A 52278-nucleotide genomic window follows, 5' to 3' on the forward strand; every position below is an offset into this window, starting at 1 on the left:
CAATAGAAATAAAAAACATACAGCTGGTAGTGCAATAGACAATTATTACCAGGTTTGTTTTTTGTTTGTTTGTTGTTTTTTTTTTTTTTTTGCAGAAATTGATAGCTATGCAACAGCTAAACTAATGTTGACTGTTTTGAATAACAAAAAACAGAAAGGTGGAAAATTATGTATTCATCTGTAAGTAAGCTATTCTATAATGATATTGTGAATGGTAATACATAACCACATTTATCATCGTTGTTGGTGATATTTAGAAATAATTCCACTTTCACCCTGAAACCCAATAGCAATTATAGAAAAGGAAGAAGCTGAGAATCAAGCAAGCAAGAAGAAAACTGAACCCACATATTGAGCAATCTTTTTGCAGTATTATTAAAATGTTAATATTCAGCACAATTTGGAGATTTAGTAATTTAATCATCGTTTTTAAACAGGATAAACGTTAAAGTATGTTTTGGAAAGCAGGCGCGCTTTTCACAATTAGCAAACCTTAAAATAAGAATACAAGAGAATCTAAAGTCAAATCTGCATGTCTGTAGTTTAGCAGTGGTCCTGTTTGCTCTTTAATGGACTCTTATTAAGATAATCTTAATATCTTAAGATTATCTGCTGGGATTCAGATTGGTTCAGTGATCCAGAAGTGATTTCACTTCAGTAAGATTCCAGCAGGTGGCTATCTGTCCCCCATGAAGGGGTTGGCGGGCTAGCTTGCTTCCTGATATACTGACTGGTTAGGAGTGCCAGTCAGGAGAGGTTTTATGACACCCACTATGGACCAAAGTCCAAATGTGGGCCTCCAACAGTTGTCAGTCCATCAGAGCTGTTGGGCCTGACCACCGCCTGGCTTTTCTCTGGCTCTCCTGCTGTGACTGTCTTGTCTCTTGGTCATTGCAACAATGAAGATCAAACTAAGCTGACTGTAGCATTCATGTCCCAAGAAGATGGACATAGCTGGTTATTACACACAACAGCCCCAGCCTCCTGCCCATTTCTCTGGTAGCCATCCAGAGGATTTGTTAACCCAGGAGGGTTCATCAACATGTGAGTACGGCATGGATTGCAAAGTGAAACTTTTTAAAAATTTGTTAAAACATTTTTCATGATAATACTTTTTGTAAAATGTACATGTGCTGTTGGCAAGGCAATGAGTCCTTGCAGAGGAAAAAAGAATAACTTTAAACGACTTTAGATTCAGAAATTTATGTGGGACAGTTTTCATTCACTACACATGGTGTAGGTAGAAATTATGTAAGGGTCATGCATGTTATCAAAGTCGAACAAATCTAGATGAGTGATAAGATACTTTCTCCAGTGGAGGGATGGTCCTGTAATATCCTTTGTCTGCTCAATAGCTGAGCAATAAACCCCATTTTATGTGAGCGGTATTGATCTTAATACATTTCCTTACTCATAAGTATGTGTCAAAAATTTAATCACATATTTTGATATATCTACTATCTTTTGGTAGCTCAGGAACAAAAGACTGAGGCAGACAGTCGGTCAGAGTCAGAGGAGAGCTGTCCGGTTTGTGGTGACAAGGTGTCAGGATACCACTATGGACTGCTTACCTGTGAGAGTTGCAAGGTATGGAATAAGTTGTTGATATGTGGTCCTTCTGTGATTATGGAGACCCAGATTCATTTAGGTTTTGCCCCCTCAGACAGAATCAACATACTAGCAGCATTTTTTTCTCACACAGGGCTTCTTCAAACGCTCAGTGCAGAATAACAAGCATTATACCTGTTCAGAGCAACAACGCTGCCCAATGAACCTGTCCCAAAGAAAACGTTGTCCTTTCTGCCGCTTCCAGAAGTGTCTGGCTGTAGGCATGAGAAAAGAAGGTATATAATCTCTCAACACTTTTGATGTAATTCTGCTTCTTTGTCACATCCACTGCTGTGAAAAAGCATCATTAGACATCTTCTGCAGGGATTTTGTTACACTTAAATGTTTCATGTTAATTACACTGAAAAATTATACTGAAAAATTTATTATAATTAAAAGGTATATCAATTAGCAGTTTTCAAATTAGGATTTTATCTATCAATGGAAAAATGCCTTCCAAAACCAATACATATTTGTTTTTCTTTGCAAAAAATAAATATGGTTGCCTCTATTATTGAATTATAAATTAATTTTTCTTAAAGGTGGTAATCGTGATTCCACAAAAGAAAAAAAAACTGAGCAACATCTATTGGGCTGATCTGCTGTTCTAGATACCTTATTCTCTCTTAATAATTCAAATTATCATTAGAAATTAGTCCTTTGTATTAACTCAATATTATGATATATCTGAAACCCTTAAGTGTGACTAAAAAAACAGAAAAAGAAAAAGCTTCTTGAAAGGAGGAAATCCTATTTTCATGGCAGAGCAAATGTCCATCTCTTCCTTATGAAACTAATTCTAGATTTGGCTAAATTGGCAAAATTTCAATACAGGAAATTTGTAAATGTGGTTCAAATATTATATGTTATTCCACTTGGGCCCCAAGTAATGTTATTTATTTATTTATTTATTTATTTATTTATTTATTTTTGCCAAAGATGTTACAAGTGTTGGTATCAAACCCTTTTAATTATGACTTCTTTTTGCCTTCAGCTGTAAGAGCAGATCGTATGAGAGGTGGCAGGAATAAGTTTGGGCCTCTGTACAGACGCGACAGGCAGATGAAACAGCAAAAGGCAAACACAGATCCCTACAGGATTAAAATGGAAACAAGGCAAACGCCTGGTCCCCAATCTCCAAATGACCATCAAACAAGTGGCCCAACAAGCAATGCATCGTCTTCAGCTGCTTTTCATCTATCCCACATTATGTATCCGTCTGGGATGGAGCGAAGTTGTCAACCCATGCCTCTGGACTGTACCATGAACAATCATAGAGGGCTATCACCTTCATCCATGCCTTTCCGTGGACTTTGTTGTAGTTTCCCTGAATACTCGCAGGATAAAGGGGAACCCAGCTTCAGCTACAATCCCGCTCCCACACACTTTTCAGTCCACACATTCACACCAACACGCACACCAACATCTTCCCCCTGCTCCACACCAAACTCAGCACCTGCTATTTCCCAGGCTGGTACTCAGACAACACCTCCACCAACCACTCCTTCTCCCAACTTCCTTATCCAGCTCCTGGAGGGTGAACAAGATGAGGGTCAGCTATGCACCAAAGTCTTGGCTAGTCTGCAAAGAGAGCAGGCCAATCGAGGGAAGCATGACTGCCTAAATACATTCAGCATCATGTGCAAAATAGCTGACCAGACTCTGTTTGGACTTGTGGAGTGGGCCAGAAACAGCAATCTCTTTAAAGAGCTCAAGGTAAGGAAATTCTGCTACACTACCAGTCAGCAGCAGGATAAGATCTACGCAGTTTCTAGAGTTCAAGGGTTTTAGTCTTTTACTTTGCACACCTTGGTGCTTCTGATAGGTGGATGATCAGATGTCGCTGCTGCAAAGCTGTTGGAGTGAGCTGCTGGTCCTAGACCACCTCTGCAGACAAGTCACTCATGGAAAAGAAGGTTGTATTTATCTGGTCACAGGTCAACAGGTTAAGTATTAGACACTTATCTGTACAGATATAGAGGTATGTTTAATTTCATCATTCACACACTTATTACTAACTGTGATTCATTGTGATGCAGATTGAAGTGTCAACCATTATGTCCCAGGCTGGAACGACTTTAAGTAGTTTAGTATCAAGAACCCAAGACCTTGTTTTCAAACTTAAGGCACTCCAGTTTGACAGACACGAGTTTGTTTGTCTTAAATACCTTGTCCTGTTCAACCCAGGTTAGTGTTCTTAATTCAATAGTTGTTAAAGTCAAGTATCTACCTTATTTTTGATCTGCCATTAATGCAGTTGCTATTAGTGTTCAACCCATTTTTTGTGCTTTTTTTTAAACACATCAGATGTGAAATCAGTCCAGAACCGCAGACAAGTAGAGCAAACTCAGGAGAGGGTGAACAGAGCTCTGATGGAACATACCCAGCAGAGCCACCCGGGACACTCGGACAAGTTTGGGCAGTTGCTTCTTCGGCTCCCAGAAGTGCGCAGCATTAGCTTGCAAGTTGAGCACTATTTGTACCAGCGTCACCTTCTTGGAGATTTACCCTGCAACTCTCTACTTGCGGAGATGCTGCACGCTAAGCACAACTAGGAGGGTGTTGAAGTTTGAAAAATTGTCACCTTCAAAGATGTTCTAAGATGAAGATGGGTCATGCTATGAGGTTTCTTTATCAGTGTTAAATTAGGACCCAGGTGTCATCTTATTTCATGTAAACAGGAAAAGCAAAACTGTTCAACAAAAGCAATAAAATACATTCAGTAAAGTCAAGCAATTTTGTGTCTAATAACTTTTGTAAATATAAAATAAAAATCTGCTAGTCACTCTCACTCTGCGGTATATCTTTTCAAAGAAGGTATCTAGTCCACATGCAAATTCTAAAACAAACATATGGGGGGGAAAAAAAGATGATTATCAAATAATGAAAAAAAATATAAATAAAAAAAATCAATGTGGATGATTTAAAAAGGATTTTATTTTTCTGGTCCAGTTGTCAAGGAGTCACTTAATGAAATGAACATACAAAATGTACTGGCAAATAAGAAAACAGAAGAAAAAAAACAAACTTATGACATCTTTTCTGAAATGGCAATTTGACATACAGTATAACCTTCATTTAAAAAAAAAAGAAACAAAAGAAATGGAGAGAAAAGGACAGAGAACCTCAAACTAAAAAATAAATTTGTCAAATAATTCAAATGGAAATAAATATACCTCTGGATGATGAGTTTTAGGGAGAATTGCACAGAATCAAAGTATAGTCTTCACTACCACATATGAAGCTTTACAAGCACATAAATACAAACATTTATTAAATCTACACGTAATCTCCCACACACATACTTACTTAATCAACAGTTTATTTCTTATTTATGGTTTCAACATTGCATCCATAGGAGTCCCCTTCAAACAACACATTACACGGAGGCATTCTGTGAAGAAGGTAGCTGCATTGTGGCAACTGTAATAATGCAGCAAGACTGCAAAGAAAGAGCTAATTTTCAAGATTTTCTGCCAGTATTGAATTAATCAAGAAATTCTGGAGTCATTTTTTTAACTAGCACTGAGAAAAGAAAAAAAAAAAAAAAAAGCTTTTGGCATTTTACATTCCCCAGTTGTACATGAAGGAGTCTCAAGAGACTGTGGGGTAGACGAGGGCTGTTACAGTCCAGAATGATCCTTCGTTAAGAAACCTACTGTTTATATGCCCGGACATATAAACAGGGAATAATGCATTAGGAAACAAGCTCAGTGACCTACACAATTTATTTATCCTAAAACAGTATCAGGAACTTCAGCTGTTGAACAATTCAAATTCGTTCTCATTCACTCACTGTCATCTCAAACATACATCTCATTAATGCTTAAGCAGCAGGCTAGCTTATTTGTAGCTCACAAAGGTCAACTTAATTTTTACAAATCATCATCAAAAAAAGAAAGTATTCAGCATTCAGTATATATTAAATCAAGATTGATTATCATTGTCATACAGAGCTTTATCCAAGTATTGATAAACATGACGAAGCTCTCCTTCATCTTTGTCCCCCCCGGAGCTCGCAAGACAAGCTCAAACCATTATTTCCATGAAAACAACCAATAAACAGAAAAATCACAGGAAATTTCATTCTTCTTTTAGCTCTCAAAGACTCAATCAGTTGCTAGCAAAACACATGTCAAAAAGTATTAAAAAAAACATCCAGATGTCTACAGCTGAAGGAGTGGAGTGCAGAAAATATGGGGCACAAGCAGTTTCGAATGTGTAAAGCAATCTGCAGTGAAAGTAGCCTCTGGTATATCTATGGTATTTTCTGGTCCTGACTAGGAGCGGCTAGCGTGTGCCCTACATTCATATGAGAGCAGCGTTAACTGCCTATACATTTCAGCCTTCATTTCCAATCAGAGTAGAGAGCTGAGCCATGTGTCTCAGTATACTGGAGGGAAACGGAGCCCTGGAAGAAGAAAAGGCAGCGAAAGGAAACCAAACCAAAACTTTGAGGGGTGGGAGCTGCTTGTACCCAAAATACTGTTGTGCGGGCAAAGGCAGTGTAATTCTCCCCTCCCCTCCCTTTTCGAGTCATAAAACAAGACTCGGACATGGCAAGGTAAGGCAAGGCATGAGGAGAAAAAGGAAAACTGTTGTTTTTTTTGTCCAAATTAAATTTGGCCCATTACATTTTACAATCTGAGTGGATCATTCAGAACATGTCAGAAGCTCTGGAGATAAACTCTTTTAGCTCGAGTGGCCGATTTAAAGAGGGATTGACTCATTCTCTTGGCAAGTCACTAGTTCGGTTCTCAGGGTCCAAGCTGATAACGGGAAAAATACCTGAGCAGTCGTTCCATTTTTCCCCCCAACAGAACGATCTGACACTCCACACTAGCCAGGGAACCAAAAAGGAAGAATAAGTCAACTTATATTTCCTGAAAATAGCATCTTTCCCAACCATAGGCGAGTCTTTAATTTGGGGTATTCAACTTTTTAGGTGTTCCTGGGCGCTTCTGCCAAAAGTGGTTAGGAATGGTGAAGGCATCAACACTCATTGACATGGTTTTGGACGGGATGACAGTGAACTGTTTACGGTCAGAGCTATACTTGTAAATGGACTCCACCATCTCAGGTTTGATGTTACGTGGGCCAATGCCAGTCAGCCGGTCCATGTCCTCGGTTTCAGGGTTCATGGTGTAAACTGCTCTGAATTGGCAGCTGGCATCTCGGAAGAGGATTAGGAAATGGTTGGCTGCGCTTTTTTCCATTTCCTGAAAAGACAAACACCAACAGACAAGCAGAGTTTGTAAGCAAGAGCCATGTTAGTGTGGGCCTCTTAGTGAGACCGTAACGTAGCAGCATTGTTTACCTCGACGATCTTGTTTTTTTGTGGTTCATTAACCTTGCCAGCCAGGCAGCAGCGAGTGATAGCATTATGGATGATGAACTTGTTGGACTTAAAGCTCGGTTCCTTGTATAGCTTTGGTCCTGAAAAACAGTTTTCACACATGATATGCTGCTCTAATAAAACAATGCTCACATTTTTAAAAACAAACTTTAGCCATGAATGAATCACTGACCTGTATATTCTGGAATGGAAGCTGGGGAGGAAATGGTGGATCCATTTTCCCAGTCTTTTTCCCCATTCTGGGCACTCCTTCGCCCTGGTGACATTAGCCGTGACCGAGAGGGAGAGTGTGATCGGCTAGGAAAAAAAACCCAAAGTGGGTTACAGACATTAATCGTCACCATCACCTTTGCACCTGATAGCACTGATAACGACTACCACAGCAACTGTAACTAGAGGCAGATAAACACAAACAAATAATTAAACAACTAGTTCATTGTAAAAATCCATTATCCAGGTCCTCTTTCTCTGACGGTTAATGCAATGTTCTGTGACCTGTCCAGGGCAAACAGCGCCAACATTTAAAGCCCCTACATAAATAAATTTAAACTATTATCTCTGTGTGTTACCTTGGAGATTTCCTGACAGTCAGCCCTCCAGAGTCATTAGCCATAGAGGACAGGTTCATCATTGAGTGGAAGTTCCCTTTGTTCAGCCTGTTTCCTACAAGAAAACAACAACAACATGTTATAAGAAAAAAAACAACAAGCAAAAGAAGAGATAAAGTTTCTAAAACTTAGAAATTTGGTGGTGGTGTCGGTAGCCTTTACCCTTGACGGGACTATTGGACAAAACTGAGTCATCTCTGAAAACTGTCTTAGGTCTCTGTTTCTTCACATCACGGACTGTTGTAGGTTTCTTCCTCAGCACTTTGTCCAGATCTTCCATAATCTTGAGTTGCTGTCGTCTCTCATACTCCTGCCTGGTGAAGTCTCCTCTGCGTTGGGGAGTGCCTTCTGCTGGTGGGGTACGTGATGCCGGAGGGGTGCCTGGGGTCTGGGATGTTTCTTCATTCTTGCCCCAGCCTTCAATGATCATCCACTGCGGCTTGCTAAGAGCAGAGGGCGACAGAGAGCACAATGTCAAAATGTATAATACTAGGAATGCAGATATAACAAATGTAAATGTGACTTAAAAACTATAATCTAAACATATATGATTGTACAGGAGTCATTAGGGAGTGTTTATTGTGCTAAAACTGTTTTATTGTATGCACTATTACTGTTCATATTTAGCAATGCCACCAGCTGCATAAATGGAAAAAAGAAGAAAAGTCTTACTTTGATTCTTTTTCCTTCTCTTGCTCAAGTTTGCGTCTCTTCATCTCTTCGGTTCTCCTTTGCTGCTTCTCAAGAAGAGCTGCTCTTCGCTGTGCCATCTCATCCTCTGTTCGATCCCTGTCATCCTACAAAGACAAAACCAAGTAGACATGAATAGTCATTAACACACTGACCTAAACCAAGGTTTACCAGATACCAAAATAATGAAATGTAGTACCAACCTTGAAAAAGAAACCAACTCCTGCCTTCGATTCTGGCTCCATTCGATCACTCATTGAATCTGATAATGTATCAGGCACTTCGTCATCCTCTTCCCCCTCTGGTCCCAAGGCAGAGAGTGGGATCTCAATTAAACTGCTATGTTTGCCATTGGACATTCCAGCTGGGGCTTCACTCTCGAAGGAGCACTCTGAAGGGGCACCAGAGCTGCATCCTGCACTAGCAAGCCCTTCCTTCTTTACCAGGGGACTGTGTGAGCGTCCTGCCTCCATGTCCATGCTAAAAATACTCTGTCCATCATTGGAGCCTACTTCTGATAGGGCGTCATCTGCTGCAGGATGAGGAGGTGGAGTTGGTATAGGAGTCAACGAAGGTGTGGGGACAGGAGTCGGCCCAAATGAACGTAGCTCATCCAGGCTATCAGAGTCACCTATAGAGAAGGTGGATGAAGTCCGAACCTGGGACTGCAAATGATTTACTCGACGAAGATGGGGGATACGGTCCACATTCTGAGGTGGGTTGAGAACCCTTGAATCTTTTGGGAACTTTGGGTCCATTTGGCGACTGTGTTTTGGACTTTTAGGGGGTACAGACTGAGCTCTTCGATGAACTTTAGGAGATTTAGGAGGAGCAGAAGGGTTTGCCATTTTGCGTGATGGTGAGGGAGAAGAGGACGCTAAATTAAAACCTCGGGTGGATTCTCGTGAGATGCGTGAAGCAGGAGCTGAGTTGGAAGGATTAGGGTCGGCTGGAATAACCCAGGATTTGTTCGTGGATGCTGCAGGTTTCTTCTTGATAAGTTGATTCTGCTGTTCACTCAGTCGCTGCATGTCAGTTTGCAGGGAGGACAATGCTGCAGTTAACTTGGACACAGCATTGTTATAATCCCCTAAAGGGGCTACCGTTTTTTCACCAGGTGTCTGACTGGCCTCTTTGATGAGCACATGTCCTCCTCTACCACTTATATCATCCTCCACAAAGAGGCGCTGTTGATCTTGTTCCTCCCCTTCCTCCTCCATTCGAGCAAGTCTTTCCTCCAAAGTCAAACGTGAAAGATCTTCTTCTCCTTTCTCCTCAGAGTCAACATCATTCTGCTCTTTTTTCAACTGTAGAAAAGCACTCTTCCCCAGTCTTTGACGATGCTTTGCAAAAATGGCCTCAATACGTTTTTTCTGGGCTTCAATGGCTTTTCTTTTTTCTTCAAGCCGAACTCCCAGTTCAGTCATCTCATTATTTAGTTGTGGGCTCTTACTCGGGCTTTCTTCAGACTTTTGTGCCCAAGAGGTCATCTGAGGGGAAGATGGGTCGCTACCTTTAGGAGAATCCAGGCTCTGTTTCTTTTTGCGTTCTGCAAAGCTGGTCATCCTCACCCCACTGTCAGGTGAATTCTTAGCATAGCCAATGGAAGAGTTTGCATGGACTGCTGGTGTGTTTGGAGTCGACTGGGCCTTTGGCAGGTCCTCTAAGGCATCTGAATCTAAACTGCCATCTCTCAAGACTGAGTCATCATCCCGTGAACATCCTGAGGTGTTTCTGGTGCGAGCTGGCTCCCTGGTGGACTCTTTAGGCTGGTACATCATTCCTGAGTGCGTAGGGGCAGAGCAGCTTATGGGAGTCATGTTGCCATCATATCTAGAACTTGCAGAATCATCAGGTGAGTGGAGGTAGAAGCCATCAGGAGCACCATCAGGATGTAATCTAGGTTCCATCTTGCCTTCATTGTGAATTATTTGGAGAGCCTCTTCAATGGTGGGCAGCTCTCCAGTTTCATTTGTCTCAAGTCTGTTCTCCTCAGCCAGCCTTGGAATAACGGGAGTCTGTGTGGCCCATGATGCTCTCTGAGGACCGTTTGGTCCAGGGGCCTTACCAACCAAATGGCTAATGTCTTCAGGAGTAGTGTAGGGCTGATTAATGTTTTGGCCTGCTGGGTTGAGTTGATCTGAGCTCATAGAGCGGGTTATTACAGGGTTGCCCATCACTATATCAACATCACTGTCAAGGCCAAAAGGGATGCTGAAGGATACTGCTGACAAGGGCCGACTAAGAGAAAGAGGAAAGCAAGTTCAAGTAAAACCAAACTGGTGGATGTAACAGTTAATATACTCTGTGTACTAGCACTACCTGAGAGGTTTCTTGCTCCATGTCTTTCCAACTCCTTCTATATGAGACATTGAGGTAGACTGAGTCAAAGGTCCTGAGTACAATGGGACACAGACAAACATGTAAAGGCATGCAAACATCACAGGGATGCACACAATAACCAAACAAAATATACATAAAATATATATAGAAATAAGGAAACAACACCACAAAACTGAAACAAAAACAATGACTGAGAGGAATCAAACTGACTGACTTAATACCTGATGCAGAAGAAGAAATGGGGAGAAAGGGTTTCTTGAAGATGGAAGGAGAAGTACTATAAAGTGGAAAAATATATAGTTTTAGCTCTCAATAACTGTTGGACAAAATCTAGATGCAAAATAAATATTTATTAAATGTATTTATTCATACAAAAACAAAAATCAAAACATTTCTATACCTGTTACCACTGGTGTTACTTTGTGTCACTGGTGTGGATTCATCTGATGAAAAGGGAGAACCCATTTGGGTCCATGTTAGATCCATTAGGATTTCATCTTCAGTGTAATGCTCAACATTTACAAAAGAACGCAAACCTGCGACACTCACCTATTGGCTGAACAAATTCTGGCCTTTGTACTTCGAACCAGTAAAGCAGTTCAGACAGGAAACTCAGAAAATTGAGCTACAGGATGAAACACATCAAGTCAGATATTAGAGAACCATCATGTAATTTTAATGTACAAGTCAAATAATGACAGAGTGGTTACCTGAAGCTCTTGTGGTGTGTATAGCATATCTTCAAGTGCCAAGTGACAGCAGCCCTTCAAACAGCTGTCACAAAATTCTCTGATGAACTGCAGGTTGTACAGGCTGTCTGATACCGACATGGAGTCCTTCATACAAACATCTTACAGACAGGAGTAAAAGTGTTAAACTGACAGACATGGCCTGTTGTCATTATATTAACTCAAGTAATAAGTAACTAGGATCAATTTGGAATGATGTAATTGACTTGGGATCTTACTGTTGATTGGACTGAATTGACGTTTTTGTAAAGTGCCTTGAGACAACATTTGTTGTGACCTGGTGCTTTAGATATAAACTGAATTGCGAACTGAGGTTAGCACACTACTTGTGGATTCCAATATAGTTATTTAAAGAGCTGTTTTACCTGTTTAAATTTTTAACTACAGGCAATATGCCAACTTCAGTGTTTCCATGTGAAAAGATGTGTGAACAACCTTAGAGGCATTTATCAGGTAAATGGTTGGTGATTTGCATTCTCTGTTAACAGACCAAAGAGGACCCGTACCAAAAAAATAATAATTAGAAATAGTTTTCAAAATGCCTCTAAATATCTAATTATTCCAGATATTTATACTGAGTTTAAATTTCATGTGAAATAATCATTACAATTGTTAAGTTAAGTATCAAGAACAAGTCTTAGTTTTGTTTTTTGCTAAACATGACACTCAAGATTAATTTTTCATTATTGGAAGTCCAGTCTTATCTCTTCTTAGTTTTTCAAATACATTTAACAAATTATTTTAATATTTATAGTTTTTTATTTGTTATTAGGAACATTTTTTAAGTTAAAGATATTGTTTTTTGTCCAAATTTATATATTTAATTAAACAGTTGACAAAAAAAATATTGGATCATGCCTTTTTTGCTAGAGATAAAAACAAAAGTTGAATTATATTAAAATCAAAAACACTTTTGTCAATCTCAATTGACAAATTGAGATTGTATTGTTTAGTATACAATACTAAACTTAGTATTGTGTTGTTCTTGCTGTATAAGCTGCTACCATCATCCAATTGTTGAGCTATGATTTATATCCTGCTAAAAGGCACTCTGTTAAAGCACAGAATTAAAAAAAAAAATGTCAGTACCTTCAAGCCTTAGTAGTCCAGGGCAATAGTAGTGTATGACAGCAGCAACAGCACAACCACTGGAGAGATCTTTAACTTCATTCACCTCTGGAAAGATTGGTTTCACTTTGGACTGAATTTTATCCTTCCTGTAGCGGAGCTATTATAACAGACAAAAAAACAACAAATTAATTGATATGACTTTACTAATATTTTAATCTGATGTATTAGTCATTTCCTTAAGGACACACGTGCGCACTCTTGTCCCACCTGTTGCTTGCGACAGGTTAGGAATTACTTTTGAATCAGACAAAGAGGACAAATAAAAAGTAAAGCTAAGGACATGCAAAAGGAGGTGAGAGTGGTTGAGCTTGTTATTGAGGCAAAGACGAAAACTATTTCAGAGATAAAAAGTGAGAAAGGGGGTCAAGAGAGCCTGAAGAAAGAGAAAAACGGGAGAAAACATTTCAGGTATAACTAGTTTTGTATTCTCCCTTGTTTTGCAGAATACAAAACAAGGCAGGAAACACCTGCCTAAACTCCTCTATGATAAAACCCGTGCAAACACACAGCACCTAAGAAACCAGCATACACATGGCAAAGTCCAGCTTTTTTAAAACAATGATTCATGCACTACTCATGTCTCCACAAATAATGCCTTCTGGACCTGTCCTGAAACTGCATTGCTGTTATACTTTTAATCAAGTGCTGTTCAGTGCAAACAAAGATTTGATGCAAAAATCCAAACTCAAACCAGCTCATGGGCATTAAAAGAACAGACCTGATCAGAATTTTGAGAAATTTGATGAGGACACTGGAAGGATGGACGGATAGGGATGCAGAAAAGAGGAGGGAACTTACAGGAACAAGTTTCCAATACCAGCGTGTAGGACACTGTCAGAGCAAAGGAGAGAGTAACAGAAAAAAGAAAAAAAAAGGAGGAGAATAGAGAACAGGAGCACAGGGACAGGTATTAAGACTATAGTGGAGGAAAAAGACAAACCGGACAGTTTCTTGAAATTGCAAAAGAAATTTGCTTTTTCAAGTGCTTTATGTCTGAGGTTGTTGTAAAGTTTGCAGAAGTCCACTTTTATCCTATTTTGTGTCTTTCTCCCTTGTTGCTTTTATTTTACAAGAGATATTACTGATCCTGAATTTTTACAAACAGTATTTGTTCGTCTGTCTACAAAAAACAGTTAGGCATAAACTAGTTTTTGTAGCATTGCACCAATCATTGGCCATTATTAAAACTCACTTTGACTTCTTAAGATTAACTGCGCCTGAAAAAAGCCACTTAGTTTACAAAAATGACAGAAAATTAGCTATACGGATCAAAAGATTTTTGCTTCTTATGACAAATGTCTTCTTCCTATTTTAAATATAACCCATTTAAATAATTCTGAAAAGATTCAGAGGTTCATGTGCCGAGTTGTTCTGGATATCAGCAATACTCACAGAAGGCTCAACAGGTTGGGGTTCTGTTGTTGCTTGAGACGAGTCAGTCTGAGCTCCTTCAGTACGATCTCGCAGCTTCTGGTTTAACTAAGAGCAGATCATCAGAACTGTTCAAATCCATACTAACCATAGATATTTGTAGTAAAACATACAATAAAATCATACATCACAAGTAAATGTGAATTACATAATATGTCTCCAGCAAGAGGGGGATAAAAATAAATCAATGCGTTCAAAAATAATAAAAATCTGAGTTTAAAACATGCTTTGTTTACTCCTTACCACGTTAACCCAGCGAAGCAGAGCATCCTCCCAACGAGCAGCTCCATCCAGTAATTCAGCAGAGCCACACGTCTTCACTGCAGTCACAGTTCCCATGGCTCCCACCGCCATCAAGGCATCCATCACTGCAAGATGGGCACTCTGCAAAAAAAATCCCAGAAGAAAAAGAAAAGGAATTCAACTCCAGACCTGAGGTGACGTCAACTAATTAGTGAATACAATATTGTTGAACAGTTGTTTTTATCATTTCTGCCTGCTGCAGGCCTGTCACTGTTTACAAGCAGTATCCTCTAGAGGTCACTATAACCCACTGGTTGACCAGGAAAAAAAACGTCTCAAACTTTTTCAGCAGGCAAACACAAACAACAGTAGATGTGGGTGAACTTTGGACCTGTGTTTGTACATCCATTAAATCATTAAATAGACAGCAGACTTGTAATATGATGACACAGGTCCTAGAGCCGTCACTCTTCATCTATTTTCCCTTTTTTGCGTTACCTTTTACACAGTGAAATATTTCCATATGACTCATGTAAAAAACACACATGCAGGATATGCCAGATGAAAAAAAGGTTGTTATGCAACAATAAGAAAACACAAATGGAAAAGAAAAACTGCATGAGAGAAGAGATGTATCTTATTAGGTTTAAGACTAAATAATGTGTTGAAAGTGAGTTCAGAATATAAATGGAAACATTCATATTTACAACTATATCCTTTGGGTATTTCCTCATGCACAGGAGACCATTACAGAGCTCATTAAATGTAGCACCAACCTTATCAGCTCAGTCAAAGCGAGAATGTTAATTCTTTAAACCTGTTAACTTATTAGTAGTGGTGCTCTGTTTGCACTACAGCATTACAATTCAAACATATCTAAACCTATTTTTTTCTAGTTTATTCAAGTTTAATAATGATTTTCTTTTGTTTACCATCAATAATTTCCCAGAGACAAGAAATTTACATTTAGACCAGATCTAATTACCAGTCCTCACAGAAGGACAAAACAGTTGAAAAGATTACAATTATTTGTACATAAGGTTATTCTTTTAACAGCTTATCCCTCATCCTCAAACATATGTTTTTCTGCTTTTATTAATTACTTACAAGAGAAAAGACTGAGCAAAATCAACTCATTCCCATCAATAGGCTACTCAGTTGATCAACACTTTTGAGCATAATCTGAGAAAATCATTGCCTAGTTCCTTTAATTACTAACAAATACAGTTGCCAGACATCCTTTCCCTTTTGCCCAGATACAGAGTAGTAGCAGTTTAGCTGACAATCAGCCTGGCATACATGTCTGCCTACTGAACCCAGCGGTAAAGTGCTGACCTGGGAAGACCCCTGGCAGAGCAGGCTATGCTAGGAAACATTTGTCAGATAATATTAGGATATTCAGAGCAAGGACTGGGGCCCTAGGTGGTTTGCCCTCCAAATACTGTTGACAAACTAAGAAGCTGTAACTTTCATGGTTATGAGACATAGCTTGCCTTTTTGGTAAATACAAATAGTGACTTTACAAACGACCAGCTCTTTGCTTCCTACTAGATTTGAGGATTGTGCATATGATTTTATTAACCAGTGTTAATAAAAGATAAAACACTTCTTGTGTTTTGCGAAATGATCTGTTAATAGAGTCGATAGTTTCTGTTAAATGTAATCTATATTACTTACTGCACAGTGCATGAATGAAATGATAAACAAGCTGTCATAATCAGAATTACTGTCAGGTGTATTACTGTCCTCTTCAGAAGCTGTAAGCACAACAGCAGTAGTTGTAATTTGTCGTATAATTGTTTTCTACAATCTTTAAAGTACAGTGAAAAATATGCAAATATTAAAGATTCCTACAATGCCCACTACTAAACAGATACAAATATGCAACATGCAAGTACAGAGTCTTGCATGTTTCAAAAAATGTTCTGCCTGTGAGATTCCCACATCTGCCTATTTGGGAGACGTAGCTCAAAACGTTTGGAACTCCACTAAAAAGGGAAATATTCTAGAAAAAAAAATACCGTAACGTATAAAAATATAATTAAAATCTATAAAACACAAAGTAATTTCTAATTATAACACATTTCTACAATTAGCTTAGATTTCTACCACAGCTCAACACTCGAAAGGTAACAAAAAAAATAAAGCCACAAATGTGCGCCTGAATAGAATAGAATAGAATAGAATTACTTTATTCATCCCAGCAGGGAAATTATTTCGCAGTTACAGCAGCATAGAGACAAGACACACAACAACCACCACCATGTGGCCAACTCTGCTTTTGTTGGGTAATGTGATTTTCAAATGATGATTTAAAATATTTAAAAAAGTTAAACAGAACAGGAAGAATGAGCTGCAGCCACTTGCAGATTTGCCACTGCAGGCCCAGGGGAGTTTGCTAAGCTAAATCACAAGGTTCCCTAATGAGTAGAGAGAGAAGCCACTCCAGCACACAGCTCTGAGCCTGCCAGATCACCATAACAACCAGCCAGCTGACCCATAATGCATCTGAGAACAAGCCTGACTGCAGTACTGATTTGTGCTGGCTTAACCCTGGTTCTCTGAAACATCCCGCATCTCTGCAATATATTTGTAGAGAGCAAAAATATACAACAAATCCCTTTAACATTAAACATCTAAAACATGATTACAAAAACTACTTTTACAGGATATTTGTTAAATAAGGTAAGAAAAAGGCATTATGTTGATCATTAGACAAAGTCATGTTGAAGGGATTACGTCTGAAATATGACTTAACCCCATCCCCCGTCCCTGCCTTGTTCCTGTTTGATGGGGAGACAAACAGGGGGATCAAGCAGGCCTGGGGCCCAGCCAGGGATTTTGGAAAAGAGGTTAATACCCATATGTACATGAACCTTGCACTTAATCACGGGAAATCAGCTCAAAATAAACATACACAAAAATAAATGCAGCACATTTCAAAGATTAATTAATAAAAACAATTATTTTCTAAACAGCAACAGACCAAAGCAGAATAAATGGTGTAAGGTGATTGTTACCGTTTCTGATACTCTGCCACTTCGGTTTCAGCTAAGCTCTTGACTGATGTTCACTTAACCAGAAACCTGCCAACACAGCACTATTCCCTAAGACAGCGTCTCTGATAAAACAAACGCAATACAGGACAAGAATGAAATCTAGCTACATTATGATCAACTTTATTTAATCAATGTCAATACTAGATATTGTAAAACTGCTTCAAGGTGTGACTAAATAGTTTGTGTTGCACCCACCCATCCTGACAAACCCTCACTAAAGGTGAACATAAAAAGCAGAGCTGGCATGGCGGGAGAAGCCAGCTAGACAACAAGGCTGATGGTTTTCAAGTCACACCTCTCATTTCACAATCTTAACAAGCATAACTCACATGGCTCAGAGTTACTGAAGTAAAGGAGTCAATGAGACCTGGTTGTGGTACATTTTTTGTTCAAAAAGCACTGCAATCATTCACTTAACATGTGAAACTAGGGAACGGGGGGTCAGTGGTCATCTCTAGGATGTTGACCAATCATGAAAGACGACGTTCAGTCTATATAGAAGATTATGCCTAATCTTCAGAGATCTTTATCCTCAATCTGAGGAGTAATGGGGGCCGAGCAGATGCAAGCAGAATAACCCAAAAACTGATAGATCCTCATTGACTAAAATATAGAAAACTTTGATTACAACTACATCAACATCTTTACTTGATTAAGGACATTTTACAAAATATTAAAGGAAGCAAAATCAAAATAAAACATAAAAAAGTAGGATCCATATCACCATTCTTTATTAGAAATAGTGTATACTTTAACAGGGGAGTTATGCCTCTGTTTTTATTACAGTTTTTCAGATTACCAAAGCTCCAGCCCGATGTAGATATAAGAAGAGACAAAATAACATCAACTTTATTTGATGGATTTATGTTTGGATTTAAATATAACCCAATTTTCCAAAAATCAGTAAACAACGTTAACGCAACAACCTTGACCTTTCCAAATGAAATCTGCAATGTAAAAGCAAATTACTTGGCTGCAGCAGTAGTAAACAGGCAAAGCTGCGAATTCCATCTAGAGAAATGTGAAGCTTTAACAAAGAGCCAACCTGCAGCAGATTGCCACTGCTGCAAAAGCTGTTTTACTGGCAAGGAACCACACTGATGCTCCAACCTTGTAATACTGCAGCATGACCCACTTTCTCTGCTTGCCATAAAAGCTGCACTGCCAGTCACTGGCAGACAAACTCCAAAAGCGGTCCATAACTAGGGATAATACACTACAGTACCAAATAGCGACTGTAGCAGTGGCAGAGACAGTCAGAGAAAAGCTTTATGCCTAAGTGATAAAGCAGAGAACAGCCATTGTCTAAAGTGGAAAAATCTGAGGTGCACAAAATGACAACCAAGAACAACAGATACCTGTGTATTTACATTTACAAATCTTTTAGCTTTCCTTTAGTGTCAGCTATTTCAGGTTTTTCAGTGTCATACATGAAATTAGAAGAAAATGCCAAAGCTTTTAAGAGGTTTAAGAAAACTCTTGATGCTCCAATGTGCTTGTTATTGTGCAAGTATGATGAAAATATGCTGGATGTAAATAATCAGAAAAACATGTGAAAGGGTAAATAACAAAAACACACTGAAGATTTTATATGTTTTTTGGTTGAAAAAGCTTTTTCCAGCTGTAAAAAAGTTTACCACTCATCTCTACTAGAATGTGGATTCAGATTTAGAGAGCAAATAAATCAAAATAATAATAATGAAAAAAAAGAGTAAAGAAAAAAGTTAAGTACTAACCAGTTTTCTGCAAGAACTGCTTCAATTGATGATAGGGCATATTGCTCCAAGCCTGAAATTTGGCTCATCATCAGACAACTAACCTATTTCAAACACCAACTCTTATGCCTAAGAAACAGTCTTTGCACAGTAGAACAAAATCCAAAGTGCTGCTTATGGAAGCTAGCAGTACAGCACTGTAACCAACAACACTGTCGGTCCACTGATTGTGCATTCCTGTCTTTTGTTTTGTGTAAGCTCTTACTGGCATGGTATTAACCCATCTCTGCTGGATTCAGAGAACAAGATTTCATTTTTACTTCACTGAAATGCAACCAATGACTGAAAAGGAGAATGAAAAAGATTGCCGTCATCAGGTGTACAGTACAAGCTGTGGTACCAAGCAATCGGCTGCAGTGGAGCAAATATGAGTCCCTGTACAACAATGTTCCCTACAAATCCCTGAGGAGGGCCTCGTTTTCAAAAAAAAAAGTGTGTGTGCACCCATTTTGTGGGCTTTTGATCAGTGTAAATGGTATGGTTTATATAAACTGCAATGTAAACCACTTTAAATGTCATCTAGCTAATGCAAATCATATACAAAAATTATATTTTCTATATATAATAAATTAATTTTCAGGCTGAACAGTTGTGAGCCATATAATGTCACAAGAAGAGTGAAAGACATACAGAGAGGCTTTGTCAGCAGTTAAGAGGACAAACCTGTTTCTCTTGATTTAAACTCATTGAGCCAGCTCAATGTATTCTCTCAACACAGCAGCTAAAGTTTCACTAGAACTCTCTAGCTATTGTTCTGATCTGGACCTTCTATTGTACATGGACTCCATCTCCCTCTCACACCCTGAAAGTAAAGTAGTCATGCCCTCGTCCTTGCAGCTGGAACCACTCATCTTTTGAGATCAGTTAGGGACGTGCATGGCACTGGGGGAAGGGCTCAGTGAGTAAGGGTCTTTTTGAAGTCCTTTAATCCCCAGAATCAAAGCATAAACATGGCCCAATAACAGCAAAGTGAACCTGACCTCTTCTATTTTTTTCTGAACAACAGAACTGGCTTCAGTAGAGAAACATAAGGCACAAAAAATAATAAGCAAATCATGCACACAATGCTGTTCACTACATTACTGTTCTCAATTTTAGCAAAAACTGCTCTTGTTACACGTTTGCCTAGCGCTGGATTTTGGAGGCAGTTTACTGAATAAGGAGGCGATGCAGATGCCTGTGCAATTATCTGTTTCTTACATTTTAAAAATAATTCAAAATCAGGTGAGTTTAAAGTCTTTATTTTAATCCTATTCTGCAAAAGTGTAAAAATGCTCCACAAAAGGTTTGGCAGATATTACCATTTTGATGGGTTTATGTCGCAGGTCTGTCTCAGTCACTGAGGATCCTTGATCTTTGGCGACTACGCCGCTCTGGGTGAGGATCTGCAGCAGGGCGACGTTGTCTTTGGGCTGTGCCTCCGATCCAGTACTCCCCATTACGATGCTGTAGGTCCGACAGTACAACTCTGAGGACTGCAGCAGGCGTGTGACTGGAGGTTTAAGATGCTCCTGTTCATACTGGTCACAGTAGAAGGGGTCACGCAGCTCTGCAGGGACATTTTCTATTAATGGACAAAAACAGATCACAATTAGATTAATTAGCATTTTTAAACCATGGTTTGGTAACAGTCATTTGTATTGCAGGTAAAGGTCATATAACAGACAAATAACTCAAGAGTAACTATAAATAACCCAAATTAAATGGGTGTTATTAAGATATTAAAGTCACATGGATATGTGCAGGTAAAGTTATGGAGGAACTACTTAAAATATTAAATTAAAAAGGGCTAAGCTAGAATCCTGTTTAACCAGGAAACACCTTCAGGAAGATTAAACAGATGTCTGAGAGGTGATGCACTGTTCATCCACACCTGTAAACAAAGCAAGCATAGCCCTCAGCACAAAAATAACAAACCTGAGGAGTTTGGAAATGAGCTACTACACTTACTGAGCAAAACTACAACTTAACAAGTGGCAGAGGGGAACATTTAATTCAGCCAGAAGTGTGCAAACCACATTTTGAAATAAGGCTCTGGAAGCAAATATAAAATAATAAAAAATATATTTGTATAACAGTGGGATCTTACATACAATCCAAACACTCAAGGTTAGCCATGACCGACACACTTCTGAAGTAAACAGAGAAGATTTGTCGACAACCAAACAGCTTCACATATCAGATGGCTCAGATCACAATGGCAAAACACTTTTGCAGAAACAGACAGAAAAATTCCCAAGGGAGGACATAAATGGCTCCTAGGAAACAAAAACACTTCCTGGATGTCAAGTGATACGGAAAGTAGAATGGGTTTAAACATAGAAAAAAATGTGTGCCTTATATGAACAAGTTATTCTTGATCCTTGTTTATTGAATTGTAATTTGCTGCTCAAGTAGAACTGCACATTATTTCCATACTCACATAAAGTAGAACAGTCAAGAAAAATTATTTGCTTGGCATATTTTTAAGCCCAAAAAATGTGTTAAAAAATGATCACCCTTACCATTTTCAATAACTTCAGGTAGAAACCAAAGCAAAACAGTTAGCTAGTTTTAAAAGTTGCCTTCAGGCACATAGAGGGGCAGATTAAGCCAGCTGTTTATACCACCCAGTTATAATTACAGAAGTAAGTAAAAAAACAAACATCACAATAAACTCAAGAAGTTGCCACTCCCAAATTACGACTTTTTTTTCTTTGCCATTCTTATTGAGCACATGTACTTTTCTGAAACTAGCTGACAATTTTCAGAGATTAATTGAAGGTGCCCGACTTGCTCAGGTCAAAATACCAAGAGGCAGTAAATCAAACTGTTTTCAGAGAAGCCTGATTTTTGATGAGCTTTTCAGGATCTGTTGCAACTTTAAGAATCTACACTCAGGATATAATACGATGAAGTGTTCAATGTATCTGAGAATGAGGAAATCAAAAAATTTACTTTTTCAAAAAAAAAGTACAAACAGATAACCTGAGAGTTCTAGACAGCAGGTTTAGTTGTGTAGTTTTTAAAATTCCCCTGTCTGCTCATCAACCACATGGTCGCTAATAAAGATTCATCTTTCAGTCACAGCGTTGTTACAACGCATGTATTTGAAACAATACAGACTGAAAAGACAAAGCAACATTCACAGATAGATAAAAGTCTGAACATTAAATGACTTTGTCTCTGTGGTTGTAGACTAATTTATAATTGGATTTTAAATGTATGGTTCAAAATTAAACACAAAGATACAAAAAACCTGGTAAGTTTTAAGTGACTAGGTCTCCTGAAAAAAAAAAAAAAAAACAAAGAAAACTTACAAGTAATACGCCTTAAAAAGAATTTGCTGTCTAAACATACGCAACAAACTAATGGTTATAACTTCCCAGTTCCAACATTCACCTAATGCATCAAGAGTTATGACACACCTTTCTCCTGCAAATATGAATAAGGAAAAAAACTAAGCACATCTTTAGGCTGGTCACTGAGTATTTAAGACCTAGATTACCAACATTACACTAGAAATAATGTGTTAAAACTGTACTCGACACACCCACAAATAAAGCAGTTTTTAATTAAAACATTAACAATGATGTCTGTAAATAAGTGTCTCACAGTACAAAGGTCCTTTAGAAATGGAAACATCAGTAATGAAAGCACAGAAAACATTTGGACATTTAAGTTTAAAACTGAACGTCACTTGTTACATTTTTTTCAATATTAAAGTCTCAAAAGCTAAAACTCCAACAGTGCTCACATTAAAGTTATAAATACCTATCAGCAGCTAAAGTAGTTAATGTATACATACATAAAAATGTGGTAAGATCTCCCCTAGAAGGCAAAGCGGATGCAAATACCACAACTCAGCGAGATGATATAGACTGATCTGAGAATAATTTCCCTATGTGACTTACCATGAACAATGACTTGGTCCATCACATATCAAATTTAAAGCCAGTGGCACATTTCAAGTAGCAGATGCATAAAGAACTCACTATAAAGTCAAATCTTTGCCATTTAAATCCTAATGACAGTGAAACAAATGGGAGGTTATGATATGAATGCAACTTATCATAAAATAGCAAAACAACATAATTTGCTGATATTGAAATACATACAATTGTTTAAAAACATTTTTATTTAAAAAAAAAGTCTATTTGTTTGCCTAGGCTGGTGCAAGAACCTCTCGTTTTTACAGGTCATGAGTCAGTGCTTTATCTATTAGCTTGAGTGAGAAGGCAAAAGTCAAAAGTTTGCGAAGTTTATTGACTCAGTGTGTACCACTGGCAGATTACTCCAGGTAAAAATAAGGAAGCGACTGTCCATCAGTGGATCAAATATGGTAAATCCTGACAACAGAGGCAGCTCACTTTGACCTTTTCCTATTCATGCTAGCAGAAAAGGTAACTGAGCAGATATGCAAAACAGTTATTTATGTAAAACTGTAAAAAGTTTTGAAAAGTCTGGAGGAACTGACAATTTACAAGCAAAGCTGCAGTCAGGTCCGCTGTGCTAGCTGGTATCTAAACTGACCTGGACAGTTGGATAACAGGAAACGTGTCCCTTTTCATTGACTGATTGAGCTAGCATACCGGTGGGGTCATAGAACATTAACACATCTCTCAAAGTGGTCATAACACACAGCAGAACAGGCTTCTGTGCAAAACATTGGCACTCAAATGTTCAAAGTAACAATTTCCCTCAGAATGAAAGAAACTTTGCTGGTGTTTAGAACAAACCACCAGCATCCTGACAATTTAAGAATAACACATTTAAAGAAGGTCTGATGGTCAAAAGCTTGAACACTTTTAAAAACTCTGTTATTTAGTACATAATTCACTGACATTCAGTGTAATACTGCTTGTTGTTTCAGATGTCCTCATCATGTGGCTGAAAGGATCAAACACATATGATTACCGGGTTTTATTTTTAGAACAAAGCAGGTACTGTTCTGTTGCCCCAAAACTTAGCTCTAGTCAGAAAAGCAATGTTAGCAGCCCACACTCCATGTATCCACTCAAACTCAGAATAACAGAGACCACCATAGCAATTTTTTATCAACTATATTTCAGAACATTTAAATTCAACCCACACATTGATCATCATCATTACTGGTGTGCAGCGGAACAGGTTTGCAAGCAAAAATTCTTCAGTTTAATTTACATTAAGATGAAAAAAATAAATGAAACAATATATTTTCTTTGTGTGGCTAAAATAGTGTTGAAAGCAAGCAAATATTGATCTCTGGACCACAATCCGATTGAGAGACAAAACACAACATATGAAGCGTCTCATCTTCACATGGCCTCAAAGATCCACTTACTATAAACATGCTAGCCCTGAAAGCCCTTTGTATCCTGTAACATTAACACAGGCACTGCTCTACTGCAGCACACAAAGCTTGATTGCATTAAAGGACCGGTGTACACTGAGCTACATCCTAAAGGGTGAAAGTGATTACGTCTCAGAAGTAAACAGGACAACAATAGAGGAGAGGGCAAGTATGTAATATGAAGAGATGATAGAAACAAACTCTAAATTAGATCTTGATGCCCTTTAGTGCATCAAGTTCTTGCAATGGTTCATACAATAAGGGGTAAATTTTCAGGTATTAACTTATCTTCGAATAATATTTTCAAATCTGAGAATTTGTACAAACATGTTTGTCTGTAATTCGTGAAAGTACGTAAATAAAATACACATTACACTGAAACAAAATGTTTTAAGCCCATGGGCACAAAATGATTTGTTTATAGATTTGAAATGGAGAATACAAAGACACAAAATGGCTGTATGAAGTGGCAAATGGGTAAATTGACCTGAAGTCCCTGAAATTTAAAGTAAAATTCAGCAACAGTGAGGCTTGAGGCTTGGTCTTAAAGAAAATCACCTTGTACACAATTTAAACTTTCTGACTGAACACTAACAACAAGCAAACATTCTAGACCAGGCATATTCAACTCTAGCCCTAGATTGCTGGTGTCCTGCAACTTTTAGATGCGTTTCTGCTTCTTCAAACCTGAGTCACATAATCAGGATGATAGCAGGACAATGTAGAGCTTGACTGTATACTGTATGCTTAATTGAGCCAATTGATTCCTGCTTAAAAGTTGCAGGACATTGGCCCTTTAGTACTGGAGTTGAATACTCCCATCCTAGACTATAATACCAACATTGTCTGGTAACATATTTTTTTAATACACCCTGTTTTATTATATAACAGCATTAAAATAGACATAACATAAACACGTGGCTTAAACAAACTGAAAGCATGCAAGTGTTGCTTATTGAAAAACAGACTTCCTCCTAGCCTAAACAGGTAAATCTTGAGTTTCATTCCAACTTAATGGAGCACTAGTTTGAGTCACCCTCAGATGATTTGTTAATTATTTATTCATTGTGACATTCCAGGTGGATCATGTTTTGTTACCCATTTAAATATATAAGTTCATTTTTGAAACAATGTCACAGTCCTCCAAGAATACATGCAACATATCTAGATGTCATTGCCAAAAGGTAAAAGAGAAATTAAAATTCTAGTTCAGTATTTTTAGTCTTTCAATTATTTCATTGAATGCTCCTTTGCTTAAATGAATAATGATTATGTTTAACCTACTTGCTGTCCTGGTCCCTAAGCCTTAATATCTTTTTTTTTATGCCAACATAAATATTTTAATTCAGCCTCTTAAGCAGATTATTATGACTAAATGGAGATTTATTTTTGAGGAGGTTTTACATTCGATGACAAAGCTTTTCATACATTTCTGGGACATGTCTTAGAAAGGTATTTGAAAACTGCTATTAAAATGTGTTAAAATGTTGTCTATTGTTTTAAATAAGCTAACTGCCCTTGAAAAGCTAAGACGACCTATCCTGGCTCCTCCTGGGCCATCTGTCCTAACCAGCTGAATTTCTGGGAAAGGACTTGATGATGGTATCCTGAATTTGCATGACTCTATCAGCAAGGCTATTGAGTTGATTAAGACAGAAACTAAACATGATCACAGTGTTTTGTTGTTATATCCCCGTGGCTTGGCATGACTTTGACCAAAGGGTGTGGCTGAGGTGCTAAACTGAGTACACAAAGGTGGCAACAGCCTGGAGTCTTAAACACAGGATCAGTGTAGCATTGTGTAACAAAATAGCTCACACATGCAAAACAACTTTATTGGCAAAATGAGTAAGATTTGTAATCTTCTCTAAACCTTTCAGTACATATGATTAAATTACCTTAAAGTCGATTACATATCATTTCACTGATGAGAGAGTCGTTTTGTAAAAAATTTTAAGTCAACTAGAATGAAAAGGCACACATGACTACTTGGGTGTCTCCTTTCCTCTGTGTGAGTTTTAATGTTTTCCTAGCTGGTGTTCTAAAACAAAGCCACACGTCAACATGTCAGGGTCAAAGCTGACAAGAGTTTAAGCAACCCAAACACATATCTGAGCTGTATGTAAAATACTACTTATTTTAAGTTGGAAGCTTCCTCCATCACAGTGGCTGGGTGGTTTGTCAATCAAGAGTTTTGCTGACTGGAGAATGTCTAATAAATTAAAAGCTGCCATAGAGGAATGCAGAATATAATTTAACATGGGAACTCATTTATCCCTATTGGTTCCACAGTTCAGTCTGCCTGGTTTAAGCTGCTGTTATCACAGATGAAAGAACATATTTGAGAACACAAATGCCTTGTGTACCGTGTCTGTGTAGCCTGTCATTTCAGACCTCAGGGCTGGTATTAGGACAGAGTGGTTAGCTTGATAAGGGAGGCCTACAAGAGGAGGCCCGTTTCTCTGACATACATACCCAAAGAGACAATAAATGACATGTGTCACAGTCCCAAAGAAATGCATACAGTGCCAGCGTCCTCTTTTCACATGCGGCTCTTTGTGCTAAAATCGCCGAACAATACAAGCACTGCAGTTGCTTTCCGTGCATGTGCGTTTCACTAAAATAATGTAAACACATTACCAGACAACAAAAGAATGGGGGTCCCGAGTAAAACAGGGTTTTAAGCCAGCAGGCCCGAACAAAAACCTACCTGAACTCCCGTAGGACTTCGCCAGCAGCCATCCTACACTTGCGCATATTTTTGATTTACTGCAGTCATACAAATCCAATGGCTTTATGTCTGGGACCACAAAAGTCCTCCTCTTAGTGGGGGAGTCCACCATAGCGGCACTGTAAAAAAAAAAATCGCAAGCGATGCTGGCAAAAAAATATATGCAAGAGTGTATAAAAATACTCAGGCAACCATTATTTTAGTTGAGTATTCCACACGACCGCAGGGCTGGGAATACGGATGTGGTTTCAGGTTTTCCTCGGGAAATATCCGCCCCGGTTTGGCTTTTCAGACAGCTAATGTCCTCTTCTACGTCTTCCTGAAGACGAAATATCCGCTTCGTTATACTTTACAATCAGAGGAAGCTCAGAAACACCCGAGATGTTACAGAAAGCCGGACTATTCCCAATCGTTTCAGCCTCTCTTCGTCCGCATTGCTGTGTTGTCACTTCACTGTACACAGCTCCACTTTAGTCCAGGCGATGAGTGACTACCAGGTGCTCCACACTGGCATCGCTCGCTCACCCAACTGGCCAATAGGAATTAAGGATGCGCAACGAGGGCGGGCCCTCCTTGTGAAAGGAAACAGCAGGTAGAGGTGTGGTGGTAGTTTTGCTACAGGTGCATCTGGTATGTAGATGAACCCCTGAAGGGATAGCATTTTATTGCCTTAAAGCTGTTGGAAGTTAACTTAAAGTGCAGATCATTCGAAATCTGCTCTTCTGTTATTACATTTCAAAACTTTATAAACTCCAAAAGTAAAAAAAAAAAGCCCAAGTGTGGAAATCACACTGAACAGTATAGGAAGTCATACTGAAGTAGTTAAAATGCACTCCTACACAAAACTGAACATAGCAAACATATTATTATGGAGGGGTGTTCCTGGAGATTATTTACAATATTTTATTCAATGATAAGAAGTCTAATTCTACCATTATTCACTTGGTAAAAAAAAAAAAAAAAAAAAAATCCGCTCTACTGTGAATGGTAAGTCAATAAATTAAATGGCTTATTATAATATCGAAGCCAATGGACATCTCACAACTGTGAAGATTTTATTTGTTTTAATAATTCGTAATCCTAAAAATTTTTGCATGGTATTTTTCTCTATTACCTAAAGTTTTCTAATTATATTTGACAGCAACACAGAAATATAATCTTAAAGAATTTCTAACATTTCATAAACTATATCTTAAAATATGCAATGAAACAATCAAAATTAATCTAGCATCTTCTTTTAAATCCAAGTTTAAACAGCTCCAAATTTGTGTACAATAACACAACATAGCAATCTGAAATTTATACATTGCTATTGAGAAAATCAATAAAAATGTGATGCGCTTTTTTGTGAGGTAATGAAACCTAAAAGCTTGAGTGCTTCAGTTTACTTTTCCAGACAGTGTTCCTGCAACACCTACAACCTTGGTAAACAGCACACCCAAGAGCATGTCATCACATGATGCTCAAAAATGGTCTACAGGCCCTGCTGTGGTAACTTCGTAAGAAGATTACTTCACAGCTATTTTAATTTGTTGAAACAATTAGTTCAAGTAAGTACTTTGTAATATGCCAGTTTGTGTCTGATGATGGGGTGTCTAAAGCTGAGATATTGAGCAAGTTTGCTTGCTAATTTATGTCAGATTTAAGTACTTACCTCTTTATCCAGTTTTATAACATTACTATCTACTATCTATATGAATAAGAAAATGAATTATAAAATTTGAATAAAATAGAAATCAAACTCTATTACATAACATTTACTGATTATTTGAAATTTTATGTAATTCCACCATTCAACAACAAACGGTTTGATGTACAAAAGCAACCACACCTCAAACTGAATTACTACAAAGTTAGAATTAATCTACAAGTTTTCAACTTTTTGGATATTCTTTACATTATCAGTTGTAACATTCAAAGCTGATGAAACCGTGTTCCTCCCCTGTGTGTTCTGGTACAAAGCTTTCAATTAAAACATATTTAAATTTTGTTCTGGTAGAAAACATGTATTAAATTTATTTATTTCGGAAAAATAAGTGTGAATAAGTATACAACTAAAACAAAACATATCATTTAAAAAATGCCCGATAAAATAAACATGCTGGGCTTTAAGAGTTACTGACATCATGTGGTCAAAGTAGATACAGCTCTTCACCTAAAAAACAAAACTTTAAAGGGAAAGTTCTCCTGCTAATTCTTTAGGATGTCTGTATCATTCTATCAAACTAATGATACATCTAAACATTCACTGTAATCTAAAATATGTAGCCACTGAAATATTACATAAGCTTGGATTTTTGCAAAATTTAATGAGTCATTTTCTCAGTCCTCTTTAAGACCTCCAAAGACAGCTGTTGGAACACTCTTCTGCTCAAGCTGCACCTCTGTAAAGGCAAAAAATAGAGAAAATTGCATTTTTAATGACTCACAGAAATGCTTAAGCAAGCAATTCACCCCCCTCACACCACAGTTTTAATTTGTTTTACACTAACCATCGGGTTCTTGGTCATCATCATCTTCATCCTCGTCAATATTTATCTCATCAGGATTGGCTTGTTTGGAAAGCTCAGCCAACTCACTACGAGAAGTATCACTCCTGTATGGAGAGATAAGGAAAATGGTGATGCATTGAAAGTGATGGCTTTCATAAAATCTGTGAATTAATATCTTAGTCAATCAAAGTTTGAACCACAAACCTGACAAACAGAATTTTCTCCTTGGGTTTGGGTTTGTCCTGCTCAGCTTCTGCAGCAAGTTGCTGAGCTTTCTGCTCCAACATTTTCATATCATCAATTCCCATCTGGCCAGGAGCAAGATCTGAAACTGACACCAAATAGAAAATATTGAGACAAACATATAAATTATTAATATTTCTCCTAAAGTCTTAAACATCCTGTAAATTTAAAGTTAAAATTTCCTAAACTGATTTCTCTGAATATCCCATATAGTTTACACAGATCATCAAGTGACAAAACACTCCAGTGGACAGAAAATGTGTGGACTTTCTTCTGACCCAATATGCTTTATTTTTGCTTTTGTTATCATAAATATGTCTAAGTTGTACATGAAGGGGCGTGCTGTGGTGGCGTAGGGGATAGCGCAAACCACATTTGGAGGCCTTGAGTGCTCGATGCGGCCGTCGCGGGTTCGATTCCCGGACCCGGCGACATTTGCTGCATGTCTTCCCCCCTCTCTTTCCCCTTTGCTGTCAGCCTACTTTCATATAAGGGACACTAGAGCCCACAAAAGACCCCCTGGAGGGGAGGAGAAAAAAAAAGTTGTACATGAAAAAAGAAAAAACTTTTTTGGATCAGTAATATTAACAATATTGGACAGTAATATTAACATTTTGGTGTGACTCAGCAAGGTACCCCTACTTCAATTTGATGGAGAATCATATGAGGCGCGAAAGATCAGGGTGATTCCAACCTCAAATACTTGGAACTCATCACCAAAGGTAAATAGTAAATATAAAGTATAAACATACAAAATGTTTTCAGGAACTATAAAAAAAAAAAAAAACTGGTTTGATTGCAGTTTTGCCCATAATGGAGGTTTAATTAAAGAGAAAAGGTTTACTTCATTTCTGGAAACTATTTTTGTAAAGTAAAATAGATCCATCAAAATTGTCTAAATTTCTGCCAGAAATAACCTTTTAGGCTGAAATAAAATAAATGTAAAATTATGTCTATCAGGTATTTGAATAATTTGGGGTGCAGCCTTAGATTTACTGGTATGTAAATTAATCCGCTGGGGATTACGGAAGTGCTTACCTTATTTTAGTGGAGAAACAAAATCTGCCTCACATTAACCCTTGAGAAGTGCTTGCATTTTTCAGCTTTATTTAAACTATTTACTTTTGTTAATGTTAAATATCTGAAGACTCAAACTTGATTTTCCCAGCTGAATAGCTTAAAAAATAATTGAATACAGAAATACCATAGCATACTTTTCCAACTTTGAAAGATTAAGTCAAGATATGAATCAAATGCTTTTATCAAATGCGACTATGTTATATAACGTATATTTCTAATTCTGATAGCAACTATTGTCCTTAGCTTGTCTCTGAATGGCCTTCACCGTTTTATTTATAAAATATTCAAATTCTATAGCTGTTTTTATAGCTGTAACTAATAATCTTACAACAGAATAAACTAACTAATAATCTTACAATAAAATAAACTAACTAATAATCTTACAATAGGACGAAACAAAACAGAAAGACATGTCTTTAGACTGCAGTAATAGCATAAGAGACCTTCATGAGTAAGGAATTAAGCAGATACTAAAACCAAGGGAAACAAACAACTATGGGCCCAACTTTCAAATATGGTGTCTTACTAGTGCCTGTAGAGCTTGTTGAAGCCTTCAGCATTTGTGAGGACATAAAGTTGACCTGGGTGTTGTATGTAGCCTGGACACTGCGCTTGATTCTCAACATCTCCCTAATTGTATCCTCATTTCCATGGCGAATCTCAAATTCCTTCCAGGTCTGCCAGAAATTTGCTGTCACCTAAAAGACGATAAATATATCCAAATGACTTGCCATATTTTTGAACACTTTACTAAGAGAACATTTAGATAAGGTGGTTTCTCTCACCCTTGGGTCACAGATCTGAGAGCAGTAGGAGTAGATTGCTCTGGCACGGTCAATCTCCCCAAGTTTACACTCCATGTCAGCAAATCGCATACACATATCCCTCGCATGCTCATCAGGCAGAACCTGGTGGAGTATAAAAGGTAATCCTCAGATGTCAGCCAATTCAGCATTTATAAAACAACACTTTTAGAAGATAAAAATATGCTTTGTAAATTAAACAAATGTTGCAATCTTAGACGTGTTTTATCATTCTAGGCAAGCTCAGCACAATAGTTCGTCAACTATAAATATACAAGTTCTTTGTGTGATTTGTGGGTATGAAGCTTGATAACTGAGATGTAATAATTTAAACTACTATTCATAGAATAAATATTGCAATTAGAATTACAAGTCTTGAATGCATTACTCTTGATGTGCGGCTATTGTGATGTTCTTTATTTCATATAATTCTAAAATGGTTTAGAATCATTGTTGGTTTAGCTGAGGAATGTTTTTAGGTACTAAGAAAAACAGAAATTCAGCTATCTTTATTTGACTGATTTTGTGAAAAAACAACTTTCTTTGGAACTCTATGAGGCATAACCTGCAGAAGAATGAGAAGAAACACTTCCAAGTATTGTTTTATGTAACTAAAACTTCACCTCAATAGCCTTCTGGTAAATAGCTCTGGTGTACGTAACACCATAAATTTCAGCTGCTCTCTTGATGTAGATGTTAAACATATGGTGTCTCTCTTCAGTTTCCACTGCTTGTGTTGCTCTTTCATAGACAGCCATGGCATGCCGTGCCAATCCATACTCCTCTTCCAGTTTGGCATACAACAGATAAATGGCTAAAAACAAATAAAAAGAAAACAACAACAATGTTTTAGAGCAATTTACAAGATAGAATAAGAACATAAAATGTAATACTGAAAAATGCTTGTGCTGTGCTATAAAGGTTGTTTACTCTTGGCAAACTTGGCAGGGCAGCCATCCAGGGCTTGTTCAAATAAATCTCTGGCTCGCTCCAATTTTTTGCCGCCATAACGGTCAATGAACTTGGTAAGGTAAGTGTTCCAGATGTCATAAACATTTGGCCACTTGAAGAGAGCGATCCCTCGTTCATATGCCTTTTGAAAGGAAGGAAACGATGAAAATATTTTTAAACTGATCAAATATAAATACAACTATGAGTGACAAAATACATGTTCCTGAATTGGTTCAAGTGTTCTTACTTTAAAGCTTTCCTCAAAGTAGTTGTGTTCTTCAAGGAACATGGCATAGTTGATGACAATTTGAGGAGTGGCAATGCGTAGATCAATAATGCGGTCATACACTGCTTTTGTAGACTAATGATCAAAACCAGAATAATAAGATAATAGAAATTAATAACGGAAATAGGAAAAATATAGATCTGATTATGTGCTTTGTCATCATCTACAAATTTATATACATACCTGAAAAGTCCCGAGACTCTCCTCGAGGTCTGCCAGCATAGACCAGACCTTCAGAGACTTGTACACTCTGTTCTGGACTGGCTCAGATGAATCAAAGTACTCTGCTTTCTTAGATGGGATTGCTGTAGCTTTCTAATACAAAAATCATAAAAATATAAACTTAGTGTTATAGCTACAATAGTAATAAGTCACATGGCAATGAAAAATACAGTAGTTTCATTTGCTTTACAGTGATGCATTTGAAGTATTTGCCTTAAATGTTCATCTTTCACAAATTCATGTTCAATAAGTTTCTTTTTAATGACTTCTAAACAATCTGTTTTCATGTGAATGTTGTGTCACCAGTGAGTCCTTGAATACAATGAAGCAAACCAAACACAATGAAATATCATTACATTCTTAATGCTTTCAGAACAACTAAAAATATTACATGCTTTTGTAATTTTTCTTTCATTTGTTACAGAGCACAAACATATGCTTCATTTGCAATATGTTTGTATTGTTGCAGTTCCTGAATTTGTCAATAGATGTCCCTAAAGACCTAGTTTATAGAAAAGCAATGTGCTTGTTACTTGTAATGCATAATGCTGCATTGGTTAGTCCTTTGTTTTGAGACCAAATATATTTTCATAGCATATTAGTAGACATCTGGGAGGCAGGATAAGGAAGTTTGTCAAATAGCCTGTTTGTAAGTGTGAACAGTTATCATTTGAACAGTCTTTCTGTAGCTTTTGATAAAGGATAGTATTTTATGACACACTTTGAACAGAAAATGATACATTAAGATAAATGTATCATTTTAAAAAAAAAAAACAAATTCAACATGTCAGTTTCTCTGCACTCCAGGTTCTTTACTGTTCCTCTCTTGTTTGGTGCTTTTGTGTTTTTGTTCCTCTCCCTTTCATCTAATCAATCCCCAGTGGGTCAAGGCAGATTTCCTAAGTCAGGCTCAGTTGAAGTGTTTTCTATTACAAGGCAGCCTTAGCTCTCCACTGTTATCCAATGAATACATATGAAGTGGAAATGATGCAAAGCTCTGACTCAGCAGAAATTGTTGGTCTGAGCTGGAAAAAAACAACTTTCACACACTAAGATTTAATAAATAACATAGTAAATCTGGATATTCTTCTAAACTTATAACTGGAGTGTTATGAACTGAAACAATAGATTAGACTTATTGGATGATGTGCTAATAATATGCTGAAATGATAAAAATCAGATATAACTTCCAAAGAATAGTTTATGTTGGTAGGACCTTATCGTTGAATTATTTTTTTTTTTTTTGAAAATAGCTTTTCAAACGCTTTGCTGTTTAGTGTGTTAGTATTTTCCTTGTCTCATCCAATAAAAAATAGCAAACAGCAATAAAGGAAGAAAAAAATATCAAATCATGCTGATACAGCATCTGGAATCAACAAAAATATCTACTAGAAGAATTTTACCCTCAGTATGCGTAGTGCCTGATCATAATTCTCATGCCGAAGTTCCATCTCTCCATATTCACACCAAACTGCAGCAAGGTCATCCACTTGTTTGTAGTTTACTTTAGTAGCCTTCTCAAAGATTGTCCTGGCCTGAGTCAGGAAATATGAGACATATAAATTAAAAGGAAAAACTATCATCCATCCTAAGTTCAAAGAATCCATGCAGCTCCAAAGGGAAGACTTTGGTAACTTACGTCATCCAGCTGTTCATTTTCCTCATAGAATTTAGCAAAAGAAACCCAGAGAGAATGAGGTTTTCCAGTGGCCTTCATTGGATCCACTGTCTGTACTGCCTCAGTGTATGTATTGATGATCTGGAGTGGACACATTATATTTGATCCATTTATCAGTACTGTGTGATAGATACTTAGAGATATAGAAATATTTTTAATAAAATATATACAGGCCCTTAAACTTACCTGTCGTGGATTTCCTTCATAAAGTTTTACTCGCTTGTGCCACTCGTGCACATTATGGGGATTCTGCCTCAACAATACACTGTTGAGCAGAAGTGGCCGCCGGGCAATTAGCTGCTCAAAGCGGGCCAGACGAAGCTCCAGGTCTATGTCATCTGGTTGGAGAGAGGAAAAAAAACTGCCATTTATAAGTGGTACTGTGGAAGAAAGGTCCCTTAATGCTAACTCATACAAACCTTCCTCCTCTTGTCCCATCTCAGCAGTGGTCTCCATCTTTGCAGCAATCATGCTCTCCTCAAACTGAGCATAGCTATCAAACACTTGAGTGAAATCCCTCACAGTTACTACAGTAAGTATGGCTTCCTCATACACATCCCGTGCCTGAAAAAACAAAGAAACCATTATAATGACACATCATGCATTCCCTTTCAACAACCCAAAAAAAATCACATATATACATATATATATAATCACATATAATTCACATATATAGAGCAAAAGTTTAAAATAATAAATTAAAACTGACTTATACATAAAAATGTAAGCAATTCAGTGAAACGTACTTTCTCAAAGTGACCACTCCTGATGTAATAATCAGCCAAAGAGCACCAAAGTTTTCCAAGTTGGTCTGTAAAGCGTGTGAGGCCACCTCGTATGATGGCTCCAACATTTAAAGAGGTCACTTTATCAGGATTCTGAGAGATCAGGTCGCACAGCTCGTGCCACAGCTAAACAAAAAAGTAAAAATACACGCAGAATAAGGATTCATATGCTATTATGATCAGAATAATGCGGACATACTTGAAGGTGCTAGACCTAAAATGACATTTTACCTGATAGTTGGACTTGCCCTCTTTGGACACAAAGCTTTCATCGTTTACAATTGCTGCTAATCGCACAGCTGCTTCATCCAAGCGACCAACAGACCGCAAGTAGTCTATGTACTCTTCTGCGTTCTCTGGAGATAGCTACAATGTATAAAGAGAAGACAGAATACTTTGGAAAATGTAGAGAAATACTGTACTTAAATTTCTAGAGCATAATCTTTGTTACCTTTAAAACGATGTTGCAATATGCAAATACCAGAAGAATGTTAGAAGATGTGCTGCTAAACTTCTCTTAATCAGAATCAAAACTATATATTTTGTTGATTGAAACACATAACACAGCTATTCTCAAAACATAAAAACAATCAAATACTTTTACTTAGGAAAGAGCTTCCAGGAATTTACGTAAAATGTTACCACACAAGCAAAAATACAGCCTGTACAGTAAAATTACAGAAAATTTCCCTACATGCAATTACAACATGACTTCTTACATGACAGGTGCTGTACAGAAATGCTTTGTGCTCCATGATCTCACCTTAAGGTACCTTCGATATACCCGCAGGGCTGTTTCAGGCAGGGGCAGGCTGTGAACGAAGCGCAGATACAAAGGCCAGATTCGTGGGTGCTGGGTTACAGGTAGTGCTCTTAGAGCCCGGTCAAATGTTCTCCGACTTCTCGTGATCTTACACTGTGACACCACGAACTGACAGTAATCAATCCATATCCTGGGCATCTACATTTATGGAAAACAAATATTGGTTAGTTTAAAAAAACACCCAAGAGCACACAATGTTTTCAATGTATGCATTATTTTATTTACTGTTATATTGCTGGATTTTGAGTAAATACTACCTTGTGCATAAACACAAGTGCTCTTTCGTGGCAGTTATTGACCTCTTCATATGTTGGATCTGTAATGCATTTTCCTTTGACTTGTTTCCTCCTTTCTCTCAGATAATTGTACCACAATTTATAGCTGTAAAAATGATGGGAAATTTTGGTTTAAAAAAAAGAGAGAGTCATCTTTACCAAAAATGTGCAATTTTATCTTTCAGTAAAAGTTACCTTCCAGGCAATTCCTTCAGAGCCCGTTCATATATCATGTTCAGGGTGGATTTGGCTCCATTCTGTTTGAATTCAATGTAGCGCATCCAACACTTGACTGAGTATGGATTCCTGATGATCTCCTCTTCATAAGGAAGATCATCATCCTCCTGAAAAAGTAATACAAACAGCAAACACGAAAGACGATGTAAGCTAAAATCTACGAAAGAGTGACGTTTGAATTTATTTCATTACAGCAAAATAAAGTGATACGGTTAATATTGCTACGATGTCTTGATAGCAATATAAAGTTATAATGAAGTATAACTCCTTGAAAACACACAAAATACAACTGTCTCTTTCAATTTTATGTACCCAGCCAGGCTAGGTTTACGCTAGCTAGCTACAACTAATGTTAGATATAGCGATATACATTATATAGTATTTTCAATTGTATTACTTACAAATATAACGTCAGCTTTTCCATTTAGGGAAGGCATTTCTTTCAAGACAGTATCAACTCTGGAGTTAAAACTCAGTGCTAACTTTTGAAAAGCTAAACTAGCTTGCAAACTCAAAGCGTGTAGCCCTCCATGTAACTTCCGGTGGTGCCGCTACAAAGCACGCAAGCGCATTCAAAAAGAACTACAAACCTGGGGCAAGTTTGTAGTTTTTCTGCGGTCAACGAACAACAGGGTTTATTACTGCCACCAGCTGGTGTTTAAAGGAAAGGACACCAGTATTATCAGCAAGATAATGCTACTGAAATCTTAAAATATATATCTTTGTGTCAGTTTTTGTTCCAGTCAACGGTAAACCTATGTTATTGCTGTTTCTTTCCTTTGACAAAATTGTTCATGTTTTTCTTATCCTGTAAGATATAATTAAGACAACCAACATCTTTTCATATAGATATATTTCTTCAGGATCAACCATTTAATCAATTTTCTTAATTGTTTAAAATTTTTATTACAATTTCTCAGCTGCTGTTAAGTAATTATTGAACATGGTATTTTTACTTTTTATTTACAGTGGCACTGGAAACTCTACACACTCCTGCAAAAATCCCCAAATTTTGTTACTTAAAAAATTTTAATATGATAAATTATTATTTTTTACAGATATACTGTTGCCTTCATCCTATACAACTGAACTGAGAAAAAAAACACATGTTATGTTACGATATGCACCTTTTAAGCAATGAATCTTCTTTTATAGAACTTGCTTAAAAAAATATCCAATGTGGCTGTGTTACAACAATTCCCCAAATATGAGTGGGCCAAAATTCCTCCACTGCGCTGTTAAAGTAGGAAAAAATAGGAACACTTTTCCACAAACATTACATGTGTAAAAGATTTTGAAATGATTTAACAAAATACTTTTTTTAAATGGCAATTTAAAATGGGTGTATAAATGTCTGAAAGTTGCTATATTTTCACTTGCAATATATAAGTATAAAATAGCTATTGATTTTAATACACTTTTCCTCCTAACAAAGGCAACATCTCTTAACTGTCATGAGGATCCTGTTGTCCTCATGGACCCAATAGATAACATGTAAATGTTTCGAGAGTGATAGTTAAGGGGTTAAGAATCAAATTGTATACCCACTTTATTCTTGCAGAGTTGCAGGACAGACAATATGTCCACTTGCACTGTTCCTTGTAGATGCTGAAAGGCAAATAAATACTTAAATTTATATTAAGACTTTTGTCGGGCCTTCATGTGGGTGAGTGGTAGAACAGAAGCAGCACATAGTGAGGCTGTGATCCTTGTTGCAGCTGTCCCTGGTTTTAATACTAGCCATGAGGCCATTTACTGCAAGTCTTTACTTTTTTCTCTCAGATTTACTTTCTGTCCAACTAATACTGAATAAAGAGCATTTGTACCAAACAACCTCTTAAGAAAAGGGAGTTAAATAAAATGTTCAGTATTCCTGTTGATACTGACTCTAATGAAACCTGAAAAACTTGATGTAAACTTTGTGCCATTTGGAGTCCACTCTTCTGAACCATCATATATAAGCTTAACCTTATGAAAAAATCTAACAAATAAAACTCATTTGTTCTGCTCCTGGATACAAAGAAATATTGTGCAAAACAAGATAAATTTAAAAATTATATGACAAGTGTAATCAACTATTAAGTCAAATAAATAAAACACAAATTCTTTTCTTACTGCCTAAAAATAGAAACTGCTATAAAGACTAATAAATATCAGAGATGTATTATGCCATGTAATCCATTTTAAAAAGTATTAGCCAGTTGCTTGTGTAATGAATATTTCTCAAGCATTGGCTAGTGAAGGATCAAAATCAAAGTTGAATAGTTTTGGAAGGTCACCAACTGTCTACAACAGCAACAACATCCTTTGAATCAAGTGAAGCATGAGGATAAAGATCTTGGATATTCAAGTGATACTTATTATAGATCTTCTCTCACCCTGGTTGGCAAATGTTCTTCCCTTCCTTTTAAGGCAAGGTGTAACACCGCTTGAACTTTATGGAAAGGGCCTTACATTCAGTTTTATTAGAGGAATATGACCTGTGCCAGTGTCCTGCAACCGTATACCAGCACCACTTGGGAGCTTCCCCAAATGAATTTCTGTTCTTGGCAACAGGCTTGTTTATTTGCAGGGCTAAGAAGACACAGCTTCTCACTACAAAGTTATCAGTTCTTTAAACTTACTCATATTTTAGAGAGTAACAATTAAAATGTATTTGTATAAATTATTTATAAGAGCATATGTATGTCATGGCATCTATTTTGAGACATACTTTAAAGATTACTGTCAGACTTATGTTTTATGATCAAAAGACATGCTTATATGAGAAAGATGTGATTGAAAAAGACTCATACTAAATAACATACTCTCAAAATTAACTGATGCATTTCTGCACCGCTAGTGTGTCATAGGAGAAAAAAAAAATCATTATTTTTTATTGCAAATATTTGAAATGTGGCTATACTTTCAGACTTGATATTTGTGACATTTACTGAGATTTTACTAAAGGCAGCGCATACGGTTTTAAGAAAGAGCGGTCAACTGACGAGTTCCTTAATTTAGCAATTGAGAATTTTAATTATTCATTACTTTAATTATTGATGCATATTATAGAATTAAAACACTTTCAAATGCAGTGTTAATTGTTTTGTTGTTGCATTTTCTTTTTATTCCAATTAACAAGTTTTCAGTCTCATGTTTTTAACACATGGTTCTGAATTATTTTGATTTAGTAATAAAGTAATCAAGTTCTTTGTTTGAAAAAGCTCTTAGCTTAATAGCTAGTAAATGTTACATCAAAAAATAGCAGACTGATCCTGAAATGTCACACGATGGGTCTTAAGATGACAAGGATGCTTGACCAAATGGAGAAGCAGACTGCTGCTGACCAAGGCATTTTCAGCCTGTATAAAAGCAGCAGCCCCAGACTCCGCTGAGAACTGATGGGCATCCCTTACAGGTCAGTCCTTTGTTGTTTACATTAACTTACACTTGCTTGGGTTTAAGTGATGAATTCCATGTGTCTCTTTCTGTTACTTCTGTGATATCAAATGATTCTTTTGTATTGCTGATTTGAGTTATTTGAAATTTAACAATTCCTTAATTAATCTAGGAGACTTTAAAATTAAAATATTTCAGAAAAGTATTTTGAGATTAATTATGTAAATCTTTCTTTTAATAGCATCTTTAGACATCATTAAACATCAACTCAGCTGGGAGGAAGGTAGGATTTATATGTGCAATAATAAAAGCAAAATAGATACAACAATAGATTTTGATTTTCTAGAAATGTGTTCCAGAATATCATACAAATTTTATGAGAACAAATAAGATTAAACCAATTCAAAAGTTATTATTCTTACAGAACTGAAAAGCTGCCAAAATGAGCACGGATGCAGAGATGGAGGCCTATGGCCCTGCGGCCATATATCTCCGCAAGCCGGAAAAGGAGAGGATTGAGGCTCAGACCGCTCCTTTTGATGCTAAAACAGCTTACTTTGTGGTGGATCCTGATGACATGTATGTCAAGGGGAAACTTGTGAAGAAAGAAGGTGGCAAAGCCACTGTTGAGACAGATGGAGGCAAGGTGGGTAAAGCTTTGTTAAGTTTTTTAATTTTGTTCTTTTCTAATTCCTCCCGAATGTTATATTTTAAACACTTTGTGACAGTCCATGTTTGTTTTAGACTGTAACAGTCAAAGAGGATGATATTCATCCCAGGAATCCTCCAAAGTTTGACAAAATTGAGGATATGGCCATGATGACCCACCTCAACGAGCCTTGTGTGTTGTATAACCTCAAAGATCGGTTTGCGTCTTGGATGATCTATGTGAGAATTTAGGAAGAATACATTACCATAAAAATCTAAAAAATACCAACTCAAAAGCAGGCTAGGATACTAAATAAGAATATATCTGTCTTTTCAGACTTATTCTGGCTTGTTTTGTGTCGTTGTGAACCCCTATAAGTGGCTCCCAGTGTACGATGCTGTTGTTGTAGCAGGATACAGAGGCAAGAAGAGGATTGAGGCACCCCCTCACATCTTCTCTGTCTCTGACAATGCCTATCAGTTCATGCTCACAGGTAAGATGTTGAACAGTGAGAGATGGTGATGCATATTTACTGCAAACCATATATATTTACAAATGTTTCTTTCAGATCGTGAGAACCAGTCCATCCTCATCACGTAAGTAACAAAAAAAATGTTTATACATATTTACAGAACTGTAACAATGAGGCTGAATAATTTGAATGATCAATTATTCCTTCCCTCTAGTGGAGAATCCGGAGCTGGGAAGACTGTAAACACCAAGCGTGTCATCCAGTACTTTGCAACAGTTGCAATGACTGGATCTAAGAAGGCAGAACAAGCTTCAGGAAAAATGCAGGTATACAATTCTTTTTGTGTATAAAGGTCAGAGAATTACCTCTTAAACAATGTACATATTTATGAGGCATGTAAAATATACCTCTTACATTTCACATATAAGAGGTATATGTGAAATGTAAAATCAAATGTTAAAAATATATTTTTGCAGGGTTCACTGGAGGATCAAATCATTGCAGCAAACCCTCTGCTGGAGGCCTATGGTAATGCCAAAACTGTGAGGAATGACAACTCCTCTCGCTTTGTGAGTATTAGGGGAAGGGAAGAAAGAGTATCATGATTTTGGAGTTGCATATGAAGAATCCTAACAGCCAGATTATTACATGTTTAGGGTAAATTCATCAGAATCCATTTCGGAACCAGTGGCAAGCTGGCCTCAGCAGATATTGAAACATGTAAGTTATTTTTGCAAATTATTATTTGACTTGAAAATGGATTTTGATTTAAATGCAGTATAATGTTCTATGGAGAACATTTAGAGACATGCACTCTTCTTGGGTGGTGAAACATATTAGCAGTATATTATTTTCCCACACTAATTTTTCAAATTTAGATCTGCTGGAGAAGTCCCGTGTCACCTTCCAACTGTCTGCTGAGAGGAGCTACCACATCTTCTATCAGCTGATGACAGGCCACAAGCCTGAGCTGCTAGGTATAATATTAGATCACTTGCTCACAACATTTCAATGAAAAAACATACCATGCATGTTATAGCTATTTCTTCCAATTCTTTGCAGAGGCTCTATTGATCACTACCAATCCCTATGACTATCATATGATCAGTCAGGGTGAGGTGACTGTCAAGAGTATAAATGATGTGGAGGAGTTCATTGCAACAGATGTAAGTTCACATGTTTGGGTAACACAAATTTTACTATTCATGGGATGTTTGAAAGTTTAACTACAAACTTGATATCTATTGTAGACTGCAATTGATATCTTGGGTTTCACTGGTGATGAGAAAATCAACATCTACAAGCTCACTGGTGCTGTGATGCATCATGGCAACATGAAGTTCAAGCAGAAGCAGCGTGAGGAGCAGGCTGAACCAGATGGCACTGAGGGTAAAAATTATAAAATTTTTAGAAATGCTTCATTGTGCTGTCAAGCTGGCTACATTTAAATATCTGTCTTTTTTCTAAAAGTGGCTGATAAAATCGCCTACCTCCTGGGTCTGAACTCAGCTGATATGCTAAAGGCTCTGTGCTACCCAAGAGTCAAAGTCGGAAATGAGATGGTCACCAAAGGTCAGACCGTCCCACAGGTAAATTCTGCAATAGTTGTTTTTGGTCAACCGAAAACATTTCTTAACTGTTGGGAGTATGCAGGGCAGTTTATTACATAAATTTCTTCTTCTAGGTGAACAACGCTGTCAGCGCTCTGTGCAAGTCTGTCTATGAGAAAATGTTCTTGTGGATGGTCATCCGTATCAATGAGATGCTGGACACAAAGCAGGCGAGAGCCTTCTTCATTGGAGTCTTGGACATTGCTGGCTTTGAGATCTTCGATGTGAGTGAAGAAAAACTAAAAAATGTCGGTAACACGTTATTTGACGGGTTGTGAATTAGACTATCATGACACCATCATAAACATGACATAACACCTGTCATGAACATGAGTAAGTCTTCATGAATATTTATGACTGTTATAAATATTCAACATAATTTACCGAAGTGTCATTCGGTAAATCATATCACTTTTAATACAAAGTTGATATTATTCAAAATGTCTTCGTTATGACAACTTGACTTTAATCAAGGAATCATGATCTGACATAAATTTGTTATAAAAGTATTACTGATTAAACTTTAGCTTTAATAACATAAAGCTACATAATTTTTAAAGTGTAATCAGTAATACTTTTATAACAAATTTATGTGAGATCATGATTTCTTGGTTAATGTCAAGTTGTCATAATGAAGACATTTTTGTCTTGGTTAATGTCAAGTTGTCATAAAAAAGACATTTTGAATAATGTCAACTTTGTATTAAAAGTGTCATGATTCACAACCCGTCAAATAAAGTGTTACCAAAATGTCTTATGAAACAGTGTGATTTCCAATTATTTAAAAAAAACTCTCAATAATTACAGTTCAACAGCTTGGAGCAGCTCTGCATCAACTTCACCAATGAGAAACTGCAACAGTTCTTCAACCACCACATGTTTGTCCTGGAGCAAGAGGAGTACAAGAAGGAAGGCATTGAGTGGGAGTTCATTGACTTTGGTATGGACTTGGCTGCTTGCATTGAGCTTATTGAGAAGGTGAGAAGCTGTTTTAAAAATATTCTTGTTTGTATACTTACTTGATTTTCATGTAATTTTCATAACAGATTGACAGAAACTTGCAGAACAACTTGAACTGAGATTTGATCGTATTCTGTCAAATAGCTGTGATAAAACGTTTGTTGAATTTATTCTGCAAGTTCATCTGCAAATATTTACAGGAGTTTGAATTAAATTTTAACTAAAGTTAAATTTCTCATTTAAAATGGTAATTGTTCACAGCCAATGGGCATCTTCTCCATCCTTGAAGAGGAGTGCATGTTCCCCAAAGCCTCTGACACAACTTTCAAGAACAAGCTGAACGATCAGCATCTTGGCAAGAGTAAAGCCTATGAGAAACCCAAGCCTGGAAAGGGCAAAGCTGAGGCTCATTTCTCCCTGGTTCACTATGCTGGTACAGTGGACTACAACATCACTGGCTGGCTGGACAAGAACAAGGACCCACTGAACGATTCTGTGGTTCAGCTCTACCAGAAGTCTGCAAACAAACTGCTTTGTCTTCTCTATGTAACTCATGCTTCATCAGACGGTATGATTTCCATGAACTAATCAGACAAAATTCCTTCATACATACATACATACATACATACATACATACATACATACATACATACATACATACATACATACATACATACATACATACATACATACATACATACATACATACATACATACATACATACATACATACATACATACATACATACATACATACATACATACATACACACATACACACATACATACATACATACACACATACACACATACATACATACATACATACATACATACATACATACATACATACATACATACATACATACATACATACATACATACATACATACATACATACATTTACAATTTTATTGATCAGATCAAATATGTGCTGTACTGCTATTTGTTTTTTTCAAACAGAGGCTGGTGGTGGTGGCAAGAAGGGTGGCAAGAAGAAGGGTGGTTCCTTCCAAACTGTGTCTGCTCTTTTCAGGGTATGGAAACTATTTTGAAAGACTATAAGAACCTAATGTGTTTTAGATTAATTTTATGACAATGATCCACAGGAGAACTTGGGCAAGCTGATGACCAACTTGAGGAGCACTCATCCTCACTTTGTGCGTTGTCTGATTCCCAATGAGTCAAAGACTCCAGGCAAGAAGCTCAGTCTAAGATATTTTACATTATATTATTTGTGGACACTGTTGAATTATTTTTCACTAAATATATTACCAGGTCTTATGGAGAACTTCTTGGTCATCCACCAGCTGAGGTGTAATGGTGTGCTGGAGGGCATCAGAATCTGCAGAAAGGGCTTCCCCAGCAGAATCCTCTATGGTGACTTCAAGCAGAGGTGGCTGCTGTTGTCTTTCTGAATATGAAGAAATGTTTTCAGATGTGAAGATGGAAAAAGGCAACATCCACATTTTCTCTCATAGATACAAAGTATTGAATGCCAGTGTTATCCCTGAGGGACAGTTTATTGACAACAAGAAGGCTTCAGAGAAGCTGCTGGGCTCCATTGATGTGGACCACACTCAGTACAAGTTTGGACACACTAAGGTATTTGTCAGGATCTTCAGTTGTTTTGGGGTTTTGATTTCTGATTCAAGCTTCATAGTTATTCTGTACTCCTTAGTTTCTTATTTTAAATAGATCAGCATTGTTTCTGTTTTGCTTTAGTTCATTCCTTTCTTAATCATTCTAGTTTGTGTTTATTCCTTATGTCTAGTTCAGTTAGATTCATTTTTCTAGTTTCCCTGTTTGTGTGCTCTCCCTCTCCCCTGTGCCATGTTCTCTCACTCTTCTCAGCCTGCTTTCTCTGCTCTCACACCTGCAGTCAGATAGCAATCAGCCATCAATTCTCTATCTAGAAATCAACCTCCTTTGAATATTCGTTCTTCTTTTACATTCACTCACTGCTGGATTCTTACCTTGGTAGGACTTTACAGTGTTACTGGACATCTAATAAACCCAGATTAAGACTTCTAAATTCCCGTCTGCGTTTTGATCCACCTCTCATCTTGAAAAAGAGGACAATAATTTGATAAAAGACAACAACTTCTTTGTATCCATGGGTTCTGACTTGCAATACTTACGCTGTCATAGGTGTTCTTCAAAGCTGGTCTGCTGGGTACTCTTGAGGAGATGAGAGATGAGAAACTGGCTGAGCTGGTTACCATGACTCAGGCCCTCTGCAGAGGATATGTCATGAGGAAGGAGTTTGTGAAAATGATGGAGAGAAGGTGGGAGTATTATTTTGACTGCTAAATAATTTCCCTTCCCTTTTAAAACAAGATCCTTCTTTGGTAAAACTGATGTTGTTTTGATTAACTGATTTTTCAACCAGAGAGGCTATCTATTCCATCCAATACAACATCCGTTCATTCATGAATGTCAAGAACTGGCCATGGATGACCCTGTACTTCAAGATCAAGCCTCTGCTGAAGAGTGCTGAGACTGAGAAGGAGTTGCAGAATATGAAGGAGAACTATGAAAAGATGAAGACAGACTTGGCTACTGCTTTGGCCAAAAAGAAGGAATTGGAGGAGAAAATGGTCTCTATGCTCCAGGAGAAGAATGACTTGCAGCTCCAAGTAGCAGCTGTGAGTAGGAAGATTTCTTGAATGTGATTTATTTATATTCATACTAGAGTAATTAACCATGTAGTTCCTATGTTCATAAACTAAAATAACAGTGGTGTTATGTATTTGGTGAACACCTGGTCTGTGTAAAAAGTACATGTTTTTGAATCGTCCTTATTAGATGGATATGTAAAAAAATTAACATATGTTTCTTCCCCCTCAATCATAGGAAGTTGAGAATCTCTCAGATGCTGAGGAAAGGTGTGAAGGGCTGATTAAGAGCAAGATCCAGCTTGAGGCCAAACTCAAGGAGACAAGTGAGAGACTGGAGGATGAAGAGGAAATCAATGCTGAGCTGACTGCCAAGAAGAGGAAGCTGGAGGATGAATGCTCTGAGCTGAAGAAGGACATTGATGACTTAGAGCTCACCTTGGCTAAAGTGGAGAAGGAGAAACATGCCACTGAAAACAAGGTTCACATCACTTAAAAACGCACAGACATTCACACACACTGGACAGTAATAAATAACATTTGAGGGTATTATTTGAATTTATATCTCTTAAATATTTAATGTATAACTCTTTCACGTCAGGTGAAAAACCTGACAGAGGAGATGGCAACTCAGGATGAGGCCATTGCCAAGCTGTCCAAGGAGAAGAAAGCCCTCCAAGAGGCCCATCAGCAAACACTGGATGATCTCCAGGCAGAGGAAGACAAAGTCAACACTCTGACCAAGGCCAAGACAAAGCTGGAACAACAAGTGGACGATGTAAGAAAACTGTTTATTCGTCTTCCTCCTTAGGCATTCACCTAATGATGCAGTCTTTGTATTGATTGCTGTGATTGACTGTACCGACTATACAACAGCTTGAGGGCTCATTGGAGCAAGAGAAGAAACTCCGTATGGACCTTGAAAGAGCCAAGAGAAAGCTTGAAGGAGATCTGAAATTGGCCCAGGAATCCATTATGGATCTGGAGAATGACAAGCAGCAGTCTGATGAAAAGATCAAGAAGTAAATGATCTTTTCTCTCCCTTTTTGAACAACTGAAAAGGTTTTAAAGTTTAACTCAAAATAATGACTCATTATTACTTGACATATAGAAAGGACTTTGAAATCAGCCAGCTTCTCAGCAAGATTGAGGATGAACAGTCCCTTGGAGCTCAGCTTCAGAAGAAGATCAAGGAACTCCAGGTACAACACATTAACCTTAATAACATGTGGCAGATTTTTTTATTTTCCATAGTGATCTTGAATGATTACTTCAATGCATTTGAATTCTAGGCTCGCATTGAGGAGCTGGAAGAGGAGATTGAGGCTGAGAGGTCTGCACGTGCTAAAGTAGAGAAGCAGAGAGCTGACCTCTCCAGGGAGCTTGAGGAGATCAGCGAGAGGCTTGAGGAGGCTGGTGGAGCCACAGCTGCTCAGATTGAGATGAACAAGAAGCGTGAGGCTGAGTTCCAGAAGCTGCGTCGTGACCTTGAAGAGTCCACCCTGCAGCATGAATCTACCGCTGCAGCTCTCCGCAAGAAGCAGGCCGACAGCGTTGCTGAGCTGGGAGAGCAGATCGACAATCTGCAGCGTGTCAAGCAGAAGTTGGAGAAGGAGAAGAGTGAGTACAAGATGGAGATTGATGACCTGTCCAGCAACATGGAGGCTGTTGCCAAAGCCAAGGTGAGTGGGTACTTCATGTTTTCACAAAGCTCAGATATACAAATTATGGCTCATGAGTACTTTTTACATTAACTTCTGATGGTTTCAGGGCAACTTGGAGAAAATGTGCAGGACTCTTGAGGACCAACTTAGTGAAATCAAATCTAAAAATGATGAGAATGTCCGCCAGCTGAATGACATTAATGCACAGAAAGCAAGACTCCAGACAGAGAATGGTAATTCACCTGGCCTTAAACCAGTGTATTACAGATTAAAGAAATCTCAGAAATAATGTATTTATGACTTTTACAGGTGAGTTTGCTCGCCAGCTTGAGGAAAAAGAAGCTCTTGTTTCTCAGCTGACAAGAGGCAAGCAGGCTTTCACTCAGCAGATTGAGGAGCTCAAGAGACACATTGAGGAGGAAATGAAGGTATGAAAATCTGTTTATATTTCCTTTTATGTCATAAGTTATGAGGTCAGAACTAGACAAATCATTCTACTATCAAATTTGTGCTTTCCAGGCCAAGAATGCCCTGGCCCATGCTGTTCAATCAGCCCGCCATGACTGTGATCTGCTCAGAGAGCAGTTTGAGGAGGAGCAGGAGGCCAAGGCTGAGCTGCAGAGAGGCATGTCTAAGGCCAACAGTGAGGTGGCTCAATGGAGGTCCAAATATGAGACTGATGCCATCCAGCGCACTGAGGAGCTGGAGGAGGCCAAGTGAGTCATAATGAATGTCTCAATTTAATTATGTGTAATTTTTATTATGCATTGCTATCAATTGAAACATCTATGCACTATAGGAAAAAGCTTGCCCAGCGCTTGCAGGAGGCTGAGGAATCCATTGAGGCTGTGAACTCCAAGTGTGCCTCTTTGGAGAAGACCAAGCAGAGGCTCCATGGTGAGGTGGAGGACCTCATGATTGATGTGGAGAGAGCTAATTCTCTGGCTGCCAACCTTGACAAGAAGCAGAGGAACTTTGACAAGGTACAGTAATTTTACAACAAATAAAAGGCTGATTAATTCAGATAAAAACATATTCTTAATTAGTCCTCATATTTCCAGGTCCTGGCAGAATGGAAGCAGAAGTATGAAGAGAGCCAGGCTGAGCTGGAAGGAGCCCAAAAGGAGGCCCGCTCCCTGAGCACTGAGCTGTTCAAGATGAAGAACTCCTATGAAGAGTCTCTGGACCAATTGGAGACCATGAAGAGAGAGAACAAGAACCTACAGCGTATGACATTATAAAAAAATTCATCATAAAGAAAGAAACAACACAGACGCTATACAAGTCATGTAGTTTTGCTACTGTAACATTCCTTATCAAACTGAAAGAGAACTAACAACAATTATTTCTTTTTAAGTAGGTTTTTGCTTGAACAGCATTTTATTTACTTTTCATTGCAGAGGAGATCTCAGATTTGACCGAACAGATTGGTGAGACTGGTAAGACCATCCATGAGTTGGAGAAAACTAAAAAGACTCTGGATTCTGAGAAGTCTGAAATTCAAGCTGCATTAGAAGAAGCCGAGGTAAAACTAGTTAATAATTTAAACCACATTATACATACAAAATGCATATTCAGGACACTTTATTTTGGCACCTTGCTACCTTGCTGTATGCTCATACCTCTCAAGGGCACTCTGGAACATGAAGAGGCCAAGATTCTCCGTGTCCAGCTGGAGCTCAACCAGGTCAAGAGTGAGATTGACAGGAAGCTGGCAGAGAAGGATGAAGAAATGGAGCAGATCAAGAGAAACAGCCAGAGGGTGATTGACTCAATGCAGAGTACTCTTGATGCTGAGATCAGGAGCAGGAATGATGCCCTGAGAGTCAAGAAGAAGATGGAGGGAGACCTGAACGAGATGGAGATCCAGCTGAGCCATGCCAACAGGCAGGCTGCCGAGGCCCAGAAACAACTGAGGAATGTCCAGGGACAACTCAAGGTGAGTTTGATATATATAAATGATTTAATATAAAAGACTTTTTATATTTCTGACAGCCAAATTTTTATTGCTGTTAGGATGCCCAACTGCACCTTGATGATGCCCTCAGAGGACAGGAGGACATGAAGGAGCAGGTGGCCATGGTGGAGCGCAGGAATGGTCTGATGGTGGCTGAGATTGAGGAGCTGAGAGCCGCTCTGGAGCAAACAGAGAGAGCACGTAAAGTGGCCGAGCAGGAGTTGGTTGATGCCAGTGAGCGTGTTGGACTACTGCACTCTCAGGTTGGGTTTTAGTTATTCACAAGAAACCAGGGCTTTTAAAGTCGTTAAACCAACACATCAATTTTTTTTATTCTCATTAATTTTCAGAACACCAGTCTTCTGAACACCAAGAAGAAGCTGGAAGCTGATCTGGTCCAGGTTCAGGGTGAGGTGGAGGATGCTGTTCAGGAGGCCAGAAACGCTGAGGAGAAGGCCAAAAAGGCTATCACTGATGTCAGTTTAAATCTCGGAAACCACACAATTTAAACCATTTGTTTAACCTTTTACCAAAATTTAAAAAACAATGTAATTTCAGGCTGCCATGATGGCTGAGGAGCTGAAGAAGGAGCAGGACACCAGCGCTCACCTGGAGAGGATGAAGAAGAACCTCGAGATTACAGTCAAGGACCTGCAGCACCGCCTGGATGAGGCTGAGAACCTCGCCATGAAGGGTGGCAAGAAGCAGCTCCAGAAACTGGAGCAGAGGGTATGAGTTCCAATGTCATTCAAATGATTTAATTGAAAAATGAACAAAAATACATTTCTCATACAACTTCTACAAATCCCAGTCTAAAGGCACATACTTTTAGAAAGATAATGCTTTATAATCACTTAAAAGGTTCGTGAACTCGAGTCTGAGGTTGAAGGGGAGCAGAGACGTGGAGCCGAAGCTGTTAAAGGAGTCCGCAAATATGAAAGGAGAGTTAAGGAGTTGACCTACCAGGTAATTTTTAGGTTTTAGTAAAACTACAGTAACTTTCTATCTTATTGTTAGTACTTAACATGTATTTCTGTAATATTTCTAGGCTGAGGAGGACAAGAAGAATTTGGTCAGACTTCAGGACCTGGTTGATAAGCTCCAGCTCAAGGTCAAGTCTTACAAGAGACAGGCTGAGGAAGCTGTAAGTTAGATATTTTATCTTAAATATCTTATATTTTAGCCAAAAAGTAACTAAATAAATTACAATGTTCATAAACAATAGGTAAATATGACAGTGTCTTATCTACTTTAATACAACAATGTAACCATTTTTCCTCCCAGGAGGAACAAGCCAACACCCACATGTCCAGGCTCAGGAAGGTCCAGCATGAGATGGAGGAAGCTCAGGAGCGTGCTGACATCGCTGAGTCTCAGGTCAACAAGCTCAGAGCCAAGAGCCGTGATGCTGGAAAGGTAGTTATTTTTTGACAATGGTATTTCTTGATGATACTGTGTCAGTCAGTAAATGAAATCTTAATTTTGAACTTTGATAATAACTAATTGTCTTCTGTGCTCTCCTTTGTCAGTCGGATTCTGCAGAGTAAGAGTCATCATATACTCAAGTCCTTTCAACGGAGTTCATAAAATATGAACCAGTTGTTTGGGTATCTTTCTTGTAATAATAAAGATGATAATTATCAATGGCTTTCATAATCTTGTCACTTTATTTTTGAATGTCTTGTTCAAATCAAAATGTAGCCCTCAGCAATTTAGGCTTTTGTAGATTAAGCAGCGGCAGTGTTGCACACAGTGCCAAATAAATCATTTTCTTTATTTGTGCTTTAGATTTTCAATGTAGATTCCCTAAATAATAACACCAATCCTACCATATAGTATTGTCTGACATGGAAGTGCCTATTGCATGCTACCCATCTATAACATTTAACAGATGTTTTTTGATTGTCAGTTTATGAGCTAAATTACATTTGAATGCTCCAGCAGATGACCAAAATAGACGTCATAAAACAATTATGGAGGACTTCAAAAGGCATTCACTTAAAATAAAGAACAGGAAAACAAAACGTGTATATATAATGCTATTTATCTTCCTTCCC

The 52278-nt window shown here is 37.7% G+C and overlaps 4 protein-coding genes across 6 annotated transcripts; 2 read left to right on the top strand and 2 right to left on the bottom strand.

Moving 5' to 3' along the window:
* The first annotated feature begins 788 nt into the window (after window positions 1–788).
* On the top strand, window positions 789–4399 carry LOC102216798 (nuclear receptor subfamily 5 group A member 2-like). Its single transcript, XM_023348806.1, has 7 exons — window positions 789–1044; window positions 1472–1587; window positions 1703–1844; window positions 2603–3324; window positions 3434–3553; window positions 3648–3795; window positions 3916–4399. The coding sequence occupies exons 1-7, from the start codon at window positions 945–947 to the stop codon at window positions 4161–4163; spliced, it is 1596 nt and encodes a 531-aa protein (XP_023204574.1). The 5' UTR covers window positions 789–944; the 3' UTR covers window positions 4164–4399.
* A 124-nt stretch (window positions 4400–4523) lies between these two features.
* Window positions 4524–27511, bottom strand: camsap3 (calmodulin regulated spectrin associated protein family member 3). Of its 3 annotated transcripts, none has more exons than XM_023348796.1 (18): window positions 27015–27511; window positions 20295–20557; window positions 14160–14300; window positions 13878–13964; window positions 13284–13316; window positions 12444–12582; window positions 11316–11455; window positions 11155–11230; window positions 11006–11048; window positions 10827–10882; window positions 10585–10621; window positions 8466–10503; window positions 8245–8369; window positions 7735–8015; window positions 7534–7627; window positions 7137–7261; window positions 6926–7044; window positions 4524–6827 (listed from the first exon to the last, which is right to left on the bottom strand). In XM_023348796.1, exons 1-18 carry the CDS (start codon window positions 27145–27147, stop codon window positions 6528–6530), a joined length of 4230 nt encoding a protein of 1409 aa, XP_023204564.1. In that variant the 5' UTR covers window positions 27148–27511; the 3' UTR covers window positions 4524–6527. The 3 variants fall into 3 exon arrangements, with proteins under 3 accessions (XP_023204564.1, XP_014329585.1, XP_023204561.1); XM_014474099.2 differs by having other exon boundaries at window positions 10585–10657; XM_023348793.1 differs by lacking the exon at window positions 13284–13316 and having other exon boundaries at window positions 10585–10657.
* A 1280-nt stretch (window positions 27512–28791) lies between these two features.
* xab2 (XPA binding protein 2) lies at window positions 28792–37464 on the bottom strand. Its single transcript, XM_005815486.3, has 19 exons — window positions 37312–37464; window positions 36869–37017; window positions 36656–36779; window positions 36339–36536; window positions 35807–35941; window positions 35537–35701; window positions 35210–35354; window positions 34977–35128; window positions 34752–34871; window positions 34516–34647; window positions 33074–33205; window positions 32852–32965; window positions 32584–32746; window positions 32277–32467; window positions 31636–31758; window positions 31377–31548; window positions 29732–29858; window positions 29528–29631; window positions 28792–29419 (listed from the first exon to the last, which is right to left on the bottom strand). Exons 1-19 carry the CDS (start codon window positions 37345–37347, stop codon window positions 29358–29360), a joined length of 2544 nt encoding a protein of 847 aa, XP_005815543.1. The 5' UTR covers window positions 37348–37464; the 3' UTR covers window positions 28792–29357.
* Window positions 37465–40267: 2803 nt separating this feature from the next.
* LOC102220390 (myosin heavy chain, fast skeletal muscle-like) lies at window positions 40268–51869 on the top strand. Its single transcript, XM_023348785.1, has 41 exons — window positions 40268–40310; window positions 40533–40574; window positions 40716–40937; window positions 41036–41179; window positions 41277–41433; window positions 41509–41536; window positions 41627–41738; window positions 41889–41981; window positions 42069–42132; window positions 42291–42389; window positions 42475–42578; window positions 42663–42801; window positions 42883–43001; window positions 43097–43246; window positions 43830–44000; window positions 44244–44550; window positions 44946–45019; window positions 45092–45179; window positions 45261–45378; window positions 45464–45587; window positions 46134–46270; window positions 46375–46630; window positions 46839–47081; window positions 47202–47378; window positions 47477–47622; window positions 47712–47802; window positions 47893–48282; window positions 48371–48497; window positions 48574–48692; window positions 48784–48980; window positions 49064–49247; window positions 49326–49491; window positions 49665–49789; window positions 49895–50203; window positions 50281–50484; window positions 50572–50697; window positions 50780–50950; window positions 51083–51187; window positions 51270–51365; window positions 51506–51637; window positions 51751–51869. Exons 3-41 carry the CDS (start codon window positions 40734–40736, stop codon window positions 51766–51768), a joined length of 5814 nt encoding a protein of 1937 aa, XP_023204553.1. The 5' UTR covers window positions 40268–40310; window positions 40533–40574; window positions 40716–40733; the 3' UTR covers window positions 51769–51869.
* Window positions 51870–52278: the final 409 nt, after the last annotated feature.

Source organism: Xiphophorus maculatus, chromosome 16 (genome assembly GCF_002775205.1).
Source record: "Xiphophorus maculatus strain JP 163 A chromosome 16, X_maculatus-5.0-male, whole genome shotgun sequence".
Classification (NCBI taxonomy): Eukaryota; Metazoa; Chordata; class Actinopteri; order Cyprinodontiformes; family Poeciliidae; genus Xiphophorus; species Xiphophorus maculatus.

Bases quoted from the DNA above. Each gene is read 5' to 3' on its own strand.
- LOC102220390 (XM_023348785.1), top strand. From the start codon at position 40,734: ATGAGCACGGATGCAGAGATGGAGGCCTATGGCCCTGCGGCCATATAT. The intron at 41,434-41,508 runs GTAAGATGTTGA...TGTTTCTTTCAG, and splicing joins CTATCAGTTCATGCTCACAG to ATCGTGAGAACCAGTCCATC. The intron at 47,803-47,892 runs GTACAACACATT...TTTGAATTCTAG, and splicing joins AGAAGATCAAGGAACTCCAG to GCTCGCATTGAGGAGCTGGA.
- camsap3 (XM_014474099.2), bottom strand. From the start codon at position 27,147: ATGGTGGACTCCCCCACTAAGAGGAGGACTTTTGTGGTCCCAGACATA. The intron at 11,231-11,315 runs GTAACCACTCTG...TTCATCCTGTAG, and splicing joins ACACACCACAAGAGCTTCAG to CTCAATTTTCTGAGTTTCCT. The intron at 7,628-7,734 runs GTAAAGGCTACC...GTTTTCTTGTAG, and splicing joins GTCCAATAGTCCCGTCAAGG to GAAACAGGCTGAACAAAGGG.
- LOC102216798 (XM_023348806.1), top strand. From the start codon at position 945: ATGGACATAGCTGGTTATTACACACAACAGCCCCAGCCTCCTGCCCAT. The intron at 1,045-1,471 runs GTGAGTACGGCA...ATCTTTTGGTAG, and splicing joins CCAGGAGGGTTCATCAACAT to CTCAGGAACAAAAGACTGAG. The intron at 3,325-3,433 runs GTAAGGAAATTC...TGCTTCTGATAG, and splicing joins ATCTCTTTAAAGAGCTCAAG to GTGGATGATCAGATGTCGCT.
- xab2 (XM_005815486.3), bottom strand. From the start codon at position 37,347: ATGCCTTCCCTAAATGGAAAAGCTGACGTTATATTT. The intron at 34,872-34,976 runs GTAAGTTTAAGG...TGTCCACTCCAG, and splicing joins ATGAAGGAAATCCACGACAG to ATCATCAATACATACACTGA. The intron at 32,747-32,851 runs GTAAGAACACTT...TCCTTTCAAAAG, and splicing joins ACTTTGAGGAAAGCTTTAAA to GCATATGAACGAGGGATCGC.